Below are 65,314 nucleotides of genomic sequence, written 5' to 3' on the forward strand. Positions count from 1 at the left end.
AAGGCCCACACACACTTGCCTCACACCCAAATATTTGATCTTACACAAAGAGAGATATGAAGATATAGATTAAGTTAAAACATTTTAAGACGGGGGTATTTCATGGATTACACAGGAAGTCCCACTGAAATCACAGGGGTTCTTGAAAGAGCGAGACAAGAAATAGATTACCGATACGGAGAGGCCATTATGTTTGGTCAGCTACCAAATTTCAAAACATCTCCATCCAGAGCAATCCCTTCCAAACATCATTGTCAAAAAGGTCCCTATTCTGATCCAAACTGCTCTGCACTCAGGAAATTATCTGCTGTGCAGGGATCAAACCCAGTTTGCCCCAAGGAAGGAAAGCATCTAATTTAATGTACTATTGCTCCAGCCATATAAATTTTTAAGTGTAAGTGACTAACCTCAAAAATCTGGTGGATCTAACCCAATAGATCAAACTCACAAGATGAAGCTAACTTCTTTTCTTACGAGTTGTTTTCTTGCTAGAATCTGACAGAAAAACATATCGGGAAAATTGTATGTCCCAGGCAAAAAAATATTAGGAAAATGCAAGTTAAAACCACAAGAGTCTTATCCCTTGGTATACGCCAGTAAGGTATTAACAAAATACCAAACACTTATCACTGGGTACCTGTCAGCAAAATACCAAACATCAAATGCTGGGACAGAATACTGCGATGCCAGGGATCAAACAGATTGGCTGCATGCAAGGCAAGCAAGCATGTGGGAAATCTTTCCCACTGAAATCGTATAGAAGTCAACAATATCGAAGTCACTCCAACGAATAACCTTATAAATGTAAAGCAGGTACTAAGACTTTGGTATAAAAGTCATGTAGAATTCGGCAATATCAAATGCATATCAAATATAGTAAGAAATCCTAGGGGTGTAAAGCATGTCGGAAATCTTTTCCACTAGAATCATACGGAGTTCAACAATATGGGAGTCACCTTATAAATGTAAAGCAGGTAGGAAAACTTGCTCATGAAATTCCTGTAGAATTCATAAATATCAAATTCATAGAATAATAAATCCGAGGGGTTTAAAGCATGTAGTAAATCTTTCCCACTGAAATCATATCTAACTCAAGAATATCAAAATCGAACAGGTGAGAAACCTTTCTCACTTAAAGTGACATCTAAGTCAACAATATTAAATTCATACAGGTAACAGTCCCCATTAATCCTCACGGAGGAGGTAGGAAAATGTTCTTACAAAGGAATATGTAATTCCGTTAAAATACCCAAAGAGGGAGACACTGGGAATCCCCCAGTCCTTGAGGTAGTCTTGCAACCATGGAATAATCCTCCTGGTCTTCTTTCCACTGTCCTAGGGTGGTACTTTGTTTCCTTACACCTCACATAGGTGAGACTGACCGATGAGCCCTTTGTTCTTTCTGATTCTCTTCACTTATCAGAAGTCCATCCAATCCCATGCAATTTACAACATTTTCTCTTCTGGATTTGGATCAATTCCACCCCGGTCCAGCACACAATCTGCTCAGGGCTTACTCTTGGCTCTGCACTCAGGCAACTATACGGATGCCAGGGATCAAACCTGGTCGACCACATAGAAGGGAAGCATCTTACCTGATGCACAATTGCCCCAGCCCTAGAAGTACTTAAGTATAAGTTAGTAACCTCAAAATTCTAGTGGGTCTAACCAATCCTATGAAGCCTCTCCAGAAGAAGCTAACTTCTTGACTTCCGAGTTGTTTTCTTGCTAGAATCTGACACATATATATATCAGGTAAATAGTATATTCCAGGCAAGTGAAAATCAGGGTAATGCAAGTGAAAACTGCAAGAAGCTTATCAATTGGTATCTGCCACAAGGGTATTACCAAAATACCAAACACTTATCTCTTGGCATCTCTCAGCAAAATATGAAACATCAAATGCTGAGACAGAGTACTGGGATGCCAGGGATGAAACCAATTGGCTACATGCAAGGCAAGCAAACATATAGGAAATCTTTCCCACTGAAAAAAACATTTAACTCAACCATATTGAAGTCACTCTGAAGATAAACATTTCAAATGTAAAGCAGGTAGCAAAACGTTCACAAGCAAGTCATGCAGAATTCAGTAATATCAAATTCATATAGTATGAAATCCTAATGGTGTAAAGCTTTTAGGAAATCTCTCCCACTAGTATCATATCTAATTCAACAATATGGAAGTCACTCTGATGAAAAACCTTATCAATGTAAAGCAGGTAGTAAAACTCTCCCTCGAAAGTCATGTAGAATTCAATAATATAAATTTCATCACTGTCACTGTCTTCCCGTTGTTCGACTATTTGTTCGAGCAGGCCCAGTAACATTGTGAGATTGTTTACTGTGTTTGGCATATCGAATACGTCACGGGTAGCTTGCCATGCTTTGCTGTGAGGGCGAGATATTCTAGGTACCTTGCCGGGCTCTCCGAGAGGGGTTGAGCAATCGAACTCAAGTTGGCCATTTTTGCTGCGTGCAAGGCAAACGCTCGAACTGTTGTGCTATCGAAATCAGAGGGGATGTAAAGTATGTAGGAAATTTTTCCTATGAAACAAATCAAATTCAACATCATCGAAGTCACTCTGAAGACAAATCTTTCAAATATAAAGCAGGTAGCAAAACTTTCATGCAGAGTTCAGCAATATCAAATTCATACAGTATGAAATCCTAGGGATGTAATGTATGTCGGAAATCTTTCCCACTAGAATCATATCTAATTCAACAATATGGAAGTCACTCTGATGGAAAACCTTATAAATGTAATGCAGGTAGTAGAACTTTCTAACAACAGTCATGTAGAACTCAACAATATCACATTCATACGGTAAGAAATCTGAGGGGTGTATAGCATGTAGCAAATATTTCCCACTGAAATCATATCTAACTCACCAATATCGAAGTCGGACAGGTGAGAATCCATTCTCACTAAAGTCACATCTACGTCCACAATCAGGAACAAACCCCATGAATGTTCAAGGAGGAGGTAGGAAAATCCTCTCACAAAAATCATATCTAATTCAATTAAAATCAAAAACCAAAAAGGGAGACGTTGGAATCCCCCAGCCCTCAAGGCAGGCTTCCAAACATGGAACAACCCTCCTGGTCTTCTTTCTACTGTTCTTGTGTGGTACTTTGTTGCCTTACACCTCACATTGGTGAGATTGCCTAATGAACCCTTTGTTCTTTCTGTGTCTCTCGACTTGCCAGAACTCCATCCAATCACATCCAAGTTACAGCATTTTCTCTTTTGGACTTGGAGCACTCCTACCCCGGCCTAGCACCCCACAGTGCTCTGGGCTTACTCTTGGCTCTGCACTCAGGCAACTATACGGATGCCAGGGATCAAACCAGGCTGACCACATACAAGGTAAGCATCTTACCTGCTGCACAATCGTTCTAGCCCTAGAAATATTAAGTATAAGAGTCAAAAACCTGGTGGGTCTTACCGAATCAAATCAAGCCTCTCCAGATGAAGCCAACTCCTTGTCTTCTGAGTATTTTAATAGCTAGAATCTTACAGACATGTATATCCTAGGTAAGGAACCTATCGGGAAAATGCAGGTCAAAACCGCAAGGAGCTTGGTATTTATCAGCAAGGTATCTGTTACCAAGAATATTGAAGTGACAGGGATCTAACCTGGTGGCCACATGCAAGGCAAGGAAACATCTTACACTGCTTTAATATGGTCCCAACCTTAACAGTATTTACGTTTACATTACTTACCTCAATACGTATAAGTGACTACCTCAATTATCTGTTGGGTCTTACCAAACACATCAAGCCTTTCCAGATGAAACTTACTCCAATTCTTTAGAGTTGGTTCCTTTCTAGAATCTGACAGACACATACATAGAAAAAATTGTATATCCCAGGCAAGGAAGATTCAAATAACAATTTCCTATATCAGGAAAATGCAAATCAAATAAATAATAAGTTTATCGGTAATCAACTCTATTAAGAAAATAACAAACAAAAAATGCTAAATGAGATCTATTCCTGGGAGATGACTCAGAAAGCTGTAGGATGGCATCCTTTGAGGAAGGCCCATTGTCGATCTCTGGAACCATATCAACTTGTCTCACACATATAATGCTCTGTCTGCCCTCATGAGGCCATTCTGAACGAAGTTCTATATTGATCCCCAGTCTCACTAAAATTGTATCCAAATCAACAATATGGAATTCATACAGGTTACAAACCCTATGAAGCAATGCAGGAAATCTAACTCACTAAAATGATATCAAATTCAGCAATACAGAATTCAAACAGGTGAGAAATCCTATGGATTGTAAAGAATGTAGGAGGACATTCTCAATCAAATATGTTCACACTCACACGAAGAATTCATGCGGGAGAGAAATCTGTTGAAGGAAAAAATCCATTTGCAAAAAAGTTGTCCCGAGTCACTGTAAATCTCAAGCAGGAAATAAACCTTATAAATGTAAAGAATGGATGAAAACTTTTTACTGGAAATCTGACCTTCAAGGCTGCAGCAATACTACAGCGGGTAGGGCGTTTGCCTTGCACGCAGCTGACCCAGGTTTGATTCCTAGTATCCCAATATGGTCCCCTGAGCACCGCCAGGGGCGATTCCTGAGTACAGAGCCAAGAGTAACCCCTGTGCATTGCCGGGTATGACCCAGAAAGAAAAAATAAAAGAATATAGGACAAGAGTTTCTGTGAAATTAAACTTCACTGAACATGAAGAGATCTGACAAAGGAGATAAAGCCTCTGAGCATGGAATGTACATAAAGATTCAACGTGAAATAAAATTTCACTGAACATGAAAAGGATTCACAAAGGAAAAAAATCCAATGACTTTACACAATATATATATCGGAGGGATGGGGGCCTGCTTAGGGACTGCCCAAACCCTGCAAAACCTTCACCATGCCATTGGCAGGACCTCATTGCCTTGGTATTAAGCCTCTCCTGCAAATTATCTTACTGAATATTCAGGTATACTTGTCCTTGTGATTGAAATTCCAAGGATTTCTCAGAGTCAGTATGGGCTACCTGTGCTCTCCTTCCTGTACTTCTAGAAGGCCAGGTACTCAGGCCTATGATCCATCTCTGCCACATGGAAGCTCATCTACTTAGAGTACTCTACTTTATGAACCCTTGAAACAGACTCATAAATAGATCTCAAAAGAGGACAACCAGCCGCCAATAATCCTCCGGACACCCAAGCATGCCTGAGACATCAGGGTCACCTGAAGGATGGGGGGCCAGCTCGGGGAACTCCCAAACACAACCCCAGTAGCGCCTTGTTCCCATTCTGGGAGAACATCAAATAGCATTTGCAAGATCTTAAAGGGAACTTCAACACCCAGAACCTCCAGAAAAAAGAATTTTCCAGGAGAAAAAATGACCAGAGCCAAGACTGCTCTGTGAGAGTTTCAATTACTGAGCCCCCTTTGCGGTGCCCACACAGACCCTGAGAGCTTCCTTCTTAAGAGGCCTCCCAGGACCGTCTGACCCTGATGGATGTTTTTCCGGTGACCATGAACAGGCAGGCAGATACTTGCGCAAAACTGGACTCATCTATAGATATCCCCAGGTTGCAGCTGCTGCCATAAGACCCTTTAATGTACAGATGTTTACCTTGAATGCTATGTAAAGTTCTTGTTGCTGACCTTACCATGTATGATTATATTGCTTTTGCTTGTGACTGGGCCGCTCCGGATCCTATATAACAGCCTGTAGCACTCAATAAAGTCTTTCCCTTTTCTTCTCTGTTTCTACACTGCACTCTGTCTCGTGTCTTCTGTTCATTCGGTCGGTCCCTCCTTGCACCTACGGACCATAGGGCCACATCCGCGGGCCGGAGGATTGGTCTGGAGGGGCCCCCCGCACATGTACTAATTTCCTTCTGCCCCTATATAATCACTGCTTACCATGAATAAAGTTGTATACTGACCACCAGACGTTAGTCTGTGTCTTTTGACCATCCGTTGATAGTCTAATTTGCCTACCAGCTCCATGCACCAGGTAACCATACAGCCTGACAGTTCACCTGTGTTCAACACAGGTCCGCCATGTGCAAGGCTCACACCCTATCCACTTAACATTTGCTCCAAAGAAGCCTTGTTTTAATACTTATCATCATGATTTCCTAAGATATCTCCTGAAATATGCTGCAGTGCTTCCCAGTGCCAGAGATTAGTAAACACCATAGGCACACCGCCAGAGCATTTTGTGGAGCAGACGTCCCATTTATTCTCAGTATATTTTTACAAGTTTCTGGAAAACAATCTCTTGGGAATTTCCAGACTACCATTCTGGTCTTTAGTTTTTCAAACCTTAACAAATTGAACATGGACCAAAAACAGACGGCCGCTCCCCAGAGAACATGGAGTGGAGGGTGAGCAAAATAGGGTAAGGGGCTTAAGGGATGCACTTTCCTTTCAAACGACACCATTATAGAGAATCCCTATTAACCGTGCAGCTCAATTCTCCCCTGTAGGCACTATGATCCTCCACAAAGTATTCTACAGCTGTTCTGTAGTGTTCATTAAAACTCCATGATTCTTCAGAGACCCAGAACAAAGTTTAAGGACATCTGTTAAGGGACCTACAGAACAAATTCTGAATACACAGTAAGTGTTCTAAGGAAAGAGAACATGCAAGAACATGCAAGTGTCCATCTCCTGACACTGAACAGGACAAAACCCAGAGCAATTAAAAGAGTGTGGCCCTTAACTGTAAACATCTAGTCAGAAACAACCAATCTGGTGAAGATAGCTTTAAAAAATTTTTATTAGTGACAAACCATGAGGTACAGTTGTAGACAAAGATAGCTTTGACAGGGAGGAAAGGGTAACACCAGCTGGTTCTGTCAGAGCTCACAGGCAGTGGGGATGGCACAAAAGTGAATCGAAAGACTCACTCTCAACGTGCAAAACTCAAAATGGGGAAATAGATCAGATCCCTGCCACACCAAGGAAAGATGACAGCCTTAGAGATTCAACCACTAACAGCCAGGTATATAAACACGGACAAGTACTTGAGAGGAAATTCTGAAGATGTGCTTGTAAAGTGGCAGTCAAAAAACCCATGACTTTTGTATAAATAAATAATGAAATAAAAGAGGGAGAAATTGAAAAAATAATCCAAGTGCCCAGTAGCTTAACAAAAGAGGAGAAATCCCAATACAAGGAAAGCTATGAAACATTATTTAAATGAAGGATGCCAGGGTTAAGAAACACATTCCTTGCTTATAAATCAGGACGACAAATACTGTCAAAATGGAAATACTCTCCGAAGCACTATAAAATTTAATGCAATCCCAAAACATATCAGTTAAACATCCATGAAATTCATTTGGAAAACAACCCCCAAGTAGTCAAAGCAACCCTAGGGGAAAAACATGGGAAGCATCACATTCCAACTTCAAAGTCTACTACAAATCTGTAGTAATTAAAATCAAATGGGACTAGAATAAGGAAAAACTCTCAGATCAATTGAAAAGAATTGAAAATTCAGAGAGCTAAAAGAAAAAAAAGTAAGAGAGACCACAAATGTCCCAAAAACAATAGAAATGAGATCTGCCTATATGGCCCCAGGAGTAATTCCTGAGTGCATAAGCCAGGAGTAACCGCTGTGCAACGCTGGATGTGACCCAAAAAGTAAAAAATTTAAAAATTAAAAATAAAGGAAACTGTACAACATTTAAAAAAAGAGGAGGACGGGGATGGTGCGATCAGGCAGGGGGCGAGGGGGAGAGGAGGGTAAGAGGAGGGGGAGAGCAGAGCAAGGAGAGGCAGAGAGGAAGACCAGGTAAAGCCACGTGGACATTAAGAGCAGAGGGAGAAGAGGGGAGAGGAGAATGAGAAAGGAAACGGGGAGGGGCAAGAGAAAAAGGGAATGGGAGGGCGAAACGGAGGGGGAAAAAATCAAAACTGTCCACGTGAGACACGTCCCGGTTCTAGTGCGCATGCGTTGCCCGCGTTAAGGCCCGACGTGCCTAATCTCTTCCGGTTTGAACGATCTCTTCCGGGGGAGCTCCAGTCCAATGGGATTGCGCGCTGAAGCCAGGCGACCGTTAAACGGCTTTTTCCGGGGGTCGTTACATCGGCATCTTGCAGCGGGAACCGGTGGAAGATGAAGTAAGCTCCGGCTGTACTCCGTGGAGTGTGGGAGTTCGGGGCTGGAGGATTGGGATGCGGGGCGGGAGGAGCTGAGGGAAGGGGCTGGGGGAGAAGCGTCCGAGGAGGCGGGGGTTGCGAAGTCCGGACAGCGCCGAGACTCTTCCAGGGGAGCCCTAGTTGGGCGCTCTCCGTCGCCTGGCCGTTTCTTTACTCTGCGGCAACTTCCGCAGCCCGTTGACGAAAGTGAAGTTAATCAACGAGGTCAAGGAGCGAGGGGTCCAGCTGGGGTGGCGGAGAAGGTGTCCTGGCACTCCGAGTACAAGGACAGCAGCGCCTGGATCTTCTTGGGTGAGTTCTGCCATGGTGCGCCTCGGGTTCCCCCCAGCCTGGCTTTCGAGGGAGGGTTTCAGCCTTCCGCCTCTCTTCTCCCTGGCTCTCGCGCCGCCCCCCCCCCCCTCGTTTAGGTGACACCCAGCGATGGTCAGGCGTCACTCCGGGCTCTGCATTCAGCAGTTCCTTCTGGCGGTGCCCACAGAACCAATGGGATGGTCCAGGGATGGTGCCAGGGATCGAACCTGGGTCAGCCTCATGCAAGACGATTGCGCTACCCGCTACACGAGCGCTCCAGTCCTGCCGGCATGTATTTCTGCTTCTTATCTTGGGGGCCACACCGGGCAGTTCTCCTGGGTTTCTCCTGGCTCAATGCACGGTGTCTGGGGAATATATGGTATGCCAGAGATGGGACCCACGATTTTGGCCACGGTCACGGGAAGCGCCATACCCACGGTACTATTTCTCCGGCACCCTTATTTCTGTTCTTTTTCCAGGTTTTCATTTTTTCCCTCCTTTTCACACCCCCCATTCCCTCTTTGTCTTCCCACTCCCCCTTTCCTTTCTCATCCCCCTCTCCTCTTTTCTCCCCTCCCCTTCATGTCCACTTCCCATTCCCCTGTCCTCCTCTCCGCCTCTCCTTGCTCTCCTCTCCCCCTCCCCGTGCTCTCCGCGTCTTCTTTCCACTCCCCCTACACTCCCCATCCCCTTTCCTCCTCTTTTTTTAACGTTGTACAGTTTTCTTTATTTTTTTTTTAACTTTTCGGTCACACTCGGCCTTGCACATGTCTCACTCCTGGCTTCTGCACTCAGGAATTACTCCTGGGGCCATATAAGAATCTGGGAATAAAACCGGGTTGGCCACGTACAAGGCGTTTGCCCTACCTGTGCTATCGCTCAAGTCCCTGTCCTCCTCTTACCCTTCTCATCCTCTAATAATCCTCTCCCTTGTTCCTATTTCCCTTCCCCTTCTCCCCATCATCCTCTTTCCCTCTCCTCTTCCCCTTCTCTCCCCTCCTCCTCTTCCCCTTCCCTTCCCCGATTTTCTCTCTCCCACTTGCCTTTCCCATGCCTCTCTTCCCCCCACTTCTTCCCTCTCCCCTTATTCCTCCACCTTCCCCTTTTTTGCCTTCCTCCACCCCTCCCACCTCTCCCCCTTTTCTCTTCCCCATGCCCTCCCTCTTTTCTTTTTCCTTACTTTCCTCTTCCCTTTCCCCTTCCCCCCTTTGCCCTTCTCTGTTCCACCTCTTCCCCCTCTTTCCTTTCTCCTCCCCTACCCCTTACTCCTCTCTTCTCCTTCCCCCTGTTCTTCCTCAGTTTCCCCCTCCTCTCCTTGCTTTGTCTGGGACACATTCCTGGCTGCTTTGAACAATGTCATGAGTCGTACTAATAAACGCGTTTATAGAGGTTGGACATGTTTGCATGAGGATTTGCTTTGGTAAATTGCCTAAAAGTTTTCTTTATAATCCTTAGTCTGTGTGAGGTAGGGTTAGTATTTGCATATTCAAATTGATTTTGGGGGGCAAGGAGATAGTGGGTTAGGAGCGTAGATTATTAAACTAGGTCTGATGTCCCGCAGCACTAAAAACCCTGCTCACTGCTTCAACAGGTGTAGCCTTGGTGGCCCCAGAGCACTGCCAGGTGGCACTGGAGGTTCCCCAATCTGCAGTGTCAGTGCAGCACCACATCCTTGGGCCCTTCCAGTGAGTTGTTTGACCCAATATCCATGGAATGGTCCCTGGGTTCTGTTTGTAAGGCCCCTTGCAGACATTTGATTTTGAAGGTAGCTATGGTAGATAATGAGCAGATGACTTGAACAATTTTTTTTTTGTATTTTGGGCACAGTGCTGCTCAGGCTTACTGCTGGTTCTATGCTCAGGGCTTCTTTCTAGTGGGGCTTGGGGAACCATCTGTGGTGCAGGAAATTGAACCTGAGCAAGCTGCATACAATACAAACGCTCTAATTGCTCTAGTATGCTCAGGTCAACTTTATTTATTTGTATATAAACACACACATATATGTATGTGTACACACATATGTATACACACATATGTATGCAGATACGATCATATCTATACACACAAATTTTGGTTTTGGGGCCACACCCGCTGTGCTCAGGAGTTACTCCTGGTTCTACATTCAGAGATCACTCTGGGCTTGGGGGAGTCATATTGGTTACTGAGGATCAATGTTGGGGTAAGGCTAGCATCTGCTATATTCTCCTTTACATGCTGATAATGTATTTTAAGAAATATTTGTCATGTTGGAAACTAACTTTGTCTACAAAGTTTTGCTTGTGAAGGCCAGCAAGAATATTCGGGTACGGCCTTGAAACTTGCTGACCTTAGTTGCATACCACTTTACCACTTGCCATTTATGGTCCCCTGAGTACCTCTAGGAGTGATCCTTTCGCATAGCTGGATTTCGCAACATAATTGAAACAAAACATTTTAAAACCTAAAAAAAGAAATTGGGGGTTTGAGGAAAGATTATTTTGCTCCATTACTGGTTTTCTTTGTTGTTGTTGTTTTTGTATTTTTATTTTATTGAATCATCATGAGATAGTTACAAGCTTTCATGTTTGGGTTACGATCACACAATGATCCAACACCCATCCCTTCACCACTGCACATTACCAACCACCAATATCCCTGGTATACCCCACCTTTATTACCCTCCCCCTGCCTCCATGACAGACAATATTCCCCATGGTCACGGTCACGGTCCTCCCGTTGTTCACTGATTTGCTCGAGTGGGCCCAGTAACTTCTCCATGTGAGACTTGTTGTTACTGTGTTTGGCATATCGAATACATCACGGGTAGCTTGCCAGGCTCTGCTGTGCAGGCGAGATTCTCTCGGTAGCTTGCCGGGCTCTACGAGAGGGGCGGAGGAATTGAACTCGGGTCGGCCATGTTGGCTGCGTGCAAGGCAAACACCCTACCACTGTGCTGTTGCTCCACATTACTGGTTTTCTTGACCTTTCCATGTTCAAACTTAAAACTTTTTCTATACTTCTGGTGTACTGCATTCTATCAGATGGTGAGTTCAGATCCTCTTTTTTGGTAACCTCAAGGCTAGGCCTAGATCTGGTGCATAGTGCATGCTAGGTCAATGTTTGAACTGAAGTGTGATTTTTCTCTTGTAGGAAGACTTCTTTGTGAACTGACTAAAGGGGATGTTATCTGTGTCTTCTACCAGTAAGTCCGCTTTCATTTTCTGCTTCATGGATTATAGGTATCATTTTCTTCCACGATGATAAAATTTGTTTCCTTACATATTGTAGACTGACTGGCATTTCTCCAGAGGGAGAGCTCAATTCAAGTTTTTGCTTTAGTTATACCCAGGACATAGATCTAGAGCTCTCCCAGTGTGGAAAACCCAGCAACTCCTCTTGAGGCTTCTGCTCTGCTTCTTTTCCTTTTCTACTTCTTTTTTTGCAGTGCGGGGAATCCTTCCTGACTCTGCTTAGGAATCACTCTTCTATTTTCTGTATGGCTGTTTCCTTGATCTTTCATTGAGACTTTTTAAACCTGGTCCTGCGGTAGAGCCGATTAAAAGACTCCTAGAAAGCTACAGTTCCCCTACAAAGTTACTTTTTGACCCCCTACAAACTAAGGATAACAGCCCTTCTCTGCCTGTGTGACACTTTTCACTTAGGGCAAAGTTTGCAGGATTTAGGAGAAAAAGCAAAATATTTAGGTAGCAGTTTGCTTTCTTTGTTTCCAGATAGGTGTCAGGTTACTGAGCCGACCAGATCTCCTCTGGCTGGACAGCTTAGGGGACAGTAGGTTCTGGTCAGGGGATGCGTACCATAGAGGTTAGAGGCCCATGGGAAAGAAACTTGGCAGTGTTTGTGAGAAGTGAACCATGGGTATAGGTTTTGGGCACCCCACTCAGGCTGAGAGCTCTGGCAGGAGTAGAGGTGTCTTCCTCCTAGCTTTTGGGTGTTGGGGAAATTCACAGTAGGTACAGCCCAGGATTATGTCATTTCGTCATGGTATCTGTTCCGGGTCTAGTCTCTCATCTAGGGCTTCATCCTTGCATATCACCTGCCTGCAGACTGGTCCATGGATCCATTGATCTAGATGTTTCTATCTTGTTTCTTTTGAGTGATGGTCAGCTAGTATGTGTATTCTAGTTCTTGCTCCACCGTGCTCTTAATAAAGACCTTTTGCCATTGTTAATAATGCCGTTGAAAAATATTTTTGATTTAGATCATTTGTCTAGGGTTTGGTTCGAACAGAGTGGTTGACTATATGGAGTTACTGTGAGGGACTTTGGATGGTTATGGAACTGTCTTTGAAATTTCGGAAAAGTGTTTTATTTGGAGACTGAAAGCTAAGGACAACAAACAAACATTGGCAAATTCACTACAGAGTTTTGTTTTTTATTATCAGAGAATTACATTAGTAATTACAACTTGTGAAAAAAATGGTATTGAAAACAATATAGGAAGGAGGACCAGAGAGTACAGTGGTTAGGGAAGCAGGAAAACACAATGGTAGAATTGTCTTTTAATTGTTGACAATGTTTCCAGTAGTTTGCTGTTGTAAATTAAACCATAATATACGTTTTAGTATGCAGCTCTTCTTTGTGCAATTATTGGATTAATGTTGCCAGTTTTCTCTTTACTGATTTAAATTTTTTTTTAGTTTTGAGGCTGCACCAGTCTCTGTTTAAGTATCCTTTCTGAAGAGCTCAAGGGACCATATGAGGTGATCAAAGATGGATTGGTTTTGTGCAAGGTAAGCAGCCTGGCTGCTGTCCTCTCTCTCCAGTCCCTCTTTGCTAACTTTTAAATATTACTTTAAGATGTATTTATATTATTGTCAGATTGCTCACCATAAAGGTCTTCCAGATTTTGCCTCAATAGAATGTCCCTTTTTTCTTTATTCTAATCAGCAGAGATTTGTTATTTAAAAATATATTTGCCATTGACTTTCTTAAATTTATTTTATTAAAGACTTATGTTTTCCAAAGTCATTTGCAGTTGAGTTTTAGACATGTATTTCAAAACTTATCCTACTACTGGTGTTCTCTTATTCCCTCCCCAGCACAACCCCCAAACCCCCACACCATTGCCCCGCCTGTCAACTTGGCAAGAACATTACAAAGTTTCAGTGGTTACAGCTTAGATATAATGGGCTATTTTGGGGTCACACCCAGCAATGCTCAGGGGTTACTCCTGGCTTTGCACTCAGGTATTAGTCCTGGTGGTGCCCTGGGGACCATCTGGGATGTTGGGGATTGAACCCGGGTCGGCCGCGTGCAAGGCAAACGCCCCACACGCTGCGGTATTGCTCAGGCCCCTAGATCCCATTTTTTTTAAGTTTTTCTATGTACTTGCTTACTCTTTTACTTTGCTTTTAAGTTCACCATCAGTGACATTAAACATCTTTTTCATAGATCAACAGGTCTATGAAATTCCCTTTAGTATGTTATGTACTTTGCCTATATTTTTCTAGTGGTGTGTTCCTCATTTTCATAGTGATTTTACAAGGCTCCTTGATAGACTATGCATATTAGTTTTGTTATATCATTTTATCATGACACTGTCACTGTCGCTGTCACGGTCACTGTCCTCCCCTTGTCATCGATTTGCTCGAGTCAGCCCAGGAACGTCTCCATTGGGACATTTGTTACTGTGTTTGGCATATCGAATATGTCCCTGGTAACTTGCCAGGCTTTGCCGGTTTTATCATGTATTTATTGATGTTTAAAATGTGATATATTAGGCTGGACAGAATACATAGATTAAGGTCCTTCTCTTGCATACTATTTTTAACTACAATAGTGGCTCAAATTTGGGCACTGGAGCGATAGCACAGTGGTAGGGCGTTTACCTTGCACGCAGCCAACATGGCTGACCCGAGTTCGATTCATCAGCACCTCTTGGAGAGCCCGGCAAGCTACCGAGAGTATCTCGCCCGCACGGCAGAGCCTGGCAAGCTCCCTGTGACGTATTCGATATGCCAAACACAGTAACAACAAAGTCTCCGATGGAGACGTTACTGGGCCCGCTCGAGCAATATGATTTCTTGAACACAGCTAGCAGTTGTCACTGAACTTCTCTGGGTTTCCTTCTCCAATTTGATGTGTGCTAGAACTGTGCCATCATTCTTTTTTGATGAGGAGTTTTCAATTTGAGACCTAGAAAGGCCTTTTTAACCGGTTCCTCTACTGTTTCTTTGATTTTTATCTTGAAATACCTCTTATATTCCATGTTCATGTATTTTATGCTTTTATTTCAAAACTAATACAGAAAAATTATAAAATGTAAGGAATGCCACTGTATCCCCTTAGCCAAGTCCCTGAATATTACTATTGTAACTAATTGTTATTACTATTTATACCTGTTTGACGGTTTCTGATTTTACTAAATTATCAGAGAGTCCTTTGCAAGACATGATTTGTGTGTTTGGACCATCCCTGGCGATGCTCAGGAATTACTCCTGGCTGTGCACTCAGGAATTACTCGTGGTGGTGCTTGGGGTAGCATATGGGATGCTGGGGATTGAACCTCAGTCACAAGGCAAGTGCCTTTGTACTGCTATCCAGCCCAGTACCAAAATCCTTCTGTTTGTTTTTCAAAAAAAATATGCCATCAGGAAATTAACTCTGATACAGAGCTATTATCAAACCTTTCTGTTTTATTCATTTTCACCCCGTCTCAAAAAGCCCTCTTTTTGTTTCTGGGCCATATCCAGTGGTGCTTAGGGGCTACTCCCAGTACATTACTTGGGGTCGTTCTCACTGGTGCTCAGGGGACCATGTGGTGCTGGTGATCAAACCTGGATCTCCAGCATGCAATGCAGTTGTACCAGCCCTTTGAGTCATCTCCCCAGCTTGCTGATAATCTATTATTGTAGGAGAAATTGCTTTCTGGTCCTTGATCTGTCATGTAAATTATAAAAATCTCTTAGTCTTTTTAATTTTGCAGAAAGTTTTAGGGTTAATATGCTTGTCTTGAATGTGGCTGACCCTTTTTTAATCCCCAGCACCACAGATGTTCCCCTGAGTGCCTAGATTGAGCCCTGAACATAGAAAAAGCCTAGAAGTAACCCTCCAAGCACCAGTAGGTATTTATTACAGGATACAACACATTTTAGGGAGTTCATTTTTTAAAAGTTTGTGTTGAGTATTGATAACAGGGTCTCACATGTACTGTAATGCTGAGCCACCTTCCTGGCCCCTATAAATTTTAGTGCATAGAATTTTGTAATCATCACCTGAATTAGATTGAATATCAGTTCCATTACCCTCAAACTTCCTTCATGTTGTACCTTTTGTAGTCTTTCCTTTGATTTTATTTCTCTATTTTTCTTTGAGTCTGGGCACTCCCAGCTGTGCTCAGGGTTTACTCCTGGCTCTGTACTCCATGATTACTCCTGGTAGGCTCCGGGATCCACATGTGGTTTTTGTATTCTGGTTTTGCTTTTATTTTATTGGCCATAGCCAGTGGTGCTCTGGAGTTGATATTCTTGGCTCAGTAGTCTGAAGTCATTTCCGGTAGACTCGGAACGAACTCCACCTCCCTCCCACACCGTCGTTTGATTATTTTTCATGGGAAATTGTATCATTCATTCATGTTTCTGGATTTGGAATCAGTTATAAGTGTTTCTACTCACCCACTGGTCTGATTTTTTTTCTCATTTGTATGGCTTTAGTGCCATAAATTTAAATCCCTGATCGTTTTAGATTTATTTTTATGGATTTTTTAAAGATACAGATTCAATTTGTCTTTTCAAATGACTATTTTTTGTAGCACTGTTTGTTATTTTACCCTCACAAATTGAAACATTAACTGTACCACATTTGTATACTAATTCATATATGCTTAACTTTCTTGGTTTTTTTCTTTCATTTTATTGGTTTGTCTCTTCATGAGCACATACCAACTAGTTAATCATATGAGCTCTTCCAAGTTTTTCTCGTTCTTTTTTCTTCCTTTTTGGGTCACACCCGGCAATGCACAGGGGTTACTCCTGGATTTGCACTCAGGAATTACACCTGGCGGTGCTCAAGGGACCATGTGGATTGCTGGGAATTGAACCCGGGTTGGCCACATGCAAGGGTAATGCCCTATCTGCTGTGATATCACTCCAGCTCCATTCCTAGTTATTCTTTTTTTTCTTTTCTTTTTTTTTTATTTAGTGAATCACTATGGGAAAAGTTACAAAGCTTTCAGGTTTAAGTCTCAGTCATTCAATGATCAAACACATTCCCCTTGACCAGTACTTATTTTTCACCACCAAGAACACCAATATATGAGCCACAAGAATGTTGGAAATTGTTCACAAGAATTTAATACATTCATTATTCCAGCACCAATTCCACCACCATTACACCTTCTCACCCCCATTATTTTGGATTGTCCTACTGCAACTTAAGCCTGCCTTCAAACCAAGTCCTAGATAATACATTTTGTATTACTTGTTATGAATAATGCATTAAAATGATCCAAAAATGTTTTCTTATTGGTATATGTGTGAATATTTTTGTATCTCACCCTAGAGCCATTAAGCCGAACAAGGAATATTTTTATATTTATTTAAATCTCTGTTTCTTTGGGGAGATATAAAAAGTATTACTAAAAATACAATTTATACTTTATTTTTCTTTTGGGGTCATACCTGATGGGGCTCATGGCTTATTCCTGGCTCTGTTAGAGGTGACCCCTTGTGTCAGATCTCAGGGTCCATATGTCATACCAAGGATTAGGCCAAGTCTGTCACATTTAAGGCAAGCGCTTTGACCCCTGTACTCTCTCCAGCCCTGATCAAGTCCATTTTCATTATTTACTTACTCTTTGTTTTGTTTTGGCCATAGTCTGCGTGCTCCGGGCTTATTGCTGGCTCTGCATTCAGGAATTAGACCTGGCAGTGCTTGGGGGACCTTATATAGGGAATAGAACCCAGGTGGGATATGTGTAAGGCATGTGCCCTATCCACTGTACTCTTTCTCCAAACCCTCAAGTTTATTTATTTCTTTATTTTTGTTTTTGGACCATACACGGCAGCAATGCTCAGGGTTTACTCCTGGCTCTGCCCTCAGAAATTTTTCCTGGCAGTGCTTAGAAGACCATTTGGGATACTGTGGATTGAATTCATGTCTGACACTTGCAAGGCAAGTACCTTCCCTACTGTACTATTGCTCTGACCCCTGAAGTTTTTTAATTTTATTTTTCTTGCTAATTATAAATGTGGCTCCTCCTCCATTATATATTTCTAACCAATCACTGTTTGAATTCAAGAAAGTGGTTTATTTGTAATTATATCCTAGTTTTAAGAAAAATTTTAATTAGGCATTGTGATTTTTAAGTAAATCTTGGACTCTTAATTAAGAGTATTTTGGGTTTTCTATAGTACAATCACATCTAATCTTCAAACAGATATGGTTTCACCTTTTATTTCTGATTTATATGTTTTCTCCTAATTGCATTGGCAGATAACAGTACACTGCAACACTGTCCTCCCCTTGTTCATCGATTTGCTCCAGTGGGCACCAGTAACATCTCCATTGTGGGACATGTTGTGACTGTTTTTGCCTTATCAAATACGCCACAAGGAACTTGCCAGGCTCTGCCATTCGGATGGGGTACTCTTGGTAGCTTCCCGGGCTCTCCAGGAGGGATGGAGGAATCGAACCTGGGTCGGCTGTACACGCAAGGCAGACGCCCTACTCTCTATGCTATCACTTCAGCAATTAAGTAAGTAAAAAGTTCTTGGTATCACTTGAGCTGTTTTAGTACTTTCTGTTAAAGATTCTACATTTTGGCAGAAATCTGTGTCTGATTATGTTTATAATGTATTCATCAATTTTTATTTGTTCTTTTTGTTATTTGGCACTATCCAGTGATGCCTGGGAACTTTTCCCAGCTTAGTGCTGGAGGATTACTTCTCGTGGTACCTGGGGGAGCATTTGGTACCAGGAATTGAGCCTAGGTGTCCTACTTGCAAAGCATATACTGAACTCACCACTGAGTTTTCTGCTTCCTGTTTTCTTTTTCTGACTCTATTAAAAATACTAGTTTTTGTTTTCCTGCCTCACCTGGCAATACTCATGGCTTTGGGCTCAGGAATCATTCTTGGTGGTGCTCGGGAGAATGAATGAGATGCCGGGGATTGAACCTGGGTTGGCCGTGTGCAAGACAAGCACCTTACTAGCTATACTGTTGTCCCAGTGACACCGAGCTCTACTCAGAAATTACTCCTGGGTCTGTGCTCTGGGATGTGTCCTGGCAGTGATGGGTATGTTAATTTCCGTGGGAGGCATGCATTTTGAATCTTAAATACTATCACTATGTTTAAACCTTTTACCTTTCTTTTTAATTGAATCACTGTGAGATAGACCCTTACAAAGCTGTTCAAGATATAGTTTCAGTCAGTGTTCCAACACCCATCTCTCCACCAGTGTACATTTCCCAGCACCAGTGTCCCCAGTTTCCCCTCCCACCACGCTTCACCTCCCACTCTCTAGACTTCCTCTGTGGCAGGAACTTTTCTTCACTCACTTTTTAAATGGGACATTTCCTATTATATTAACTTTTTTATCTTTTTTGGGGGTGTTACACCAGTGGTGCTCAGGGATCACTCCTGGTGGGTTCAAGGAATGATATGGGGTGCTAGGGATTGAACCTGGTTGACTGCATACAAGGCAAGAGCTCTACTCACTGTCCTGCTTTAGTTCGCTTGGTATACCTTTTTGTTGTTAACCTTCATTCATCATCTGGTTCTAGCTTTGTCTTTTATAGTCAATATTTAAGTTTTGTTTTTCATCCATTCTGAACATTTTACTTCAAATAGTGTTTTTTTGGTAAATAGACATGGTGAGATCGTTAACATAAATCTGGTACGGAATAAGAAGACTGGGAAATCCAAGGGATTCTGTTTACTTTGCTATGAAGACCACCGGAGGACAATTCTGGCTGTTGACAATTTTAATGGCTTCAAGGTGAGTAAAAGTATGAAGCAGGATTTGGCTGAATGTTTCTGATGTAATGGTTTGGTTTGATTTTTTCCCTGATTCACACAGGCCCAGGGGCCACTAGGATGAGACAATAAAAGTTTCAGGGATGTGGGGAAATTGTTCTAGGAAGCAATAACATGGGCCTCTGCTCCAGTCAGCACTTTTTTCTTCCTCAGTATTAGCTATACCACCACCCACCCAGGGAGGCCTTTGTGTCTTACCTTTCCCACCTCACCACTGTATTTCTCCAGCCCAGGAGAGTTACTCTTAGAGAATTTGTCACTGATTGCACCAGTAATAAGTAGTTACGAGGACAGCATGGAATGGGGTTATAGGTTTTCATTTTATGGATCCTATATTCAAAGTCAGTCAAAGAAGGGATGGTTTTCAAAACATTTTTTCCCTCTTTGGTCATACGTAGCGATGCTCAGGGTTACTCCTGACTCTGCACTCAGGAATTACTCCTGGCCTTGCTGAGGAAACCATATGGGATGCTGGGGATCGAACCTGTATCGGCCACATGCAAGGCAAATGCCTTACCCTCTGTGCTATAACTCTGGCCCCTCAAAACTGTCTTTATTTATTTATTTATTTTGGGTTTTTTTTTTATGACATCTGGGGATGCACAGGGACTCCAGGCTCTACATTCAGGAATTAATTCTGGCCTTACTGGGGGGAGCATATGGGATGCTGGTAATCGAACCCAGGTCGGCCACGTGCAAGGCAAACGCCCTATCCTCTGTGCTATCTCTCCAGCCACTCAAAAATGTTTTTAAGTTGGAAATAGGATAGATGATAAGAGGTAGATTAGACTTAAAGGTAAAACTAAAATCAGACCTTGTATTGGAACAATAAAAGCTAGACTTTGGGAATGTTGGGTGCCTAATGACTATAGAATTAAGTATCTATTAGAGAGTGAAGTGATCCTACAGTTGGTAGGGCTCATACCCTACTTGTGCCTTACCAGGGTTATGATCTGGACACCCTATATCATCTGATCACATTCAGTATTGTTTCAATAACCCCCACCATCAAAAAAGAATTTTTAAGTCTATGCTTAAAAAAATGAAATGATGTTGATTAATGTGAGTGATGACTATTTTGTTGTTTGCCCAGAGTTTGTATTTAACAGCAAAAGTATCAGTGTGGGCTAGTCACAAAAATTCCTGGAGTTTTTTTTTTTCATGACATCAATACAGCACAAAAATATTTGTATGGCAGACAGGGGTAAACTGACTGAAGATGCTAGTGCACTTGCCTCAGGGGCTCAGTAGCCCTAAGGTCTGCAGAGAAAATTGCTAGCTGGGAAGGAGTACTCAAACACAACAGTTGGGCAAACAGTGTTGGAGATTTCTCCAGAGATAGAGTTAGCAGGAAGTTTTTGTGGGTCACTTCGTTTGGTAGGAGGGCTGTCTTTGCTGATGCGTCGACTTTCTGTCTTGGTTCAAAGGATGAACTCCTCCAGTGGATCATGTGTCTAACTATAGGGCTCCTATGGACTCAGATGGATTGGATACTGTGTCCAGACTGCTTCAGAAGACGGGCTGTGGGGATTACACACCTACAAACAGTTCATCTAAGGACTCTGAAGATGACAAACCAACAAAAAACACATAAAAGGTAAAATTTTATGACCAAAAATGATTCCAGGTGGTCTTAATTTTTTTTGATGAATAAAGCTGTTTATTGAACGATAGAAAGGTAAGTTTATTTTCAAATAGGAAGTAAGTGTTCATATAACCAAAACTGTTAAGAAATAGTGACATAACCAAAACACAGAGACAGTCTACAGAATGGGAAAGGATATTCGCCAAATACACATCTGATAAGGGGTTAATGTCAGGGATATACAAAGTACTGGTTGAACTCCACAAAAAGAAAACATTCAACCCCATCAAAAAATGGGGAGATGAAATGAATAGAAACTTTCACAAAGAAGAAATCCGAATGGCTAAAAGGCACATGGGAAAATGCTCCACATCATTAATCATCAGGGAGATGCAGATCAAAACCACAATGAGATATCACTTCACACCACAGACTGGCCCATATCCACAAGAACAAAAGCAACCAGTGCTGGCATGGATGTGGTGAGAAAGGGACACTCCTTCACTGTTGGGGGAATGCCGACTGGCTCAGCCCTTTTGGAAAACAGTATGGACGATTCTCAAAAACTTAGAAATTAAGCTCCCATTTGATCCAGCAATACCACTCCTGGGAATATATCCCAGAGAGGCAAAAAAGTATAGTCGAAGTGACATCTGCAATTGTCTGTTTATTGCAGCACTCTTTACAATAGCCTGAGTGCCCGAGAACAGATGACTGGTTAAAGAAACATTGGTACATTTACACAATGGAGTACTATGTAGCTGTTAGAAAAGACGAAGTGACGAAATTTGCATACAAGTGGTACTATATGGAAAGTATCATGTTAAGCAAAATGACTCAGAAAGAAAGGGATAGACATAGTTTACATTCATCTGGGGAACATAAAGTAACAAAATAGGAGACTAACACCCAAGAATGGCCGAGATTAGTACCAGGAATTTTACTCCATGGCTTGGAGGCCAACCACACATACTAGGGGAAAAGGGAGCTCAGATAAAGAAGGGAACACCAAATAAATGTGTTGGGAGGATCCTCCCAGGGTGGGAGAAGCATGTGGAAGGTAGACTATAGACTAAACATGATTGTCACCCATTGCCTCTTTTGCAAACCACAACACCCAATAAGAGAGAGAACAAAAGGGAATACCCTGCCACAGAGGCAGGGTGGGAGGGGGGTATGGGGGGTGGGAGGGATACTGGGATCCGTGGGTATTTGAGCATTGTATAATTGAAACCCAAGCACAAAAATGTGTAAGTCTGCAACTGTACCTCATGATGTCTCACTATTAAAAATTTTTTTATTAAAAAAAATAGTGACTTAGTAAACTTAAGTTTATTTCAAGATACAAGTATAGAATCACAATGTTTTTCTTTTTGGTTCATACCCGGCAATACACAGGGGTTACTCCTGGCTCTGCTCTCAAGAATTACACCTGTTGGCGCTCATGTGACCATATGGGATGCTGGGAATCGAACCCAGTTCGGCAGTGTGCAAGGCAAACGCCCTACCTGCTGCGTTATTGCTCCACCCCGATACTGTTTTAATTTATCCGACTTCTCTAGAGAAACGTAAATTTAAGGAATATACTGATGGGCTTACGAACTTTCTAGAAAATCTTCTAAGACTTTTACAAAGCTCATCATTTTTAAATTGGAGGATGACGATTGGGATACTTTGACTCTTCATCTTATAAACCTTGCTGTTTTTGCTGTCTTGCCATGAATATTAATATACTATTAAAATTCAAATTATTAAACTGGATGATAATAGTACAGTGAGTGGGTTGGGTGTTTGATTTATACACAGCCAACCCAGTTTTGCACTCTTGCATACTATGTGGTCCTCCAAGCCCCACCACCCCAACTTCAAATTATTTTTGGGGGGTGGGAGTCACACCTGATGGTGCTTTGGCTTACAACTGGTTCTGCATTTGATCTAGTGTATTTAGAAAATAGGAAACTTTGGGGAGAGTTGTATGTTTTTTCATTTCCTATTTGTTCCTCCCGTCCATTTTTTTTTCTCTCCAGACAAAAAGGAAAAAGAGAAAATCAAAAGCGGGAGGTACAGCCAGATCCACCAGTCTCCTCTTCATCACCCAGAAGCAAGATGCTAAAGGAAAACAATTCCCTTGACTGTAAAAAGTTCAACAGCAAGAACTCTGAAAAGGTTCAGAAGTAAGAGTCCCAGGGATGGGCTGAAGCAGTACCACAGCTCCTCTGAGGTCAGGACAGCCTACCACTCCGGAGCAGAGGCCCAAGACAGGGAGCCAAAGAAGAAGCCAGACAGGAACACAGGTCCTTATGTAGGAGAGTGGAAACGGAAGAAAAGAATAGGCCTAGGGACAGAGATCAAAGGTCAGATACCCACTTTGGCTGGCAGGCACAAGGAGCGTTCTGAATGGCATGGTCGCAGGAGTAGGAGTAGGTGTAGGCTACGAGTAGGAGCGGTGATAAATCCCACAGGTATCAAAGATCCTGGCACTCCCAGGATTGGGGATCCCCTACTTCCAGAGACTACAGGCGTCACTGAGACTGCAGCCGATTGAGTTGCTTGGTAGAATTTGAGATGAAATGGTTTCTTATTGTGTGTGTGTGTGTGTGCGCGCGCGCGCGCGTGCGCGTGCGTGTATGTATGTAGAGTCCCATCATGAGGTACTCATGACTTCTAGCTCTGGTTTAGGGGTCAATCATGGCAGGGCTCAGAACTATATGAGGTTCCGGGGACAGAACTTAGGGCAACTGCCTGGAAGAGAAACAATCTGTACACCGAACTGTCTCTCTGGCCCCAGATTTGAACTATTTTAAGAAGCAGTTCTTAAAAAGCAAAACCAATTATTTCTCACTTTTGAATATGTAAAATCTTCTGAAGATCAAATATTTTATTCCCTTGTATATCAATCCTTGAGAGAGATGTACTCTCTATAGTCGGATGTCCTTATTCTTTTCGAGGGGGGGCAGGTAACACCTGGCGATACTTATGGATTTCTCCTGGCTCTGTACTCAGTACTATTGACAGTTCTTGGGAGACCATGTTGGATGCCACGGGAATTGAACGCAGGTTACCTATTTGCAATCGAACGCCTAACCTGCTTTTTTATCTCTCCGTTGCCTGATGTTCTCAATTTTTAAGCGCAGTTTGTTGTCCTTGGGAATATATTTGGTACTAATCAGATTACATGTGGTAAATTGGTTCATATATAGATCCAAGAACCTATAACCCCCCTAAGAAGGATGAGAAATATTTAAGAAATAGGAAAATATCAGTTCTTGAATTTTCGTCTGTGTTGGATGACTGTCCATTTGGCAGATAAAACCGATAGAGATGTGTGACTTAATTCGGTATAAGTAGCGTGATATAGATACAGTAATGAAGCTGTTAGTCTGTTCTGTTTATGTTGAGATGTGTCTTTTCCTGAACAATTTTGTTGATACATTTCCACATATGTTCCTTGCCACTTATTTTTATTGATAAATTGACACAACAAAATTTGCCTCATACAAAAATGCAGTTTTTCAAAATTGCCTTAAAATTGGTTTGAAATATTGTGAAGGTTCTGCTGTTAGCTTCAGACCTTTATATGTGTATAATTGTCACAACATCCACCACCAATCTTTGAGTGCTATCCCACCACGAAAAAGACCGTGCTGGTTCCTTCCACTACCAACTCCTTCTCTCTGAGAGTCACCATTGTGTTCCTTCAGTCTAGAAAGTTTGTTATTTTCTTTCCTTTTTACTGTTTTTGGTGAAGCAAGAGAGTTTTATTATTTTTTAAAACTCAAACTAATTGATTTTTTGGGGGGTCAGACCCAGTGAAGCTCAGGGGTTGCTGCTAGCTCTACCCTCAGTAATTACTCCTCACTGTACTCGGGAACCACATGGTTTTGTATTTTAGGCCATATCTTGCTCTGCTCAGGTCTTACTTCTGGCTTTGTACTCAGGAATCACTCCTGACAGGTTTGGGAGAAAATATGCTTTGCTGGGGACCAAACCCAGGTCTCCTGCATGCAAGGCACACACCTTACTTAAATACTCTGTCAATCCTTGAGAATTAACCATTTTGTCATAGACTCGCAGACTGGGACTCTCAGGGTTGATATCTCGGCTCTGAATTCAGGATTCCATGGTTCTGAAAGTTCCATCATTCCTTTAAGTTTCGAAGTTTATTTAAACACTGATTTACAAAGTAGCAAGTCCCAACACTGAGAAAGCCTGTAGATTTTAGTCACAAAGCCTGTAGATTTTGCACACCTGAACTTTCAGCAGGTTAATTTCTGGGTAAGGCTCTGTTCTGAGAGAGTGGAGTCTCTCCAGATGCATGACTGCGATTTTGCTGTTGGAGAGTGAGCAGCTTCTGGGGCTCAGTTTGAACAGGCCCTGGGCTGGCCCCTGAGGTCTCAGCCATGCATGGGTGATAGAAGGAGTTTTGGCTGCTGCTTCATCTCTTTCATGATTTTGAGTCTCTGGAGCAAGAACAATAGATGAACCTACACGGAATGGTGGGTGATTCATGGGTTTTACTACCAGAGCTTCTAGAAGTACCAGGGAGGTAAGGGGAGGGAGCCCATCCCAAGTCAAGATATCAGCCACAAAACCTTGCATACTTGAATTTTCAGCAAGGTAATTTCTCAATAAGGCTCAATCCTGAAACAACGGGGTCCATTCAGAGAGAAGGCAGTGTGGGCTGGCTTTCCCACCGTGTAGAAAGTTTTCTTGCATTCACAGGGTTTCTCTCCTTCATGAATCTTCTCAAGTTCAGTGAGGTTTCATTTCATGGATAGTCTTTGCCTACGTTTCATGCTCTAAGGGTCTGTCTCCTTTGTAAGATATGTTGTGTATCGGGTGACCTTATTTGTTGTAAAAAGTTTTCATCCACACTTTACATTCATAGGGTTTCTCTCCTGCACGAATTATGTTGAGTGAGGTACAATTTTATCAAAAAGGTTTTCCTGCATTCTTTGCAATAAACAGGGTTTTCACGTGTATGAATTCTATATTGTTTAATGAGATATGATTATAAGGAGAAAGTTTTCCTGTTTACTTTCCATTCACAGGTTTTCTCTCCATGAATTTCATTCCTATTCAGTGAGGTATAATTTTTTTTTCTACTTGAGTCACACCTGGTGATGCACAGGGGTTACTCCTGGCTCCGCACTCAGGAATTACCCCTGGCGGTGCTCAGGAGACCATATGGAATGCTGGGAATTGAACCGGGGTTGGCCGCGTGCAAGGCAAATGCCCTACCTGCTGTGCTATCGCTCCAGCCCAATGTGAGGTATGATTTAAAAGGAGAGTTTTCCTACATGTATAGGGTCTCCTCTCATGGTTAGTGAGGTTTGATTTCAATGAGAATGTTTCCCTACATTTACAGGGTTTCTCTCGTGTGAATCCTGTTATGTTCAGTCAGTAATGACTTAATGGAGAAAGATTTCTTCCTGCATTCACAGCATTGGAAGGGTTTATCACATGTGAATTCTTATGTTTAATCAGACATGACTTACAAGAGAAAGATCTTCAGCATTCAGTACATGAATTAGGTTTCTCTGTTGTTTGAGTTCTTATGTTGAATGAGAGAGGATTTCACTGTGAATGTTTTCCAACATTTTTTTTTGTGCATAGGATTTCTCTTCTGTATGAAATCTTCCATGTGGAATTAGATCTGGCTTCATTGAGAAAGTTTTTCTACATTGTTTTTATTTGTGTTTCTCTCCTGAGAGACTCTGTTTTGAGTTATCTATCATCCCTGGCTCTACTCCTTGTTTTATTTTTATTTTTTCATGGATCTACTCTTTCTTCAACTTGATGATTGCTTCAGGTGTGATGACAGAGTGTCCCAATGAGTCCAAGTCCTGTAGTTTTCCAGTGTCTCCTCACTGAATAGTGTCCTCTGTTCATCAGCCAGGAACTGCCATTCTTTCCACGTGAAGTTCACACACTCCTCCTCAAACAGCACCGTCCCCAGAGGTGATTTCATTGGTATCTTTTAGAAATTCGGTGAGCTCTTGAAGTAGAGTTGAGGAAGATTGGGAAAACTGGCATGACTGGCTCCTGTTTTATAAGAGTCTTATATTTATGATTTGATCAGAAGATTGCACAATTTCATGATCATGCCAAGTTAGAATCTTTCCTTCCTATACCTGCTGTCTGTGCTCTTCTGCTGCCTTACAACCTGTGTTTGGTACCAAGGTCTTCCAAAATGAATTTTATTGAAGCAACCCATCATGTGGAGCGACTTTTGCCCATGACGACCCTGGCAGCTGCAAGTTCTGGTGGAAAGCGTCATTGGAATTCTGATGGGCTCTGCAGGAAATCTGTTGAAAACCAGAAGAACTGTGCCACCCCTTGAACACCAGGGTATTTTTCCGTGGTGACCTCTGACAGGGAAAGTGTATCGCTTGAGCTCTGCCCCTCATTATGCTTATCCCAAATTGATCCTCTCTGGGGAGAAGTAATCTATTCTTGGTTAATTTTAATTTTTCTGGGTGGAGGCTGGTGGAGATGGGTATACCACCAGGTCTCAGGGCTTATTCTTGATATTAAGCTCAGGAATCGATCCTGGGTGAGCTGTGTGCAGGGCAAGTTTATTAGTCCTAAGGCTATAGTGAACATCATTGAAATTGGTATGAGTATGTCAGGCAATCTGTTAAATAGTTTTTGTAGGATGGTCAGGATAATGGGGGTAATCTGCTCCCCCCCCTTGGTGAACACAAACTTTTCTTCCACTTCCTAGTTTCCTCTAATAAGGAAATTATATTTCTGGTACCCTTCACCTGTTTTGTCCCCCCCCCCCCCCCAACAATTGATCCAGCCGTGCCTGTTGTACTGGCTCTTTAGCTCTCTTTTTTAAAATTTTTTTTAAACTCAAAAATGTAAAGCACAAAACCCTGATGTGTGTATTCCTAAGAGATTGAGTTTTTCAGAATAGCAGCTCCTTCCATCGTTGAATGAGGTGTGGAAAGAGGAAGCTAGCCACAAGCCAGTTGTGTCATGGAAAGGCTCTGGGCTTCCCCTATAGCTCCAGGACTGAATTTGAGTCAGCCACGAGCAAGGCAAACTCCCTATGCTCTGTATTCTGAATCTAGCCCCTTCTGTAATATTTTGGACAACTCGCTCATTGTTTTATTTATTTAATCATGAGCTTCTGCAATCTCACTGAAAGTGGAAAGGGAATATATAATAATATGAAACTGAAAGGAAAACACTAGCATCAGAGGACATGAGTATGTATGGGATGGAGGGCTCCTGAGGAACAGAAGGAATGGTGTTGTGGTTTAGTTGTTTTGTTTTGTTTTGTTTTGTTTTGGGATCACACCTAGCGATGCTCATTGGTTATTCCTGACTCTAAACTCAGGACTTAATCCTGGCAGAACTTGAGGAACCATATTAGATGCTGTGGATTGAAGGTGGATTCAAGAAGTAAAAGGCAAATGTCCTACTCACTATTTAGTGCTCTTGCCCAATGTTCTGGTAGTTCTAAGAAAAATCCTAAGCCAATTCTTGTCCACAGTCTGAGATCAGATTTTGGGTGCTCTTGCCATTTCAGGATGCAAAATGCTTCCTGGGTTCCACAATATTCATTTCCTATTCGAGCATTCCAAAATCTTTGTTCCTGCCATCCAACCAGTCAGTTTGATGTTGCAGGGGCAAACCTGGGAGTCTTTTGTGTTGTGTCCTGCTTTTGCCATGGACAAGATGCCAGGATTGGTGTGCTCCTAGATGAAATTCTCCTTACTCAGCATCTCCTTAATTTTTTCCTTTTTAAAAAAACTTTTAATTGTAGCCTTTGACTATCCAGTGGTTTGTGATGTGCCCTCCTAGGGCCTCACTCCTATCCCTGCATTCATGACAGGAGAATGCAGGAGTCTGGCGACCAAGTGAGAGTTCATCATCGACAGGCACAGTTTTGGGGGGAGGGTGTGGCTTGCTCCCCATGAGGGAGACCCAGTGCTCCCAGTCTTTCTGAGGCAGTTTGGACGCTTTTTCAGTGATGTTGATGGCTTTTTAATTATTTATTTTCACATCTGGATGGCAGTGGTAAATGGTGCGTATAGTTTTGGGCCTTTACCACTGCAAAAAAAAAACCAGATAAATAATTTAATAAAAATATATATATACACCTGATGTCTTTAAGACTTGTTCTGAAAGAGACTAGGCTAGGGTTATTAAAAAGAAAGAGAGAAAAGATATTTACTGTAGGAAGTTTCTAGAACCTGCATATGCATACGCTGCATTGGTCCCATCAGAGATACTTTTTCTGAAGCATCTGAACTTTGGGACGGTGGGGCTGGAGGAACTTAGGAGGGGTCTGTAGTGTGGAGGGGGTCCTGGGTGCAGGGGCCTCGGGCTCAGGGTCCGGGTTCAGGTCAGCAGCATAGAAGATCAGATAGACGAGCAGGGGTTTCAGCAGGTGGACCTTATCCTGCAGCTGCGCTGTGAGGGGGTCTCCCAGGATCTGAACAAGGCGCCAGTCTGCTTCTTCACGTCCTGCACGATGATGTTGCCTTGCTGCGGTCTGGCTTTCACTGTCTTGATGATCAAATCCTTGCAATTGATCAGGGACCTCCGCAGGTGCTCTGCAAAAGCTGTAGTGGTAGGTCGGTTGAAATGTTCCGCATAACATAGCCTGTTCACTTTCTTTCTTCCTTTTGGGGTCACACTCCATGGTATGGAGGTTTTTCATCTGGCTCAGTCTCAGGAATTACTCCTGATGCTGTTTGGAGGACCCTGTGGGTCAGAATCTCCTATTGATGAGTACTAATCTGCTGGTGCTGTTATTTTGGGAAAGCAGGAGGATTATTCCATGGTAGGAAGCCTGCTTGAATGACTGGTGGATTCCCAGTGTCTCCCTCTTTGGGTTTTTAATTGAATTAGATATTTTTTGTGAGAACATTTTCCTACCTCTTCCGTGAAAATTCATGTGAACTGTTACCTGTATGAATTTCTTATTTTCGTCTTAGATGTTACTTTATTGAGAAAGGTTTCCCACCTGTCCAACTTTGATAGTGTTGAGTTAGGTATGATTTCAGTGGGAACGATTTATTACATGCTTTATAACCCTCGGATTTCTTCCTGTATGAATTTGATATTATTGGATTCTACATGACTTTAGTGAGAAAGTTTTACTACTTGCTTTACATTGATAAGGTTTTTCTTCAGAGTGACTTCCATATTGTTAAATTACATATTCTAGTGGGAAAGTTTTCCGACATGCTTTACACCTCTAGGATTTCATACTGCATGAATTTGATATTGCTGAATTCTGCATGAATTTCGTGAGAATGTTGCTGTTTCAAATTTGCAATGTTTATCTTCAGAGTGACTTCCATCTTGTTGAATTAGATGTGATTTCAGTGGGAAAGATTTCCTACATGCTTGCTTGCCTTGCATGCAGCCCATCGGTTTGATCCCTGGCATCCCAGTACTCTGTCTCCGCATTTGATTTTTGGTATTTTTCTGACAGATGCCAAGTGATAAGTGTTTGGTATTTTGTTAATACCCTGGATGGCTGATACCAATTGATAAGCCTCTTGAGGATTTGACTTGCATTACCCTGATCTTTCACTTGCCTGGAATATTCTATTTTCATGATTCTAGCAAGTAAACAACTCGGAAGTCAAGAATGTAGCTTCTTTTGGAGAGGCTTGATCTGATTGGTAAGGGCTACTAGAATTTTGATTTTGCTCACTTATACTTAAGTATTTCTATAGCTGAGGCAACCCTGCATCAGGTAAGATGCTTCCCTTGTATGTGGTCGACCGGGTTTGATCTCTGGCATCTGTATAGTTGCCTGAGTGCAAAGCCAAGAGTAAGCCCTGAGCAGATTGTGCGCTGGACCGGACAGGGATTGATCAAAATCCAGCAGAGAAAATGCTGTAACTTGCATGGGATTGGATGGACTTCTCGTAAGTAAAGAGAATCAGAAAGAACAAAGGGCTCATCAAGTAGTCTCAGCTCTATGAGTTGTAAGGAAAGAAGGTGCCACCCAAGGACAGTGGAAAGAAGACCAGGAGGATTATTCCATGGTTGGAAGCCTGCCTCAAAGGCTGGAGGATTCCCAAACTCTCCCTCTTTGGGTGTTTTAATTGAATTAGATACATTTTTGTGAGAACATTTTCCTGCCTCCTCCGTGAATATTAATGGGGACTGTTAGCTCTATGAATTTATTGCCTGTACGGGACTTTCATGAGAACGTTTTACTACGTGCTTTACATTGATAAGGTTATTCATCAGAGTGATTTCCATATTGTTGAATTAGATATGATGCTAGTTGGAAAGATTTCCTACATGCTTTACACCCCTTGGATTTCATACCGTATGAATTTGATATTGCTGAATTCTGCATGACTTTCTTGAGAATGTTTTGCTACCTGCTTTAAATTTAGAAGGTTGCAGTAGCCGATCTGTTTGATCCCCAGCATCCCAGTACTCTGTCTCAGCATTTGATGTTTGGTATTTTCCTGATAGATATCAAGTGATATGTGTTTGTTACTGGGTCACTTGCAGGCAGATACCAGGTGATAAGCCTCTTGAAGTTTTGACTTGCATTGCCCTGATCTTTCACTTGCCTGGAATATACTATTTTCCCAATATATGTGTCTGCCATATTCTAGCAAGAGAACAACTCGGAAGTTAAGATGTTAGCTTCTTCTGGAGAGGCTTGATCTGCTTGGGTAAGCCCACCAGAATTTTGAGGTTACTCACTTATACAAGGGTATTTCTAGGGCTGGAGCAAATGTGCATGAGGTATGATGCTTCCCCTATCTCTGGTCAACCGGTTTTGGTCCGTGGCATCAATATAGTTGCCTGAGTGCAGAGTCAAGAGTAAGCCCCGAGCAGATGGTGCACTCGACCCGGCTGGGATTGTTCCCAAATTCAGAAGAGGAAATTCATGGGGTTTCTTACGTGTACCCATTTAGTGTTGATGACTTACACGTGACTTTCGTGAGAAAGATTTCTCACCTGTCCAAATTTGATATTATTGAGTTACATATTATTTCAGTGGGAAAGACTACATGCTTTAGACCCCTCCTATTTCTTACTGTATGAATTTGATATTGTTGAATTCTTCATGACTTTCGTGAGAAAGTTTTAGTACCTGCTTTACATTGATAAGGTTTTTCGTCAGAGTGACTTCCATATTGTTGAATTAGATATTCTAGTGGGAGGCTTTTCCTACGTGATTTACACCCAGAGAATATTGTACTACATGAATTTGATATTGCTGAATTCTGCATGACTTTCCTGGGAATGTTTTGCTACCTGTTTCACATTTGAAATGTTTATCTTCTGAGTGTCTTCGATATTGTTGAATTAGATGCGATTTCAGTGGGAAAGATTTCCTACATGCTTGCTTGCTTTGCATGCAGCCCATCAGTTTGATCCCTGGCATCCTTGTACTCTGTCTCAGCATTTGATGTTTGGTATTTTGCTGAGAGTTACCAGGTGATTAGTGTTTGATATTTTCTTAATATCTTGCAGACAGATACCAACTGATAATCCTTTTGCGATTTTGACTTGAATTTTCCTGATCTTTCACTTGCCTGGAATACACTATTTTCCCGATATATGTGTCTGTCAGATTCTAGCAAGAGAACAACTCGGAAGTTAAGATGTTAGATTCTTCTGGGGAGGCTTGATCTGATTGGGTAAAAGCCACTAGAATTTTGAGGATACTCACTTATGCATGAGTATTTCTAGGGCTAGAGCGATTGTGCATCCGGTAAGATTCTTCCCCTGTATGTGATCAACCGGGTTTGGTCCAAGACATCCGTATAGTTGCCTGAGTGCATAGCCAAGAGTAAGCCCTGAGCACTGTGTGGGCTGGACTGGGGTGGGATTGGTCCAAATGCAGAGAGAAAATGCTGTACCTTCCATGTGATTGGATGGAGTTCTGCTAAGTGAAGAGAATCATAGAAAAAGGGGTTCATCAGGGACTCTAACCTATTTGAGGTGTAAGGAAACAAGGTACCACCCAAGGACAGTGGGAAGAAGACCAGCAGGATTGGTCCATGTTTGGAAGCCTGCCAATTGTACTGGAGGATTCCATAATTTCCCTCTTTTTTATTTTTTAATTGAAATATATAGGATTTTTTGGGTACATTTTCCTACCTACTCCTTTAAAATTCATGGAGTTTCTTACCTGTAACAATTTAATATTGTTGACTTAGTTGTGACTTTCGTGAGGTTTCTCACCTGTTTAAATTCAATATTGTTGTGTTAGATATAATTTTAGTGGGAAAGATTTCCTACATACTTTACACCCCTCAGATTTCTTACTGTATGAATTTGATATTGTTGAATTCTACATAACTCTTGTAAGAAATTTTTAGTACTTGCTTTACATTGATAAGGTTTTTCGTCAGAGTGACTTCCATATTGTTGAATTAGGTAAGATTACAGTGGGAAAGATTTCCTACATGCTTTACACCCCTAGAATTTCATACTGTATGAATTTGGTATTGCTGAATTCTGCATGACTTTCGTGGGAAAGTTTTGCTACCTGCTTTGCATTTGAAAGGTTTGTCTTCAGAGTGACTTCCATCTTGTTGAATTAGATGCGAATTCAGTGGGAAAGATTTCCTACATGCTTGCTTGCCTTGCATGCAGCCCATCAGTTTGATCCCTGGCATCCCAGGACTCTGTCTCAGCATTTCATGTCTGGTATTTTGCTGACAGATACCAAGTGATGAAGTCTTTGGTATTTTCTAGATACCTCCCTGGCAGATACCAAGTGATAGTTCTCTTGTGGGTTTGACTTGCAGTTTCCTGATCTTTTCCTTGCCTGGGACATACTATTTTCCCGATATGTTTTTCTGCCAGATTCTAGCAAAAAATCACCATGGAAGATAAGAAATTAGCTTCAGCTCGTGAGCTTGATCTGATTGGGTAAGATCCACCAGACTTTTGTGAGTAGTCACTTATACTTAAAAATTTATATGGCTGGAGCAATAGTACAGCAGATTAGATGCTTTCCTTCCTTGGGGCCCACGTGATTTGATCCCCTGCACAGCAGATCATTTCCTGAGTATAGAGGAGTTGGGATCAGAATAGGGACCATATTGACAATGATGGTTGGAAGGGATTTCTCTGAATGGAGATGTGTTTTGAAATTGGGTAACTGACCAAACATGATGGCCTCTCCGTATCGGTATTGGAAGCCATAAGCCCAAAAGGAGACAGAGAGACAAGATGAAATATGCCTGTTTACAGGCACACTTGGTGGCTCAGAGTGTGTGGAGCTGGTAGAAGGGAAACTCAGGACATTGGTGGTGGAAGTGTATTTGGTGAAATGATGGATGTTGGAACATCGTATGTCAAAAACCTGATCACGAAAAGTTTATAACTATCTCAAATATTCAGGTAAATTAAAATGAATTAAATAATATTGGTCACTGTCACTGTCCTCCATTGTTCATCGATTTGCTCGAGCGGCCCCAGTAACGTCTCCATTATGAGACTTTGTTGTTACTGTTTTGGCATATCGAATACCTCACAGGTAGCTTGCCAGGCTTTGCCCTGCAGGGAGATACTCTCTGCAGCTTGCCGGGCTCTCTGAGAAGGGCAGAGGTATCGAACTCGGGTTAGCCATGTTGGCTGCATGCAAGGCAAATGCCCTACCCACACAGCTATCGCTGTAGCCCCATAATATTGGTACTATCATAAAATATACATACATATTTTATACAAAAATTCAGTGGTGGAGGGTCTTTGGTACTTTGGTGCTTTCCAATGTACAATAACGTTGTACTTGAAAACCATAAATGTTAATACTTTCATAATGTATTACTTTCAGTGCAATAAAAATGAAAGAAAAATGTAAAACCTCCACTGGTGGAGGGGGGCACTTTTCATTGGGGTGTTTTAATATCAGTCAAGAGAAATGGAGACTATGGTATGGATTGTGGTGTTTAAAGTTTGTTTTCTGAAATCTTATCATTGACAATATTGTAAAATTATAAATCCCACTGAAATTTAAGAAAAGCATTTTGTAGAAACTGTGCTCTCCCTGATTACTTGATGGCAATAAACAGTCTGCTGTTCTGTGTATACAAAATACAAACCAAAAATCTTGAACACTGTACAGGTCAATACTTTTGTAAGCACGTTTCCTACACTATAATAAAAATTAAATTTGGTTTGTTTTGTTGCTTTTGGGGTCACACCCAGCAATGCTCAGGGGTTACTCTGAGTATAGAAAACTGTTTAAGTTTGAACATGGAAAGGACAAGAAAACCAGTACGGTGAGGAATATTGTCTTTAATGGAGGCAGGGGGCAGGTGGGAAAGGGGAATATACCAGGGATATTGGTGGTTGGTAATGTGCAGTGGTGAAGGGATGGGTGTTTGATCATTGTGTGATTGTAACCCAAACATGAAAGCTTGTAACTTTCTCATGGTGATTCAATAAAATCAAAATACAACAACAACAAAAGAAAACCAGTAATGGACCAAACTAATCTTTCCTCAAACCCCCAATTTTTTTATGTTTTGAAATTTTTGTTTCAATTATGTAGCGAGATCTAGCTATGCGAAAGTATCACTCCTAGAGGTACTCAGGGGACCATAAATGGCAGGTGGTAAAGTGGTATGCAACTAAGGTTAGCCAAGTTCAAGGCCTTAACCGAATACTGTTTGGCCTTCAGAACCAAAACTTTGTAAGCAAAGAAGTTAGTTTCCAACACGACAAATATATCTTAAAATATATTATCAGCAGTTAGGGAGTATAGCAGATGTTCCCCTTACGTGTAGCCACCCCAACCTTGATCCACAGCACCCAATATGATTCCCCCAAGCCCAGAGTTATCTCTGAATGTAGAGCCAGGAGTAACTCTTGAGCACAGCAGGTGTGGCCCCAAAACCGAAATATATGTGTGTATAGATATGATTGTATATGCATATATATGTGTGTATACATATGTGTGTACACATACATATGTATGTATGTGTTTATATACAAATAAAGTGGACCAGAGTCATGCTAGAGCAGGTAGAGCATTTGTATTCTATTCAGCTCGCTCAGGTTCAATTCTTTGGACCACAGATTGTCCCCAAGCCGCACCAGAAGGAACCCCTGAGCTCAGAACCAGGAGTAAGCCTGAGCACCACTGTGGCCCAAAAATACAAAAAAAAAATTGTTGAAGTCATCCGTTCCTTATCCCCCATAGCTATCTTTAAAATTAAGTGTTTCCACCGGGGCCTTACAAACAGAACTCAGGGACCATCCCGTGGATATTGGGTCAGACAACTCACTGGAAGGGCCCAAGCATGTGGTGCTGCACTGACTCTGCAGATTGGGGAACCTCCAGTGCCACCTGGCAGTCTCTGGGGCCACCTTTTGATGCTGTGAACAGGGCTTTTAGTGCTGCGGGAATCAGACGTAGTTTAATAATCTACGCTCCTAAACCGCTATCCTCTTGCCCCCCAAAATCAGTTGAAATGTGCAAAGATTAACCCTACCTCACACAGACTAAGGATTATAAAGAAAACTTTTAGGTATTTAACAAAAGTAAATCCTCGTTCAAACATATCCTACCTCTATAAATGCGTTTATTAGTATGACTCATGAGATTGTTCAAAGCAGCAAGGAATGTGTCCCAGGCAAAAGAAGGAGAGGAGGGGGGAAAGTGAAGAGGGGCAGGGAGAAGAAGAGAGGAGTGAGGGATACGGGAGGAGAAAGGAAAGAGGGGGAAGTGGTGAAAGAGAGAAGGGCAAAGCAGGGAAGGGAAATCTGGAAGAGGAAGGAAAAAGAAAAGAGGGTGGGCATGGGGAAGAGGAAACGGGGAGAGCTGGGAGGGTGGAGGAAGGCAAAAAAAGCGGAAGGGGAGGGATAAGGGGAGAGGGAAGATGTGGGGGGAAGAGAGAAAATCGGGAAAGGAGGGGAAGAGGAGGAGGGGAGGGAAGGGGAAGAGGAGAGGGAAAGAGGATGATGGGGCGAAGGGGAAGGGAAGAAGGAACAAGGGAGAGGATTATAAGAGGATGAGAAGGGTAAAGGGAGAACAGGAACTGGAGCATAGCACAGGGGGTATGCGTTGGCCTTGCTCATGGCCAACCAGCTTCGATTCCCAGCATCCTATATGGGCTCAGGAGTAATTCCCGAGTGCATAAGCCAGGAATAACCCCTGTGCAAGGCCTGTTGTGACCCAAAAAGTAAAAAAAATTAAAAATAAAAGAAAATGCACGACATTAAAAAATAGAGGACAGGGGATGGGGAGAGCACGGAGAGGGGGAAGAGGAAGGAGAGTGGGAGAGAAAGGCAGGAGGAGGGCGAGAGCAGAGCAAGGAGAGGCGGAGAGGAGGACCCAGAAAGCCAAGTGGACATAAAGGGGAAGGGAGAAGAGGGGAGAGGGGAATGAGAAAGGAAATGGGGAGGGGGAAACGGAGGGGTGAAAAAGCTAAACTGTCCCCGTGAGACACGTGCCGGTTCTAGTGTGCATGCGTTCCTCGCATTACGTCCCGACATGCCTAATCTCTTCCGGATTAAATGGTCTCTTCCGGGGGAGCTCTAGTCCAATGGGATTGCGCGCTGAAGGCGGGCGACCGACCACTGAACGGCTTTTTCCAGAGGTCGTTACATCGTCATCTTGGAGCAGAAACCTGTGGAAGATGAAGTAAGGCTCCGGTTGTCCTACGTGGAGTGTGGGAGGTCGGGGCTGGGGGATTGGGATGCGGGGCGGGAGGAGCTGAGGGAAGAGGCGGGGGCCGAAATGTCCGAGGGGGCGGGGGTCGCGAATTCTGGACAGGGCCGTGACTATTCCAGTGGAGACCTAGTTCGGCATCTGGGGCGCTGGGACATTTCTTTACTCTGCGGCAACATCCGCAGCCCATTGACGAAATTGAAGTTAATCAAGGAACTCAAGGAGCGAGGGGTCCAGCTGGGGGTGGCGGAGAAGGTGTCCTGGCACCCCGAGTACAAGGACAGTGCCTGGATCTTCTCGGGTGAGTTTTGCCGCGGTGCGCTTCGGGTTCCCCGCCATGGCTTTCCAGAGAGGGTTTCAGCCTTCCGCCTCTCTTCTCCCGTTATTCCTCTCCTCTCCCTGGCTCTCGCGCCCCCCCCCCCCTCCTCGTTTAGGTGACACCCAGCGATGGTCAGGCGTCACTCCGGGATCTCCATTCAGCAGTTCCTTCTGGCGGTGCTCACAGAACCTATGGGATGGTCCAGGGAAGGTGCCAGGGATCGAACCTGGGTCAGCCTCATGCAAGACGATTGCCCTACCCGCTACACGAGCGCTCCAGCCCTGCCGGCATGTATTTCTGCTTCTTATTTTGGGGTCCACACCTGGTGGTGCTCCTGCGTTTCTCCTGGCTCAGTGCACCGGGAATACGACTGGCGGTGTCTGGAATTATATGGTATGCCAGAGATGGGACCCACGATTTTGGCCACGGGGACGGCAAGCGCCGTACCCATGGTACTATTTTTCCAGCACCCTTATTTCTGTTCTTTTTCCAGGCTTTCATTTTTCCCCTCCATTTCTCACCCTCCCATCCCATCTTTCTTTTTTTTTTTTTTCATTAGTGAAACACCATGAAGTACAGTTGAAGACTTACAAGTTGTTGTGCTTGGGTTTCGGTTATAGAATTGATTGAGTACCAATCCCACCACCTGTGCCCATTCTCCACCCCCACCAATACCGGTATCCCACTCCAACCCCCATCCCCCATCTCACCCTGCCTCTGTGGTAGGGCAGTCCCTTTTGTTCTCGCTCTCCTTTTGGGTGCTGTGGTCTGCAGAAGAGACATTGGGTGGCAGTCATGTTCGGTCTATAGACTACTTTCAGCATGCATCTCCCATCCTGGGCAGATCTTCCCAGAACCCTTTATTTGGTGCTCCCTTCTCTATCTGAGCTGCCTTTACCCCTAGAGTCTGCCTCTGAGCCATGGAGTGAACAACCTGGTATTTATCAAAGCTGTTCTTCGGTGTTAGTCTCTTATTTTGTTACTCTAAGTTACCCAGATGAATGCGATCTTTCTATGTCTGTCCCTCTCTTTCTGACTCATTTCACTTAGCATGATATTTTCCATGTAGTACCACTTGTATATAAATTTCATGACTTCCTTTTTTCTAACTGCTACATAGTACTCCATTGTGTAGATGTACTAAAGTTTCTTTAACCAGTCATCTGTTCTCGGGCACTAAGATTTTTTCCATATTCTAACTACTGTCAACAGTGCTGCAATGAACAAACAAGTGCAGATGTGACTTCGACTATACTTTTTTGCCTCTCTGGGGTATATTCCCAGGAGTGGTATTGCTGGGTCAAATGGGAGCTCAATTTCTAATTTTTTGAGAATCGTCCATACTGTTTTCAAGAAGGGATGAACCAGTCAGCATTCCCACCAGCAGTGAAGGAGGGTCCCTTTCTCGCCACATCCGTGCCAACACAGGTTGCTTTTGTTCTTTTGAATGTGGGCCAGTCTCTGTGGTGTGAAATGATATCTCATTGTGGTTTTGATCTGCATCTCCCTGATGATTAATCATGTAGAGCATTTCTCGTGTGCCTTTTAGCCATTCGGTTTTCTTCTTCGAGAAAGTCTCTGCTCATTTCATTGCCCCACTTTTTAATGTGGTTGGGTGTTTTTTCTTGTGGAGTTCAACCAGTATTTTGTATATCCTTGATATCAACCTCTTGTCTGATGTGTATTTGGAGAATATCCTTTCCCATTCTGTAGACTGTCTTTGTATTTTGGTCAGTGTTTCTTTGGAGGTGCAGAAGCTTCTTGGTTTAAGATAGTCCCATTTGTCTATCTCTTTTCACTTGGTTGGCCAGTGGCGTGGCATCTTTGAAGATACCATTAGCTTCAATATCATGGAGGGTTTTGCCAACTTTGTTTTCAATGTACCTTATGGATTCCGGTCTGATGTTGAGGTCTTTGATCTATTTTGATCTTACATTTTTTCATGGTGTTAGGCAGAGATCTAAGCCCAGTTTTTTGCATGTAGTCATCCAGTTTTGCCAGCACCATTTGTTAAAAAGGCTTTTCTTACTCCACGTCGCATTTCTTGTTCCTTTATCAAAGATTAGATGAGCATTTGTTTGAGGGGAGATGCCAGTATATTCAACCCTGTTCCATAGGTCTGCAGCTCTGCCTTTGTTTCAGTACCATGCTGTTTTAATTATTACTGCTTTGTAGTAGAATTTGAGGTTCGGGAGGTTAATTCCTCCCATTTTCTTTTTCCCAAGTGTTGCTTTAGCTATTTGTGGGGGCTTATTGTTCCATATAAATTTCAGGAATGTTTGCTCCATTTCTTTGAAGAATGTCATGCGTATCCTAATAGGGATCGCATTGAATTTGTACAGTGCTTTGGGAAGTATTGCCATTTTGACAATATTAATTCTCTCGATCATGAACAGGGGATATTTTTCCATTTCCTTGCGTCCTCTTTTTATTTCCAGAAGCAGCGTTTTGTAGTTTTCTTTGTACACGTCCTTTACTTCCTTCACTTCACTTAACTTAATCACTTAACTTCCCGTTAGTCGGCGATTTGCTCGAGCGGATGCCAGTAACGTCTCCATTTGTCCCTGTCGCGTGCTAGTGTAGCCCAATGGCATCTGTTCGCTCCGGGAACATGAAGGGCCTCAAACCGATCGTTCATGATCTTGACGAAGACGTCTGACCACCTGGTAGGTGGGCGTCCACGCGGTCTTTTGACATCCCGTTGAATCCAGTCGGTAACAGCTCTAGTCCAGCGGTCATCTTTAAATCTCATTACGTGACCAGCCCATCTGATTTTCGACACCTTGGCAAATGAGACAGCGTCCCTGATTCTTGATCGTCGACGGATGTCAGAACTCCGGATTCTTTCTCTCATTTGAGTGAAACGTGATATTCCAAGCATAGCTCTTTCTATTCTTCTTTGGGAGACCTGAATAGCGTTCTCATCTTGTTTGCGTGGGGCCTAGGTCTGTGAGGCATATGTTAATGTAGAAACAACAGTGGAATCAAAGAGACGTGCCCGGAGCCGGAGGTTCTTCGTCCTCTTAGCTATTTCTTCGACGTTCTTGAAGGCGTTCCAAGCCACTCTCTTCCTCCTGCGCAGCTCGGGTGCCAGGTCATTTGTCATGTTGACCTCTCGACCTAGGTACACATAGCTGTTGCATTCGGAGATGGTCGTTCCATTGAGAGTGAATGGGGAGTCAGGAACGAGGCTGTTTCTCATAAACATTGTCTTCGTAAGATTCAGCTGTAGTCCTACCTTTCCACACTCACGGTCAAAGTCGGCCAGCATTTGTGCCGCTTGGCTGATGTTTGGTGTTATTAGAACAATGCCATCAGCAAAGCGGAGGTGGTGTAATTGCCGACCATCTATCTTCACTCCCATTCCTTCCCATTCCAGTCGTCGCATGATGTTCTCGAGGGTGGCACTGAAGAGTTTCGGTGAAATGGTATCACCCTGCTGCTCCCCTCTCTTGACATCAACGATCACTTCTTTGTAGAAGTACTTCCTTAGTTAAACTAATTCCTAGGTAGTTGATTTTGTGGCATACAATTGTGAACGGGATTGTTTTCTTCATGTCATTTTCTTCTCTCTCACTATTTGCGTATAGGAAAGCCATGGACTTTTGGGTATTGATTTTGTAGCCTGCCACTTTATGATACAAGTCAATTGTTTTTAGGAGTTTCTTTTTTTTTTTTTGCTTTTTGTGTCACACCCAGCAATGCACAGGGGTTGCTCCTGGCTCTGCCCTCAGGAATTACCCCTGTCAGTGCTCAGGGTACCATGTCGGATGCGGGGACATTGAACCTGGGTCGGCCGCGTGCAAGGCAAACTCCCTACCCGTTGTGCTATTGCTCCAGCCCCTCTAGGAGTTTCTTGGTAGTGCTTTTAGGGTTCTCTAAGTATAGTATCATATCCTCTGCGAATACTGAGAGCTTGATTTCTTCCTTTCCTATTTGGATGCCCTTAATCTCTTTTCCTTGCCGAATCGCTAATGCTAGTAATTCCAGTACTATGTTGAACAGTAGTGGAGACAGTGGACATCCTTGTCTCATCCCTGATCTTAGGGGAAAGGCTCTCAGTTATTCCCCATTGAGGATGATGCTTGCTGTATGCTTGTGGTTGATGGCTTTAACTATATTGAGGAAAGTCCCCTCTCTCCCCAATTTGGCGTGAGTTTTCATCATAAACGGGTGCTAGATCTTGTCAAATGCTTTCTCTGCATCTATTGATATGATCATATGCTTTTTATCTTTTCTTTTTTTATATGATCGATTATATAGATTGATTCCCGAATGTTAAACCATCCTTGCATCCATGGGATGATCCCACTTGCTCATGGTGTATGATCTTTTTGATGAGTTGTTGAAATCTATTTGCTAGTATTTTGTTGAGAATCTTTGCATCCGTGATCATCAGGGATATTGGCCTGAAGTTTCCTTTTTTTGTGGTGTCTTTGTTTCCTTTTGGTATTAGAGAGATATGGGCTTCATACAAACTGTTTGGGAGAGTTTCTGTGTTTTCAATTTCCTGGAAATTGCTTGTTGTTCCCTATGAGATTTCTGTTGCTCATCTTCAAGCTCGCTGATCCTCTCTTCAGCTGCACTTATCCTATTGCTAAGGGTACTTACTTGCTTTTTAATTTCACCTACTGAATCCTTTGTTTGTGACGCTTCTTTTTGTAGCTATTTTATTTCTGCTCTCATTTCTTCCTGTATTTTCTCGACTATCTGTTCTATTGTTTCTTTCATTTCTCCTTTTAGTATTCTGGACATCTCTTCCATTGACTCTTTGAGTAGATCCTTGAAGACCCTCTGCATTTTGTCCCGGAACTCTTATTCAAAGAGAGCATGCATAATTGTGGACAATCTCGGTTGAGGATTCGCGATTCTTTTCTTCGTATTCTCCTTGTAGTGGAGATTTGCGTTGTTTCTTCATGTTGCTTTGGTTGCTAGAGGTAGAATGCTGAAATCACAGGCACTGTTCCGTCTTATCCTGGGAAAGGATTTTGGTTAAGATTGGTCGATGGTAGCCACCCTTCACCCAGTCTAGAGTCCGACTTTCTTCTCAATCAGACTTTTGCTCGAGCGGGCCCAGTAACATCTCCATTGGAGACTTTGTTGTTACTGTGTCTGGCATATCGAATACATCACGGGGAGCTTGCTAGGCTCTGCCGTGCGGGCAAGATACTATCGGTAGCTTGCCGGGCTCTCCGAGAGGGGCAGAGGAATCGAACTTGTGTCGGCCATGTTGGCTGTGTACAAGGCAAACGCCCTACCGCTGTGCTATCGCTCCAGCCCTGACATTGAGTGAAGCTTTGGAGGAGGTGCTTTTTAGGATTGAGATTGTATAGCTTATTTCATACTGACTTTTTGTTAGAAGTAGAGTAGGCCAGTGGGATGTTGTTATATTGTAGTAGAGGTGGTCAGAAATTTTTGGTCGGTATTAGGAGACAAAGTATGGGATGAAAGTCCTGAGTGCTCAGATTGGGAAATATAACTGTGGCCAGGAGAAGGACACACCCACTTCTGGGAGGCCACGCAGCCTACGTAGTGGCCACACCCCTGGCCTGCCCCCCTCCCGTTGCCCTCTCCTTCACCCTCCCCGTGCTCTCCCCCTCTTATTCCCATTCTCCCTGCTCTCCTCATCCCCTGTCCTCCTCTATTATTTAATGCTGTACAGTTTCCTGTATTCTTCATTTTTAATTTTTTACTTTTTGGGTCACACCCGGCCTTGCACAGGGGTTACTCCTAGCTTACTCACTCGGGAATTACTCCTGGGGCCATATAGGATGCTGGGAATCGAAACCGGCTTGGTCACGTGCACGGCAAACGCCCTACCCACTGTGCTATCGCTCCAGTCCCTGTCCTTTCACCCTTCTCATCCTCTTATAATCCTCTCCCTTTTTCCTTCTTCCCTTCTCCCCTTCATACTCTTTCCCTCTCCTCTTCCCCTTTTCTCCCCTCCTCCTCTTTCCCTCCCCTTCCTCAGTTTTCTCTCTCTCCCCCTGGACTTTCCCATGCCTCTCTTCCCCCCACTTCTTCCCTCTCCCCTTATCCCTCCTCCTTCCTCTTTTTTTGCCTTCCTCTACCCCTCCCACCTCTCCCGCTTTCCACTTCCCCATGCCCTCCCTCTTTTCTTTTTCCTTACCTTCCTCTTCCCATTTCCCTTCCCCCCTTTGCCCTACTCTCTTCTACCTCTTCCCCCTCTTTCCTTTTTCCTCCTCTACCCCACACTCCTCTCTTCTCCTTCCCCCTGCTCCTCTTCACTTTCCCCTTCCTCTCCTTGGTTTCCCTGGGGCACATTCCTGGCTGCTTTGAACAATCTCATGAGTCATACTAATAAACCCATTTGTTGAGGTAGGTTATATTTTAATGAGGCATTACTTTTGTGAAATGCCTAAAAGTTTCCTTCTTAATCTTTAGTCTTTGAGAGGTAGGGTTGATATTTGCATATTTAAACTGATTTTTGGGGGGGCAAGGAGATAGTGGGTTAGGGGCACAGTTTTTGTTTTGTTTTGTTTTTTATTTTTTTGCTTTTTGGGTCACACCCGGGGATGCACGTGGTTATTCCTGGCTCTGCACTCGGGAATTACCCTTTGCAGTGCTCAGGGGACTATAAGGGATACTGGGAATTGAACCTGGATCGGCCGCGTGCAAGGCAAACGCCGTATTCGCTATGCTATTGCTCCAGCCCCAGGGTTGCAGATTATTAAAGTAGGTCTAGTGTCCCCCAGCACTAAAATCCTGCTGACAGCATCAACCCGTGCGGCCTTGGTGGCCCCAGCGCACTTCCAGGTGGCACTGTAGGTTCCCCAAGCTGTAGTGTCAGTGTATCACCACATCCTTGGGGCCTTAGAGTGAGTTGTCTGACCCAGTATCTAGGGAATGGTCCTTGGGCTCTGCTTGGAAGACCCCTTTGAAAACATTTTTTGAAGGTACCTATGGTGTATAAAGAGCGTATGACTTTAAATTCTTTTTGTATTTTTGAGCCACAGGCAGTATTGCTCAGGATTACTGCTGTTTCTGAGCTCAGGGCTTCCTTCTGTTGGGGCTTGGGGACCATATCTGGTGCACAGGATTGAACCTAGGCCAGCTGCATATAAGACAAGCTCTCTACCTGCTGTAGTATGACTCTGGTCAACTTTATATATACATATATGTGTGTGTATGTATATACATACACACATATACACAGATACATGCATGCATATGTATTTATATGTATTCACACATATATGTATATATAACCATATATCCATACACATATTTCGGTTAGGGGGCCACACCTGCTGTGCTATTGGTTTACTACTGCCTCTACATACAGAGATCATTTCTGGGCATGGGGGAATGATATTGGGTGCTGGGGTCAAAGTTGGGTTGGTACATGTAAGATGAGCATCTGCTATACTATCTCTTTAACCGCTGATAATATATTTTAAGATACATTTGTGTTGTTGGAAACTTAACTCCTTTGTCTACAATTTTTTTTGTTTTGAGGGACACCAATAGTACGTAGGTAAGGACTTGAAATTGGCTTTCCTTAGTTGCTCACCACTTACCACATAGGGTCCCCTGGATATCTCTAGGAGTGATCTTTGAGCATAGTTGAATGTGGCAAGATCATTGAAACAAAACATTTTCAAAACAAAAACAAATTGGGGGTTTTGAGGAAAATTTATTTGGGTCCATTGGTGGTTTTCTTGACCTTTCCATGTTCAAACTTAAAAACTATTCTATACTACTGGTGTGGGCTGGAGCAATAACACAGCAGTAGGGCCTGTGCCTTGTGTGCAGCCGGCCCGGCCAAGCCGGTTTTGATTCCTCCGCCCCTCTCAGAAATCCTGGCAAGCTACTGAGAGTATCTTGCCCGCAAGGCAAAGCCTGGAAAGCTACCCGTGACGTATTCGATATGCCAAACACAGTGACAACAAGTCTCACGATGGAGACGTTACTGGGCCCGCTCAAGCAATCGAAGAACAACAGGAGGACAGTGCTACTACTGGTGTAATGTATTCTATTAGATTGTGAGTTCAGATCCTCTTTTTTGATAACCTCAAGGCTAGGCCTAGGGCCTTGTAGATAGTACATGCTTGGTAAATGTTTGAACTGAAATGTGATTTTTCTCTTCTAGGTGGACTTCCTTATGAACTGACTGAAGGTGCTGTTTATCTGTGTTTTTGCCCAGTAAGTTCACTTTAATTTTCTCCTTTCTAGATTATCTGTGTCATTTTCTTCCGTGATGAAATTTGTTTCCATACAAATTGTAAGCTGGCTGGCATTTCTGCATAGGGAGAGCTCAATTCAAGATTTTGCTTTAGTTCTACCCAGGACGTAGATCTAGAGCTCTCCCAGTCTGGAAAATCCAACAATTTGTCTCTAGGCTTCGGCTCTGTTTCTATTGCTTTTGTTCTTCTTCTTTTTTTTTTATTTTTCGTTGCAGAGTCCTTCAAGCAGTTACTCCTGACTGTGCTTAGGAATCACTCTTCATTTTTCTTTTTGGGTCACACCTGGCAATGTGCAAGGGTTACTCGTGGCTCATACACTCAGGATTTACTCCTGGCATTGCTCAGGGGACAAATGGCCTGCTGGGAATTGAATCAGGAATCGGCCACATGCAAGGCAGGCACCCTACCAGCTGTGCTATCGCTCCAGCCCCAGAACCGCCCATGGTGTGTGGTGCTGGGGATTGAACTCCCGTCAGCTGCATGCAAGTAAGGGCTGTACCCCCTGTGTTTTATCTATGGCTATTTCCTTGATCTTTCATTGAGACTTTTTAAACTTGGATCTATAGTAGAGCAGATGAAAGGACTTTTAGATAGCTACAGTTCCCCTACAAGGTTTCTTTTTGACCCCCTACAGACTAGGGATAACAGCCCTTCTCTGCCCACACCTGTGTGACACTATCCCTTTAGGCAAAGTATACAGGATGTAGGGGAAAAGAACTAATGGTTTTGGTTGTAGTTTGCTTTCTTTGTTTTCAGATAAGTGTGAGGTTAGTGAGCCGACCAGATCTCCTGTGGCTGGAGAGCTTAGGGGACAGTAGTTTCTGGTCAGGGGATGCGTACAACAGAGGTTAGAAGGCCGTGGGAAGGAAACTTGGCAATGCTTTTTATGAGAAGTGAGCCATAGGTATAGGTTTTGGCCATCCCACTCAAGCTGAGAGTTCTGGCAGGGGTTGAGGTGTCTTCCTCCTAGCTTCTGGGTGTTGGGGAGGTTCACAGTAGGTACAGCACATGATTTCCATTTCTTCATGGTATCTGTTCCTGTCTAGTCTCTCATCTAGGGCTGCATCCTTCAATATCACTGGCCTGCATACTGGTCCATGGACTTGTGTTTGAAGACCTATTGATCTAGATGTTTTTGTCTTGTTTCTATTGAGTGATGGTCAGCTAGTATGTGTATTCTAGTTTTCGCTCCACAGTGCTCTTCATAAAGACCTTTTGGCATTGTTAATAATGACTTTGAAAACCATTTTTGATTTAGATCATTTGTCTAGGATTGGGTTCGAGCAGAGTGGTTTACTCTATGGGGGTAATATGAGAGATTTTGTAGGGTTATGGAACTGTCTTTGGAATTTTGGAAAAGTGTGTTTTCTGGAGACAAACCTAAGGACAACAAACAACCATTAGCAAATGCACTGCATAGGTTTTTTTTTTAATTCTTAATTGTCTTTTATTTGTGAGCAGTGTTTCCAGTAGTTCACTACTATAAATTAAACCATAATATATATTTTAGCATGCTGCTCTTCTTTGTGAAATTATTGGATTAATGTGGCTAGTTTTCTCTTTGCTGATTTTTAATTTTTTTTTCGTTTTGAGGCCATACTAGTCTCTGTTTAAGTATCATTTCTGAGGAGCTCTAGGGACCATATGTGGTTATCTAATATGGTTTGGTTTTGTGCAAGTCAAGCACCCTGCCTGCTGTACTCTCTCTCCAGTCCCTCTTTGCTAACTATTAAATGTTATTTTAAGATTTTTTTATATTATTTTCAGATTGCTCTCTATAAAGGTTTTCCGGCTTTCCGCTCAATAGTATGCCCCCTTTTTCTGAATTCTAATCAACAGTGATTTGTTATTTTAAAATTATTTGCCATTGACTTTCTTTCTGAAATTTATCTTATTAAAGAATTGTGGTTTCCAGAGTCATTGAAAGTTGAGTTTTAGACATTTATTTCATCATCAGCCCTACCACCAGTATTCCCTTATTCCATCCCACCTCAACCCCCACATCATCCTCCACCTGAAAACTTGGTAGGAGCATGACAAGTTTCCGTGGTTGCAACGTAGATCCCATGTTTTCAGTTTTTGTATTTCCTTGCTTTCTCTTTTATTTTTTTAAAATTTTTTTTTAAATATGGAATGCTTCACAAATTTGCATGTCATCCTTGTGCACGGGCCATGCTAATCATCTCTGTATTTTTCCAATTTTAATATATGTGCTGCCAAAGCGAGCACTTGCTTTATCTTTTCATTTGCTTTTAAATTCATCATCACTGTATCATTGTAGCACTGTCATCCCATTGTTCATCGATTTCTTTGAGCAGGCACCAGTAAGGTCTCCTTTCGTCCTTAACTGAGATTTTCACAAGATCCACATTGGAGACTTTCTCAGGGTCAGAGGAATGAGAGCCATCATTGTTACTGGGTTTTGGCATATCGAATACGCCATGGGGAGCTTGCCAGACTCTGCCATGCTGTTGGGATACTGTTGGTAACCTGCTGGGCTCTCTGAGAGCGAGAACTAGACACCGAGAGGTCATGCGGCCGGAAATGTGGCTGCATGCTTTCAGGAGCTTGGTTCATCAGCAGAGACATTAAACATCTTTTTCATAGATCAACAGATCATTATTCTTTTTAGTATGCTATGTACTTTGCCTATTTTTTTCTAGTGTTGTGTTCCTCATTAGTGATTTTACAAGCCTCCTTGATAGAATATGGATATAGTTTTGTTATATCATTTTATCATGTATTAATGGGCTGGAGCGATAGCACAGCGGGTAGGGCATTTTCCTTGCATGCGGCCAACATGGCCGACCCGAGTTTGATTCATCTGCTTCTCTCGGAGAGCCCGGCAAGCTACCGAGAGTATCTCACCTGCACGGCAAAGCCTGGCAAGCTACTCATGACATATTCAATATGCCAAACACAGAAACAACAAAGTCTCACTATGGAGACGTTACTGGGCCCGCTGGAGAAAATTGATGAACAATGGGAGGACAGTGACAGTGACATGTATTAATTGATTTTTAAAAATGTGATATACTAGGATGGAGAGAATACATAGATTAAGGTCCTTGCCTTGCATACCATTTTTGGCTACAGTAGTGGTTCATTTTTGAGCACTTTATATGATTTCTTGAACACAGAGCCAGAAGTTGCCACAGAACTCTCCTGGGTGTCCTTCCCCCACCCCAATTTGATGTGTGATAGTACTGTGCCTTTATTCTTTCATGTTGAAAAGTTTTCAATTTGAGGTCTAAAGAGGCCTTTTTAACGGATTCCTCTACTGTTTCTTTGCTTTTTATTTTGAAATACTACTTATATTTCATGTTAATGTATTTTATACTTTTATTTCAGACATAATACAGAAAAACTATAAAAAGCAAGGAATGCCACAGTATTCCCTTAGCCAAGTCCCTGAATATTAGCATTGTACCTAATTGTTACTACTATATTTTATTAGAGAAACACCATGAGGTACAGTTACAGACTAACAAATTTTTGTGCTTGGGTTTCAGTTATACAGTGATCAAGTACCCATCCCTCCACCAGCGCCCATCCTCCACCACCACGGGTCCCAGCATCCCTCCCACTCCCCATCCCCCCATCCCACCCTTTAATACATGCCTCTGTGGCAGGGCATTCCCTTTTGTTCTCTCTCTCTCCTTTTGGATCCTGTGGTTTGCAAGAGATGCATTGAGTGGCAATCATGTTTGGTCTATAGTCTACTTTCAGCATGCTTCTCCCACCCTGGGAGGATCCTCCCAACACCCTTTATTTGGTACTCTCTTCTCTATCTGAGCTTCCTTTTCCCCTAGCGCGTGTGGCTGGCCTCCAAGTCATGGAGCAAAACTCCTGGTACTAATCGCGGCCACTCCTGGGTGTTAGTCTCTGATTTTGTTGCTTTATGTTCCCCGGATCAATGCAAACTTTGTGTGTCTATCCCGCTTTTTCTGACTCATTTCGCTTAACATGATAGTTCCACTTGTATTACCACTTGTATGTGAATGTCATGACTTCATCTTTTCTAACAGCTGCATAGTACTCCATTGTGTAAATATACCAAAGATTCTTTAACCAGTCATCTGTTCTCGGGCACTCAGGTTTTTTCCAGATTCTGGCTATTGGAAAGAGTGCTGATCCCTATAAGGATACCCATGATATTCTTGAAAGAAATGGAGCAAACACTCCTGAAACTTATATGGAACAATAAGCCCCCACAAAGAGCTAAAGCAATTCTAGGGACAAAGATAATGGGTGGAATCAACCTCCCCAACTTGAAGCTCTACTACAAAGCAGTAATAGTTAAAACAGCATGGTACTGGAACAAAGGCAGAGCTGCAGACGAATTGAACCGATTTGAATATACTGACATCTCCTCCCAAGCATATGTTCATCTAATCTTCTGTAAGGGGGCAAGAAAAGTGAAATGGAGCAGGGAAACCCTCTTTAATAAATTGTGCTGGCAAAAGTGGATGGCTACATGCAAAAAAGTGGGCTCAGATCTCTGCCTAACGCCATGCACAAAAGTATGATCAAAATGGATTTATGACCGCAACATCAGACCGAAATCCATAAAGTTCATTGAACACAAAGTTGGCAAAACCCTCCATGATATTGAAGCTAATGGTATCTTCAAAGATGTCACGCCACTGGCCGAGCAAGTGAAAACAGAGATAGACAAATGGGACTATCTTAAACCAAGAAGCTTCTGCACCTCCAAAGAAATACTGACCAAAGTACAAAGACAGTCTACAGAATGGGAAAGGATATTTTCCAAATACACATCCGACAAGGGGTTGATATCAAGGATATACAACGTACTGGCGGAACTCCACAAGAAGAAAACACCCAACCCCATCAAAAATTGGGCGAGGAAATGAACAGAAACTTTCGCACAGAAGAAATCCGAATGGCTAAAAGGCACATGAGAAAATGCTCTACATCACTAATCATCAGGGACATGCAGATCAAAACAAGGAGATATCATTTCACACCACAGAGACTGGCCCACATCCAAAAGAACAAAAGCGACCGATGCTGGTGCGGATGTGGCGAGAAAGGGACCCTCCTTCACCGCTGGTGGGAATACCGACTGGTCCAACCCTTTTGGAAAACAGTATGGACGATTCTCCAAAAATTAGAAATAGAGCTCCCATTTTACCCAGCAATACCATCCTGGGAATATATCCCAGAGAGGCAAAAAACGTATAGTCAGAGTGACATCTGCACTTGTTATTGCTATTTTTACCTGTTTCACAGTTTCTGATTTTACTAAGTTATCAGAGAGTCCATTGCAAGACATGATTTGTGGGTTTGGACCATGCCTGGCGATGATCAGGGATTACTCCTGGCTGTGCACTCAGGAATTACTCGTGGTGGTGCTTGGGGTAGCACATGGGATTCTGGGATTGGACCCCAGTCACAAGGCAAGTGCCTTTGTGCTGCCCTCCATGTCAGTACCAAGATCTTTCAGTTTGTGTTTCCAAAAACTAAGGCCATCAGGAAATCAACACTGATACAGAACTGTGATGAACCTTTTGGTTTTCTTCCGTTTCACCCCCTGTCTCATAAAACCCTTTTTTGTCTCTAGGCCATACCCAGTGGTTCTTAGGGGCTACTCCCAGTCCATTGCTCAGGGTCGTTCTCACTGGTGCTCAGGGGACCATGTGGTGCTGGTGATCAAATCTGGATCTCCAGCATGCAATGCAGTTGTACCAGCCCTTTGAGCCATCTCCCCAACTTGCTGATAATCTCTTTATTGTAGGAGAAAAATTGCTTTGTGGTCCTTGATCTGTCATGTAAATTATAAAAATTTTAGTCTTTTTTATTTTGCCAGAGAGAAAGTACCAGGATAAAGGTGCTTGTCTTGCATGTGGGTAACCCTGGTTTTTATTTTTTTTGGGGGGGGTAATATAATTTTTCTTTTATTTATGGGATTGCTATTATTTTTTTTTTACATTTAATATGTGTTTTTAGATTTTTATTAGTGAAACACCATGAGGTACAATTGTGGATTTACAAAATTTTTTGCTTGGGATTCATTTATACAATGATTGAATACCCATCTCTCCACCAGTGGCCATTCTCAACCACCACTGATCCCAGTATCCCTCACACTCCCCGCTCCTCCCATCACAGCCTGCTTTTGTAAATTTTATTGAATCGCCGTGAGAAAGTTATAAGCTTTTATGTTTGGGTTACAGTCACACAATGATCAAACACCCATCCCTCCACCAGTGTACATTCCCCACCACCAATATTCCCGGTATACTCCCCCCTTTTCCCACCTCCCCCTGCCTCCATGGCAGACATGATTCCCCATATTTTCTCTCTACTTTTGGGCATTATGGTTTGCAATACAGACCCTGAGAGGTTACCATGTTTGATCCTTTATCCACTTTCTGCACACATCTCCCATCCCAACCGATTCCTCCAGCCACCTTTTTCTTAGCGATCCCTTCTGTATTCCAGCTGCCTTCTCACCTTTGCTCATGAGGCAGGCTTCCAGCTATGGCGTAATCTATCTGTCCTGTGTATCTACTATCTTTAGGTGTCAGCCTCGTGTTATGTTGTTTTATACTCCACAAGGGCTGGAGTGATAGCACAGCAGTAGGGCGCTTGCCTTGCACGCAGCCAACATGGCCGACCCGAGTTCGATTCCTCAGCCCATCTCAGAGAGCCTGGCAAGCTCCCCGTGATGGATTCAATATGCCAAACATAGTAACAACAAAGTCTCCAATGGAGACGTTACTGGGCCCGCTCGAGCAAATCGATGATCAACGGGAGGGCCTTTACCTTTTACCTTTTATTTATTTTATACTCCACAAATGAGTGGAGTCCTTCTGCGTCTGTCCCTTTCTTTCTGACTCATTTCACTTAGCATGATACTTTCCATGTTTATCCATTTATAAGCAAAGTTTATGACTTCATCTCTCCTGAGAGCTGCATAGTATTCCATTGTATAGATGCCCCAAAGTTTCTAGGGCACTTGGGCACTTGGCCCAGATTTTGGCTATTGTGAACAGTGCTGCAATGAACATAGAGGTACAGATGTCATTACTACTGTGCTTTTTTGCATCCTTGGGATATAGTCCCAGAAGTGCTATTGTGGGGTCATATGGAAGCTCACTTTCTAGTTTTCGAAGAATTGTCCATATTGTTTTCCAGAAAGACTGGACTAGTGGGCATTCCCACCAACAGTGAAAGAGTGTCCCTTTACCCCCACATCCATGCCAGCACTGGTTGCTTTTGTTCTTTTGAATGTGTGCCAGTCTCTGTGGTGTGAGATGATATCTCATTGTTGTCTTGATTTGCATCTCCCTGATGGCTAGCAATGTGGAGAATTTTTTCATGTGCCTTTTGGCCATTTGTATTTCTTTTTTGAGGAAACTTCTGTTCATTTCTTACCCCCATTTTTTTATGGGGTTGGAGGTTTTTTTCTTGTACAATTCTACTTGTGTCTTGTATATCCTGCATATTAATCCCGTATCAGATGGGTATTTATTAGGTAAATATTCGTCCACATTCTGTGGGCTCTTTTTGTATTTTTGCCACTGTATCTTTTGAAGTGCAGAAGCTTCTTAGTTTGATGTAGTCCCATTTGTGTATGTTTGCTTCCACTTGCATGGGGCTGACCCTGTGTTAATGTCCAGCATTGGTCCCCTGAGTGCCTAGAATGACCCCTGAGTATAGAGCTAGGATTAACCCCCGAGCACCTCTGGGTATTTATTATAGGATAAAACTCATTTTTAGGGTGTTCATTTTTTAAAAGTTTTTGTTGAGTATTGATAACAGTGTCTCACATGTGCTGTAATGCTGAGCCACCTTCCTAGCCCCTGTAAGTTTTAGTGCAATTATTTTGTAATCATCGCCTGAATCAGAATGAAGCTCAGTTTCATTACCCTCAAACTTTCTTCACGTGGTACCTTTTATAGTCTTCTGTTTGATTTTATTTCTGTATGTTTTTCCTTTGAGGTTGGGCACTCCCAGCTGTGCTCAGGGTTTACTCCTTGCTCTGTACTCCATGATTCTTATTCCTGGTAGGCTCGAGCGACCATATGTGGTTTTTGTTTTCTGGTTTTGCTTTTTTGTTGTTTTTTTTTGGCCACAGCCTGTGGTGCTTTGATATTCCTGGCTCAGTACTCTGAAATCATTTCTGGTGGACTCTGAACCAACTCCCCCTCCCCCGCCGCCGTTTGATTATTTTATGTGGCAAAGTGTATCATTATTTCATGTTTCTGGATTTGTAATCAATTATAGGTGTTTCTACTCACCCACTGCTCTTTTTTTTTCTCATGTGTAAGATTTTAGTGCCATAAATTGAAATCCCTGATCCATTTATAGTTATTTTTATGAATATTTGTGAGACACGGATTCAGTTTGTCTTTTCCAATGGCTAATTTTTGTAAATTGAAACATTAACCTACCATATTTGTATACTAATTCATATACGCTTGACTTTCTTGGTGTTTTTCTTCCTTTTTATTGGTTTATTTATTCATGACACATACCAAGTAGCTAGTCTTATGAGCTATTCAGAGTTTTTCTAGTTCTTATTTTTTTTCCCTTTTTGGGTCACACCCGGCAATGCACAGGGGTTACTCCTGGCTTTGCATTCAGGAATTACTCCTGGCTGTGCTCGGGGCACCATGTAGAATGCTAGGAATCAGACCCGCGTCAGCCACGTGCAAGGCAAACTCCCTACCTGCTGTGCTATCATTCCAGCCCCATTCCTAGTTATTCTTATGTTCATTTTTCCACAAGAATGTTGGAAACAATTTACTCTGCTCCAGGGGAAAAAATGTGTGCACTTTAAAAGTGGAATTGCGTGAAATTTATATATTATTTTTTGAAGGACTTTTATTTTTGCTTTTTTTAAAATTTTTTATTAGTGAATCACCATGAGGTACAATTACAGACTTGCAAACTTTCATGCTTGCATTTCAGTCATACAATGATCGAGTACCCATCCCTCCACCAGTGCCCATTTTCCACCACCAATGGTCCCAGCATCCCTCCCACCACCCCGCCCCGTCCCTTCCACCCCACCCCGCCTCTGTGGCAGGGCATTCCCTGTTGGCTCTCTCTCTCTTCTTTTGGGTGTTGTGGTTTGCAGTAGAGCTATTACGTGGCCATTATGTTCAGTCTATACTCTACATTCACCCTGCATCTCCCCTCCCAATTGGGCCCTCCTAGCACCCTTCTCTATCTGAGCTGCCTTTTCCCCCAGCATGTGAGGCCGGCTTCCTAGCTGTGGAGTAATCCTCCTGGTACTTATTTCTACTAATCTTGGGTGTTGGTCTCCCATTCTGTTACTTTATATTCTAGAAATAAGTGCAACCTGAGAAGGATTTTTAGTGCCTTTGTTATGTTGGGTTATCCTAACCAACAACAAACGATATTTTCCCCTCAATTTTATTTTTATAATGTTGTTCACAAGAATTTATTACATTCAGTATCCCAACACCAATTCTACCTTCATTACACCTTCTCACCCCCATTGTTTCAGGTTGTCCGTCCACCAGTTAAGCCTGCCCCCAAAGAAAGCCATAGGTAATTTATTTTGTATTGTTTGCTATGAATAATATGTTACAAATGATTCAGAAATGTTTTCTTTGAGAAAATTGTGTGAAGATTTTTGTATCTCACCCTAGAGCCATTAAACCCAACAAGGGATATTTTTATATTTATTTAATTCTATGTTTCTTTGAGGAGTTTTAAAAGTTTTACTTAAGATACAATTTGTAGTTTATTTTTCTTTTGGGGTCATACCTGATGGTGCTCATGGCTTATTCCTGGCTCTGTTGTCAGTGACCCCTTGTTTCAGGGCTCAGGGCCCATTTGTCATACCAAAGATTAAGCCAGGTCTGCCACATTTAAGGCAAGCACTTTGACCCCTGTACTGTCTGTCCAGCCCTGTTCAAGTCTTTTCATTATTTATATGTTTACTTATTATTTTGGCCAGACTCTGCAGGGCTCAGGGTTGATTCCTGGCTCTGCATTCAGGAATTAGACCTGGTGGTGCTAGGTGGATCTTTTACTGGGAATAGAACCCAGGTTGGATATGTGTAAGGCATGTGCCCTACCCAATGTACTCTTCATCGGGTCCCTCAAGTTTATGTATTTATTTATATTTGTTTTTGGACCATACACGGCAATACTCAGGGGTTACTCCTGGCTCTGTACTCAGAAAGATTCCCTGGTGCTTCTTAGGGGATCATTTGGGATACCGTGGATCAAATCCGGGTCTGACACTTGCAAGGCAACTGCCCACACTACTGTACTTTTACTCTGACCCCTCAAGTTTATTTATTTATTTATTTATTTATTTTGGTTTTTGGGTCTCACCCAGCGATTCTCAGAGGTTATTCCTGGTTCTGCACTCAGGAATAACTCCTGGCGGTGCTTGGGGAACATATGGGATGCCGGGTATTGAACCCAGGTCACCCACGTGCAAGGCAAATGCCCTACCCAATGTGCTATTGCTCCAGCCATTAAATAGGTAAATAGTTCATGAAATCACTTTAGCTGTTTTTAGTCGTTTCTGTTATAAGATGCTAGATTTTGGCAGAAATTTTGTGTCTATGATTATGTTTATAATGTATTCATCAATTTTTTTTTGTTCTTTTTGTTATTTGTCCCACTCCAGTGATGCCTGGGAACTTTCCCTAGCTCGGTGCTGGGGGATTACTTCTGGTGGTGCCTGGGGGACCATTTGATACCAGGGATTGAGCCTAGGTGGCCTACCTACAAAGCATATGCTGAAACGCACTAAGATTTCTGTTTGATATTTTCTTTTTGTGACTCTAGTAAAAATATTATTTTGTTTTTGTTTTTGTTCCTCACTTGGCAATAGTCATGGCTTTGCGCTCAGGAATCGTTCCTGGTGGTGCTCGGGAGAATGTATGGGATGCCCGGGATTGAACGTCATTCGGCCGTGTGCAGGGCAAGCACTTTACCAGATTTACTGTTGTCCTGGTGACACCATGCTCTACTCAGGAATTACTCCTGGCTCTGTGCTCTGGGATCTCTCCTGGGAATGATTGGATATATTAATTGGTGGGGGGAATTTTGAGTCTTAATTTTTATCACTATTTTTAAACTTTTTATTTCTACTTTTAATTGAGTCACTGTAAGCTAGACCCTTACAAAGCTGTTCAAGATTAGGTTTCAGTCAGTGTTCCAACACCCATCTCTCCCAAGTTTACATTTCCCAGCACCAGTGTCCCCAGTTTCCCCTCCCATCACCTTCCCCCCACCCCCCAGCCTGCCTCTATGGCAGGCACTACTCATCTCTTCATTCACTTTTTAAATGGGACATTTCCTATTATATCCTTGAGTAACTTTTTTTGTCTTGTTTAGGGGTGCCACACCAGTGGTGCTCAGGGATCACTCCTGGTCGGGCTCAAGAGACCATATGGGGTGCTAGGGATTGAACCGGGTTGACTGCATGCAAGGCAAGAGCTCTACCCACTGTCCTGCTCTAGTTCCCTCCGTATACCTTTTTATAGTTAATCTTCATTCGTCATCTGGTTCTAGCTTCGTCTTTTATACTCAGTATTTAAGTTTTGTTTGTCAAGCATTCTGAACATTTTATTTCTAATAGTGTGTCTTTTTTGTAAATAAATAGATACGGTGAGATTGTTACCATAAATCTGGTACAGGATAAGAAGCCTGGGAAATCCAAGTGATTTCTGCTTCCTTTGCTATGAAGTCCAGCAGAGCACAATACTGGAGGTTGACAATTTTAATGGCATCAAGGTGGGTATAAGTAATAAACAGGATTTCGCTGAAGGTTTCTGATGTAGTAGTTTAGTTTTATTTTTCCCCTGGTTCAGAAAGTCCCAGGGGCCACCAGGATGAGACATAAAGAGTTTCAGGGGTGTGGAAAAATGGTTCTAGGAAGCAATTACATGGGCCTCTGCCCCAGTCAGCACTTTTTTCTTCCTCAGTATTAGCTATTTCTCCACCCACCCAGGGAGGCCTTTGTTTCTTACCTTTCCCTCCTCAACACTGTAGTTCTCCAGCCCAGGAGAGTGACTCGTGGAGAATGTATCAATGATTGCACCAATAATCAGGAGTTTCAAGGATAGCATGGAATGGGGATATAGGTTTCCATTTTATGGAGCCTATATTCAAATTGCCTCAAAGAAGGAATGGTTTTCAAAACATATTTTTTCTTTTCGGGTTGTATGCAGCAATGCTCAGGGGTTACTCCTCGCTCTGCACTCAGGAATTACTTCTGGCCTTGCTGGGGATGGAATGCTGGGGATCAAACCTGGATCCGTCAGCTACAAGGCAAATGCCCTACCCTCTGTGCTATCGCTCCGGCCCCTCAAAAATATTTATTTATTTATTTATTGCTTTTTGGGTCACACCTGGCAATGCACAGGGGTTACTCCCGGCTCATGCACTCAGGAATTACTGCTGGCGGTGCTCAGGGGACCATATGGGATGCTGGGAATCGAACCCGGGTCAGCCGCGTGCAAGGCAAATGCCCTACCCGCTGTGCTATCGCATCAACCCCTCAAAAGTGTTTTAAATGGGAAATAGGATAGATGAAAAGAGGTAGATTAGACTTAAAGATAAGACTAAAATCAGACCTTGTATTGGAACAATAAAAGCTAGACTTTGGGAATGTAGAGTGCCTGATGCCTATAGAATTAAGTATGTATCGGGGACTGAAGTGATCCTACAGTGGGTAAGGCTCATACCTTACCTGTGGCTGACCAGGGTTATGATCTGGACACCCTATATGACCTTCTGAGCACATTCAGTAGTGGCTCAACTCCCCCCACCATCAAAAAAGAATTTTTAAGTCTATGCTTGAAAAATGAAATGGTTTTGTTTGATGTGAGTAATTACTATTTTGTTCCTTGCACAGAGTTTGTGTTTCACAGCAAAGTATAAGTGTGAACTAGTCACAAAATTTCCCAGAGTTTTTTTTTATGTCATGACATAAATAGAGCACAAAAATATTTGTATGGCACACAGGGGTAAACTGACCGATGATGCTAGTGCACTTGCCTCAGGGGCTCAGTAGCCCTCAGGCCCCATGTGGTTGCCCTGAGAGCAGAGAAAATTGCTAGCTGGGAAAAAGTGCTCAAACACACCAGTTGGGCAAACAGTGTTGGAGATTTTCCCAGAGATTGAAATATCAGGAAGTTGGTGTGGATCACTTAGTTTGGAAGGAGGGCTGTCTTTGATGATGCGTTGGCTTTTTGTCTTAGATCAAAGGACAAACTATTCGAGTGGATCATGTGTCTAACTATAGGGCTCCTAAGGACTCAGATGAACTGGATGATGTGACCAGACTGCTTCAGGAGAAGGGCTGTTGGGCTCACATGCCTTCAAACAGTTCAGCTGAGGACTCTGAAGATGACAAACCCACCAAAAAAAAAACACACACAAAAGAAGGTAAAATGTTATGACCAAAAAAGATTCTAGGTGGTCTTAATTGTTTTTTTTCTTATGAATAAAGCTGTTTATGTAACCATAGAAAGGTATGTTTACTTTCTAATAGGAAATGTTCATATACAAAGCTCTCTAGAAATCATGACTTAGTAAACTTGTTTATGTCAAGATACAAATGTAGATACTCAATTTTTTTTCTTTTTGGGTCGTACCCGGCAATACACAGGGGTTACTCCTAGCTTTGCACTCAGGAATTACTCCTGGTGTTGCTCGGGGTACTATATGAGATTCTGGGAATCGAACTTGGGTTGGCAGTGTGCAAGGCAAACACCCTACCTGCGATGTTATTGCTCCAGCCCTGATACTCATTTTATTTTATCTCGACTTCCCTAGAGAAAAGTAAATTTAAAGAATATACTGATGTGCATACACACTTTCTAGAAAATCATTGAAGACATTTTCACCGCTCATCATTTTTAAATTGGAGGATGATAATTTGAATCTTTTGACTCTGCATCTTATAGACTTTGCTCTTTTTTGCTGTCTTGCCATGAATATACTATTAAAATTCAAGTTATTAGACTGGATGATAATAGTACAGCGAGTGGGTAGGGCGTTTGATTTATACACAGAACCAGAGTTTGATCTCTTGCATACCATGTGGTCCTCCAAGCACCACCACCCCAACTTCAAGTTAATTTTTGGGGGGTGGGAGGTCACACCCGTTGGTGCTTTGGCTTACTCCTGGTTCTGCATTTGATGCAGTGTATTTAGAAAATAAGTACGTTGGGGGAGAGCTTTTTATTTTTTCATTTCCTTTTTGTGGCTCCCTTCCATTTTTTTTAATCTCCAGACAAAAAGGGGGAAAAAGAAAATGAAGACAGAAAAGTGGGAGGTACAGCCAGAACCAGAGGTCTCCTGTTCATCACCCAGAAGCAAGATGCTAAAGGAAAACGATTCCCCCGAATGTAAAAAGTTCATCAGCAAGAACTCTGAAAAGGTTCTGAAGTCAGAGTCCGGAGAGGGGATGAAGCAGTACCACAGCTCCCCTGAGGTCAGGACTGTTGGAGTACACGGAGCTTAGGTTTATCAGATTGTACCCATCACAGTGCTCCCGAGTCACTCCCATTACTTTGTCTGTCTGTAACCTCTTCTATGCTCTCTTCCCCAACCAATTTGTAAGGTCTCATCCTGCTTAGACACTGAAGCTGTACTGTAAGTTAATATTGTCTTTCTCCTCTCCTTATGTCTTTTGAGCAGTTAACCTTAATGCAATGTCCTTTTGTATAGATACAGGAAGACAATTAATTACTATGCTCCGTAACTTAGGAATTGATTGGCTTTGAATGTTATTCACTCCTGGGCATCTGCCTTCTCAACTTAAGCCTCAGTTGCCCTACTTCCTAGCACCCCAAGGGCAGGGTCCCGACGTGGGACTGGATGGAACCAGGGCAAGCCGGTAAGTTATGTGCTACCCTGGCATCGTGATGGGCCAGGCCAAGGTGCCACGATTCTTAACTATAAGTTAAGAGTTTGATCATAGGCAAATGATGTCATGATCCAAAAGTAACGACGAGACTAGGGCCCTGCTGCTAGGAATAGGAAAGATATCTGGCCTGAGCACTGCAGTCTGAGATCGAGATGGTCCTAGGAGAGCAATTCTATAAGCTCAAAGTATTTCTTACTGTGTCCATACAAAATGATTAATATTATGTATGCTTATATATTGGTTGGACAAGGAGAGGAGAAACACGTCCTAGAAGCAGTTTCCTGTGTGTCCTGACTAGAGTGGATGAGACTGCTTTTATGGAGATGTAGATTCCAAGCTCTAGCAGACTGGTCTTTGTTGTGCTAATCTATGTGCTTGTAGCTTGTGAAAAGGTGAGGCCAGGATTACTGGCCTGGGGATGTAAGGAAACAATGTATGTTTGCTGCCTCAATGTTCTTTCTGTAACTCCTTTTGATGACATCATTATATTGCGCCCTTCAGAGGTACTATGATCTAGATAAGGGAGATTTCAGGGCTCTCTGGGGGACACGTGCATCAGAGAACCTGGGAAGATGGGGCTGAGGACAGAAGCGGAGAGAACAAAGGCGCACGTGCTCGAGGATTCCTGAGGCCTCCATGACATACATCTCTTCCATGTAATAAACGGCTACTAAGACCAACTAGCTTGGCCTCGTTCCTTCCTTCACCTGACCATCGCCATCGACCTCCCTGGAGTGGGGAAGTGGCCAGACCGCCGGCCGTTTTATTTTTTGTGTGTTTACACAAGGACAGACTCCCACTCCAGAGCAGAGGCCATAGACAGGGAGCCAAAGAAGGAGAAGCCCAAACAGGAACACAGGTCTTTAAGTAGGAGGGAGGAAAGGGAAGAAAAGAACAGGGATAGGAACAGAAATCAAAGATCAGATATGCAAGTTCGCTGGCAGGCACAAGGAGCGTTCTGAATGGCATGGTCGAAGGAGTAGGAGTAGGAGCAGTGATAAATCCCACAGGTATCAAAGATCCTGGCACTCCCGGGATTGGCGATCCCCCACTTCCAGAGACTACAGGCATCACTGAGACTGCAGCCAATTGAGTTGCTTCGTAGAATAGGACATGGAATGGTGTGTTCTTGTGTGCGTGTGTGTGTGTGTGTGCGTGTGTGTGTGTGTGTTGGGTCCCACTAGGAGCTACTCATGACTTACTCCTAGCTCTGTGCTCAGGGGTCAATCCTGGCAGGGCTCAGGACCATATGAGGTTCTGGGGACTCAACTTAGGGCAGCTGCATGGAAGAGGAACACCCTGTCCACCGAACTGTCTCTCTGGCCCCAGATTTGAACTGTTCTAAGAAGCAGTTTTTAGAAAGCAAAACCAATTATTTCTCTCTTTTGATATGTAAAATCTTTTGAAGCTCAATTATTTTATTCGCTTGTGTATCAATCCTTGAGAGAGATATACTTCCTAAAGTCTGATATCCTTACTTTTTTTGGGCGGGGAAGGCAGGTAACACCTGGCGATGCTTAGTGATTCCTCCTGGCTCTGCACTCAGATATTACTCTTGGTAGTGCTTGGGAGACCATATTGGATGCCATGGAGACTGAACGCAGGTTAGCTATGTGCAGTTCCTATGCCTGACCTGCTTTTTTATCTCTCCATTTCCTGATATTCTTAATTTTTTATGCACAGTTTGTTGTCCTTGGGAATATATTTGCCATTAATCAGATTACATGTGCTAAAAATGGTTCATATATAGATCCAAGAACCTATACCCCCCCAAGTAGGGTGAAAAATATTTAAGAAATGGGAAAATAGGTGTTCTTGATTTTTCATCTGTGTTTGATGACTTTCCATCTGGCAGATAAAACCATAGAGATGTGTGACTTAATTCGGGTTAAGTAGCATGACATAGATACAATAATGAAGCTGTTAGTCTCTTCTGTGCATATTGAGATGTGCCTTTTCCTGAATCATTTTGTTGTTGATACATTCCCACATATTTTCCTTGCAGTTTATTTTTATTGAGAAATTGACACAACAAAATTCACCTCGTACAAAAATGTAGTTTTTCAAAATTGCCTTAAAATTGGTTTGAAATACTGTGAAGGTTCTCCTGTTAGCTTCAGACCTTTGTATGTATATAATTGTCACAACATCCACCACCAAGTTTTGGGTGCTATCCCACCACCAAAAAGACCCCAGCTGGTTCCTTCCACTACCTACTCCTTCTCTCAGAGAGTCACCATTGTATTCCTTCAGTCTAGCAAGTTTGTTATTTTCTTTCCTTTTTACTTTTTTGGTGAAGCAAGAGCGTTTTATTATTTTTTAAAACTTAAAATAATTGTTTTTTTTTTTTTTTTGGTAAGACCCGGTGAAGCTCAAGGGTTGCTGCTAGCTCTACCCTCAGTAATTATTCCTTGCTGTACTCGGGAACCACATGGGATTCTGGGGGTAGAATGCAGGTTGGTCCTGTGCAAGGCAAATGCTTCACTCACCGTTCTGCTGTCCCGGCCCTGAAGCAATTTAGTTTTGTTGTTTTTGTTGTTCCTGCAAGCCTTTATTGAAGAGCCGTGATCCATAATGGATTTAAATCTCATTGAAAGCAGCCACATCCATGGACTGCACCTAGTACTCAAAAGCAGTGATCTGCTCCTCCAGCATATCTGTTCCAACTTTATCATCTTCAACCACACACTGTATTTGAAGTTTGCTAATTACGTATCCTACTGGTACTAGTTTGGTAGAGCCCCAAACCAAGCCATCTGCTTGAATGCTTCTGATGCACTCCTCTAATTTTGCCATCTCCGTTTCATCTTCCCAAGGCTTCACATCTAGTAAGATGGAAGACTTGGCAACAAGTTCAGTTTTTTTGGCTTTCTTTGATTCATACTGTGCAAGGCGTTCTTCTCTTAGATTCTTTGCTTCTTCGCTCCCCTCATCCTCATCAGATCCAAAGAGATTAATGTCGTCATCATCTTTACTGTCCCCAGCTCCACTTCCCGTGGTGTCTTCCACATTAGCAGGGCCACATTTGCCCAGAGCTTTCTTCACCCCTAGCAGACTGGCCTTCTCCTTCTCGAAGGACTTGATGTGGTTGTACCAGCGAAGGGCATGATACAAGGGGGTGGGCCTGTGACCTCCTCAAACACCGCCACGTTGGTCTGTGACGACACGTACCCCTCGATGTAGCTTTTGTCCGCCAGGTAATCTTTGAGCACCTGGAGGCCTGCGGGAGTCTTCTGAACTCCAAATCCCATGGCGCTTGGCTGCTGCTGCTGGGGCGAGTCTGCCGAGGGAAAGGGTGACGCGGAGCGAGGAGGCAAGAAACGCTCGCCTCTAAGAGGCAGGAAAAAAAGGGCAAAGGAATTTAGTTCTAATTAAAACTTGAAAATCTGTGAGGACAGAGAAAGGAAGAAATGTGTGTTCGGGAGAGAACACAGGATTCTCCAGAGTAGAAAAAGGCAAGTAAAGAACACAGAAGCAAGTGGTATGCATGTTTAAGTGAGTACACGGGCTTAAAGAGCAAGCCAATTTTGTTATTTCTTCGGGGTGTACTTTCTTTAGTAATGCATACTCCAAATGAGTAAATAGTGATGATTGTCTTTAACTTCCAGACTTGGTCTATTCCATTTTGTCCAGAATGACATTTTATCTTTTAAAATGACAGAATAGTATTCCAGTGTCAGTATGCTCTTGCTTCTTTGGCTAGTCATATGTGGATGGGCATTTAGGTGAATTCCTATCTTTTCCCTATTTTGAATATGATATAATCAAAAAGGGGTGTAAATGTCTCTAGATAAGTGTTTTTTATGTCAGATGACTGCCCAGGAGTTTTTTTTTTTCCAGAAGTGATTTTGTTGTGTCAAAGAATTTCTTTTCTTGTTTTGTATTTTAGGCCATATCTAGCTCTGTTCAGGGCTTACTTTTGGCTTTCTACTCAGGAATCACTCCTGGCAGGTTTGGGGTAACATATGCTTTTCAGGGGACCAAACCCGGTTCGGCTGCGTGCAAGGCACAGCAGCTACTTGAATACTCTTTCCAATCATTGAGTGTTAACCATTATTTTGCGTCACACCTGCGGATCAAAGGGGTTACTCCTGGATTTGCACTAGGGAATTCCACCTGGCGGTGCACAGGGGATTATATGGGATGCTGGGAATCTTACCCGGGTTGACTGATTGCAAGGAGAATGCCCTCCCCGCTGTGCTATAATGCTCCAGCACCGAGAATTAACCATTTTATTGGTAACATTAGTGGCATTTG

General features: G+C 42.8%; 1 non-coding gene and 2 pseudogenes across 1 annotated transcript; 1 reads left to right on the forward strand and 2 right to left on the reverse strand.

The window, feature by feature from the left end:
• The first annotated feature begins 33,837 nt into the window (after window positions 1–33,837).
• Window positions 33,838–59,585, forward strand: LOC130018849 (RNA-binding motif protein, X-linked 2-like; annotated as a pseudogene).
• LOC130018852 (U6 spliceosomal RNA) lies at window positions 48,281–48,387 on the reverse strand. Its single transcript, XR_008791654.1, has one exon. It is a non-coding gene; the product is annotated as a U6 spliceosomal RNA (small nuclear RNA).
• Window positions 59,586–63,637: 4,052 nt separating the features above from the next.
• LOC130018847 (elongation factor 1-beta-like) lies at window positions 63,638–64,308 on the reverse strand (annotated as a pseudogene).
• Window positions 64,309–65,314: the final 1,006 nt, after the last annotated feature.

This window comes from Sorex fumeus, unplaced genomic scaffold (genome assembly GCF_029834395.1).
Source record: "Sorex fumeus unplaced genomic scaffold, SorFum_2.1 ptg000293c, whole genome shotgun sequence".
NCBI classification, from domain to species: domain Eukaryota; kingdom Metazoa; phylum Chordata; class Mammalia; order Eulipotyphla; family Soricidae; genus Sorex; species Sorex fumeus.